The 71,781-nt window shown below is 43.0% G+C and overlaps 3 protein-coding genes across 6 annotated transcripts in view; all 3 read right to left on the reverse strand.

Moving 5' to 3' along the window:
• Positions 1-35,490: 35,490 nt before the first annotated feature.
• Positions 35,491-52,552, reverse strand: Impa1 (inositol monophosphatase 1). 2 transcript variants are annotated; one of them, XM_057791054.1, is made up of 9 exons: positions 52,475-52,552; positions 50,223-50,288; positions 49,506-49,639; positions 47,385-47,489; positions 45,962-46,007; positions 43,948-44,056; positions 42,092-42,200; positions 38,353-38,504; positions 35,491-37,630 (listed from the first exon to the last, which is right to left on the reverse strand). In XM_057791054.1, the coding sequence occupies exons 2-9, from the start codon at positions 50,283-50,285 to the stop codon at positions 37,515-37,517; spliced, it is 834 nt and encodes a 277-aa protein (XP_057647037.1). In that variant the 5' UTR covers positions 50,286-50,288; positions 52,475-52,552; the 3' UTR covers positions 35,491-37,514. The 2 variants fall into 2 exon arrangements, with proteins under 2 accessions (XP_057647037.1, XP_057647038.1); XM_057791055.1 differs by having other exon boundaries at positions 50,223-50,285; positions 52,475-52,506.
• Positions 52,553-56,324: 3,772 nt separating this feature from the next.
• On the reverse strand, positions 56,325-57,629 carry Slc10a5 (solute carrier family 10 member 5). The gene has a single exon (XM_057790236.1). It carries the CDS (start codon positions 57,627-57,629, stop codon positions 56,325-56,327), a length of 1,305 nt encoding a protein of 434 aa, XP_057646219.1.
• A 4,908-nt stretch (positions 57,630-62,537) lies between these two features.
• The window catches only part of Zfand1 (zinc finger AN1-type containing 1), a 9,497-nt gene continuing 253 nt past the window's right edge, over positions 62,538-71,781 (reverse strand). The window contains exons 2-8 of one of the 3 annotated variants that reach the window (XM_057791067.1): positions 70,104-70,146; positions 69,169-69,208; positions 67,226-67,353; positions 67,056-67,147; positions 65,879-66,000; positions 63,758-63,892; positions 62,538-63,671 (exon numbers count right to left, since the gene is read on the reverse strand). In XM_057791067.1, coding sequence (XP_057647050.1) covers positions 63,501-63,671; positions 63,758-63,892; positions 65,879-66,000; positions 67,056-67,147; positions 67,226-67,353; positions 69,169-69,208; positions 70,104-70,146 — 731 coding nt within the window. In that variant the 3' untranslated portion in view covers positions 62,538-63,500. Of the gene's footprint in view, positions 63,672-63,757; positions 63,914-65,878; positions 66,001-67,055; positions 67,148-67,225; positions 67,354-69,168; positions 69,209-70,103; positions 70,147-71,781 lie in introns of all 3 variants that reach the window. The other 2 variants (XM_057791066.1, XM_057791068.1) reach the window with 2 other exon arrangements.

A 71,781-nucleotide genomic window follows, 5' to 3' on the forward strand; every position in this document is an offset into this window, starting at 1 on the left:
TCTTCAGAGCCGAGGACACCTGACACCTCAGCGCCTGGTAATTGAGCCTTCTTTCCTCACCTTTGCTCACGTGTCCCTATGATAGAACTACTGCCTCTAATTTACATACCCACCCCGTGTTGATCACGTGATTTCAAGCAAAGGAAATTCACTCCTTTTTTAGACACCTCTTATAAGGTTAGGAGATTCAGCATTCTGGGACGGTCTTCTTTCTACCCATTTTCCCTAAGTCTCCGTTTACATCGGTGTGCTCTTCCGATATGGACAAGATACAACCAAGTGTCTTCCAAGTATTTTAAGACAGCCAGTGCGTAGGCTTCAAGTATCAAGGTTCTTGGCTTGTGTTCCCAGATGGAAGGAAATTAAGACTCAAACCTCCTTCGTAGGATTTGGTTTCTCCACCGCTCTGCTCCCTGTCTTGTAGTGAAGCCCTGAATTAAACTGATCCCCTGACGAAAGTTGAATGAACATTGTAGCACAGCGCGCCGCTTAGGAAGGTTGGTTTAATGTTCCGGAGGACAGCTGTTCCAGTGGGGGTGACGTCAGACCAACAGTGCTGTTGAATGAGCACTGCTCGAGCAGCGATGCAGTCAGACTTGCGATGATGTTCAATGGTGCTCGAGCAGCAATGCAGTCAGACTTGTGATGTTGAATGGTGCTCAAGCAGCAATGCAGTCAGACTTGTGATGATGTCGAACAGTGCTCGAACAGTGAAGCAGTTAGAGCCTGCTGAAAAGAGCCAGAAGCTTTAAACCATGGGGGTTGGGGGACTTCTGTCTCTTTTGCGTTAAGTATGTTAATTTAAAAAATAAGATTATGATTTTTTATTTTGTTTTTGATAGGAAGTCTCTTTTTTAATCTGCAGAAAGATAGAAAATGAAGCATTTACTGTAAGAAGAAAGTCGTGTTGTTCAACTTGATCTTAAAGTCCTTATTAGACTGGAACAGACGAACACACCCTGGCACTCATGGCCTTGGGCCTCCCTGGGCAGGAGACTCGTGGAGGCCGAGGTCAGCACACTGGCAAGAGGAGTCGAGAAGCCAGTTAGGTCAGGAGCCACTGGAGCACAGTAGGATGAGGTTGCCCAAGCTTCTCTCTGGGCCAAATGGACACGAGAATTGCACCAGCGTTGTCCTTGGCTATAGAGAACTAGCTTCTATGATGGGCGCCTTTTTATGCTGCCGTGGTGCTGAAAGGAGGGGAAATGCTATGCTCCCCAGAACCCTAAGCCACAAAGTTACAGGAGGGCACAAGCTCCCCTCATAACCCGGGAGGAGCTCAAGCAGACGGAATCTTGGACATACCTAAGACGCCACAGAGAGACTGGAGTCAAGAGTTCTGCCAAGTCACCCTGTGGTAACTTGGGGGTCTGTGTTGTTGGCCATTCTGGGACGATGACAGCAGATTGGAAATTAACTCCACTGTAAGATACACCTCCCCCACAAGTTTTTGTTTGCAAACTCCATTCTGAGCTGGGCCTGCCTTCTCTATCTCCTCTGTTGTTAACCTGTGCCTGAGCCTGCTTGGAATGGAGTCAGCAACGGCCTTGGTGGTTACGTGGCCAAGGTACTTGAAGCAGGTATTAGAAAAGTACCCCAAATGGCAGAGCCTGGATAGCAGGAGGACGTGTTTCTGCTGTCCTAACAATTTTATTGACCCCAAACCTGTAACATTCACTCAACAAAATACCTATTAGCTTGAGAAGACTCTTCTACCTTAGAAGGCAAGTGAGCAACTATATCTTGTTTCTGTTTTGGATTCTTACCCATAAATACTGTCCTTTGCAAGCTCTTATTTCTTTGTGTTGCTTTGGAGCCTGTCCTGGAACTAGCTCTTGTAGACCAGGCTGTCCTAAAACTCACAGAGATCCACCTGCCTCTGCCTCCCAAGGACTGGGATTAAATTCGTGTGCCACCACCACCCAGCTGATCTTTTTTAATTTTAAAACATACTTAATTTTATATATAGCAATACAATTTACATAACCAATAATACTATGATAGAGTGATTTGATATAGTATTAGATGGAAGGAAAGTGGGTATTTTTCAGATACAAACTCCTTTCACCAAGAAGAAATTGTAAGAACATTTTTTCTAAGTGGGTGGCTATGATACATATATTCAGTGACTAGCCACATCTGATTTCTATTATGCTAATGGTCAGCAGAATTAAAAGGCAAGCCTCAGGAATAGCACGGGTTAGATTCTTTGGAAATGCAAAGATTTTTGCTACTGCAATACAGAGAAATTTAATTCACGTGTCAACCATAGGCGGGGGGGGGGGGAATACTGAAAAATTGAAACTAGAAAAAAGTTAATCTTATTAAATATCTCTTTGAACACTTAGCAATTCTTCCCTAGAGAGGCAGTTTGCTGGTATGTTTGATGTTTTGTGCCCCTGGAGAAGGTTTCCTGACCAAGGAAATTTGTTTTCCTTATGTATCTAGGCCCCACATCCCTTCCTTGGCCGAGATAACATGGTGTCTGGTTGAACAGAGACCAAGGGAACATGATGGGATGGAATTTTACCTCCCACGAAGCTTCTCTCCTACAGCCAGGAACCTTGATTTCTGTAACTCCCATGGGTGTGGGTTGAAGGACCCTTGACAAGCCTTTTCTGAGCTGGTGGAGAAGTCCTCCCTGCTAACAGAGATTGTCCTCCTACAGACTGTATTGTGCCCGCTGCTCTGTTGCTAAAAGTTCTAGACGTGCAGAATGCAACTATTACTGTTCCCCAGACTGGTAAAAGAGAGGGGCTCCAGGAGGCCTCCCCACGAGGAAGCCTCTCATCTCTAAATGGCCCAAGAATAACTGAAAAGCAGAAAGGAATCCTGTGGAGATCAAACCATTCTCTGTCAGGATGGCGAGCACAGACATCACCACGTGGGAAAACTCGTTCAGGGTTTCCTCCCTCCACCCTCATTCCCGGCCATGTGATTCTGAGAAAAAAGAATTGTGGAAGCTATTTTCCCAGCAAAATCGCCACTCGCCACATCTCAGCTGTGTTTATATGTGGCTGAAACGAGTCTGCTAGCACAGTTAAATAAAGTGTTGGAGTGTGCCCCGCTGCCTTGTCCCTTGGCAGTTCTCTGTCTCTCCTGTGCCTTCCTGAGGTTTAGGAGACAGGGTTGTGGAAGACCCACCCCATGTCTACATCCACAAGAAGATGCTGGCACACAGCCCCACCTTAGAAATTCTAAGAAAACAAACGAAAGCCTCCACACTTACATCCCAGCCGAGGCATTCCGTTATTGTCATCCTAGATCTGGGTTGCCCCTCTGTCAGCCAAAGAAAACACATCTGTGTGGGGGCAGGCTTCTTCAGCCAGAGTTTTTCAAGTCCAAACCGTCCTGCCTCCCACTTCCCCTCTCTTCCTGGTTCCTTCAGAGCTGCTCAGGAGGCCCTGTCCCAGGTTTCAAAGTCATTATCTCTGTTAGCCTCAACAATGGAACAAAAGAATGATTAGCTCTATCTTACAGAAACACAGACAGAGATTAGGTCAGTTTCCACAAGAGCACCCAGCTGGGAAAGGAGTCTGGGTGCAGAGCAGGACACTGTGACTTTCAAGTCCTTGTTCTCTGCAACTGTAACCCTCTAGGGTATCTCCATGACCTAACGGAGCCAAGTTCCTTTGGAGTGTCACTGGTCCTAGACGGCCACACTTCCCACCACAAGGGGCTGCTGGCCCTACCTCATATTAGGGCTCTGTGTCTTTTCTAAGAATTCTTTATTATCTTTCATCAGACTCTGCAAACCAAGAATGAAGTCAGTAAAAATTTGACAGATCCACCGCTCTCCCCACCCCATCCCACACCCCCTGGCAGTCCCAACCTGTTCTCATCATTCGGCTTTGGCAAATCATAATTGTTCTGAATTCTTGACCCCTAAAGTAGAGCGATTATTTCATTTCCTGAGAAAATGAGAAACGGTGAGCACTGTCTGTGAAAGAGCTCACAGCTGGGAAAGGGACCCGTGTTGCGCACTAGCAGAGGCCTAGGTTTGGATAAAGCTGCTGACAAAAACAGGAGGTTGAGGAAGCTAAGCTTTCCCCTTGCCTCTGCTGGCGCTTACAGGAGATGAGATTCTAAAGTGTGCTGCTATTTAAAATGCTGATTTAACCGCGAGAGGCTCTGAGTAGAAACTAAGCTGGTTGTCAGAAAGTTGACCCTGTCTTTTACAGTGAGGCTCTGTACCCTGACAGAGCAATGAGGTGGATGGAGGGCCAGCTTTAAACCTGCTGGCACTCACAGGTGGATTGTCCCAGCTCAGCCATGTTCTGGAGAAAGCAGGTGAATGGGCAATTCTTTGTGGTGCCTAGCTCCTGCAGAGGGCATGTGAAGTGGCTGATTACATTGGACTGACAGTCAGTAAGCAGAGGGCTTGGGCTAAGTCCTGAATCTATGCTGTATGTCTGACAGAATGGCCTCCTCACACTTGAGCCCCGTGCGCACACCACACTGACACCATAACAGACTCCCTTTGCATAGTTGCTGAAAGAGAAGACTAAAGCAGTGTTGCCTTCTGTCTGATTCCCAGCAGAGCAAGGCTGGGGGAACAGAGCCAGCTCTTCGGCTTCCTGGACAAGCAAGTCTAGACTTCCTGCTCACTCAGACGGCTGCTTTCACTTCTGCTTGTGTTTATTTCAGGGATCTTGTCAGGAGCCATATTTCTCCCCCAAAATTATTATAGGGATCTTCGCCCTGAGGAGTTTGCAGAGGGCTCCACTTCCCAATTGTACTGAGAATTGTTTTATTGACAAAGTCTATCCCACACCCAAGTTAACTGTTAATAGAGAGCTATCTGTTAGCGGAACCTGCCTCACATTCCAAACTATCTAGAGAACTAGGTGTGTCAACTCGTGAACTCCTGGCAGAGGAACCGTCACCTGACCGATTGTGATCTCTTGGCCTACGTGACCGATGTGGACCACGCGGCAAGATCCCGTGACCCAGCCTCCCAAGCTCCTCATCCAGGAGCTATATAAGCTGCAACCATGACTCTAATAAACGGAGGCTTTGACAAGAACTATGCTTGGCCTCCTTCCTGTCTCCCACCCATGTTTTTCAGATAGTGCCTCTCCGGGACCCTGGAATAACTGACCAGCCAGGCGGGTTACAATCCCTAGACTAATGAACCGCCAAGGCGGTCGACAGGATCTGGTGTTTAGAGACTGTATCCCAGGCTGGCTAAGAACTCTCTGAACTCTCTTTGTAGTCAAGGATGAGCTTGAACTCCTGATCCTCCTGCCTCCACCTTTCAAGTACTGGTACTTGTGGTGATACTTATTTCAGTGAGTTCTGAAAATTTAACGGGTTCTTTTAACCTTGGATTTGAAAACAAATCACAGCCCAGAAAGATACTCTGTATAAAGATGACCTTTAATTTCCGTTACAAACTGTCTTCAGAGAGCCTATCTTATTTTTTGAGGAATGAAGAGACTTAGTTTCAAAGAGGAAAAGCCTCGCAGCTAGAAATGAGCTAGGCTAAACTTGACACCAAACTGTTCTTCCAAATGTTTTTCCAGTTGTTTTTCTAGGCTCCAGCCCTTGCAAATATCAGCAAATGCCTGAGGTCACTTCAAGTCACTGCTTTGTGTGCAGCAAAACAGCAAACCCAAGGCAGACAGAGTAACTCGCTCTGGGCTTTCTAGAAAGACCCCAGCTTGAAAATTTTCTTCCTGTTCTCTCCCAACAATTCCCAACTCTATCATAACATATTTTCAAAAATGTACTCACTGCTATGATTTTGGAAAAAAAAAAAAAAAAAAAAAAAAAAAAAAAACTCTACGTGATTTACCCAGCTTTGAACTGTTTGGATTGAGTCAAGGGCTCCTGTGTCTCCCAGGCTGGCTATCAAGCAGTGATCCTTATTTCTGTCTCCCAAGGAGGCTCGGCTAGGATTGCAGGTGTGTGTCATCACACTTAATCTAATGTGGTCTGGTTTGGTCTCAAGTAGTAATGTTGTGTAGCTTTGATTTGCATCCGTGTGTGTTCTAGACCATTAGCCATGTTAGTATTCACACACTGCTCTGAGAAGTTGTGGAGGATAAGGCTGATATGTCCTCTGAGGTGGAGCAGGAAGTAGGAGTGGTCACCACATTTTGGTTTTAGTTTTTGGTCCATTTAAAATTACTTTTTAAATGATGTCACATTTAATCAGAATCACAGTCCTGGATATTGCAACTGAGGGCTGATATCAGAGATGCTCATGTGTGAGGAGACCATTCTGACAGACATACAGCCATAGATTCAGGACTTGGCCCAAGCCCTCTGCTTACTGACTGTCAGTCCAATGTAACCAGCCCTCTGCACGTGCCCTCTGCCGAAGCTACGCACCTCAAACCACACATGCAGGAGTGCCTTTTACTCCAGGACAGGATATAGCCTCTAAACCATGGGGCAGAATAAATCTCTCTTCCTTTAAGTCATTTCTGTCAGATATTCTACCTCAGTGATAAAAATAGTCATCGGTGCTGTGTTGGGCAGTTTTCTGGCCATTTCACACAAACTAAAGTCTTCTGAGAGAAGGAACCTCAATAAAGAAACTGCCTCCGCAATCCCTCGGGCTCTTGACTTACATGGCCACAGACACATACTGCAGTCTCGCTTGCCTCTTTGTCCTTGTCTAGGGGGTTGGGCAGGGGAATCCCACAAACCATTCTCTCCTGGCCTCCTCCCACCACTCATGGCTGTGCCTAGCCACCAACTCAGGCAGACACCTGCACAGCCATAGCCCTCCGCAGACCGCCTGCTCGCAGACCTTCTCCACTCTCTGCTCCCTTAGAATCAATCCTTCTGTCTCCTCCCTGTGCCACAACAGATCACCACCTTCAGCTGTCACCCCCATCACCACCCCACGCCTTGGTCTCTGTGGATCCCACTGATCATCTGCTCCGGACCTTCCCCTACTCTATCTGCACCCCAGTCTCGCACATCAGCAGGCATCCTCTGGGAACACACCAGTACAACAGGCAACACACAGTCATCACACTCTGAAGTCCCCAGAGGAAACAAAACATCCATCCAACAAAGACCAACTCAGAAACCAGCACCTAGACACTTAACCATCCCCAGCCCAGATTCATCCACAGCAGCCTAAGAACACAATCAACAACAACCAGGACAATGTGTCTGCACTAGAGCCCAGCTAGTCTCCTACACCAGACCCTGAACATTCCGACAGAGCTGACGCACAGAAAAAGACCTTAAAACCAACCATGTGAAGATGATAAAGGTCCTTAAAGAGGAAAGGAATAAACCCCTTAAAGAAATCCTGGGAAATACAGACAATTGGAGGAAATGGATAAATCCCTTAAAGAAAGCCAATAAAAACAGACAATTGAGGAGCAAAGAGGTCAAGATCATGATACTCACAGAAACAGCTGACCTGAGCTAGTGCGAGCTCACTGACTCTGGACTGACAGTAGGGGAACCTGCATAGGCCCAAACTAGGCCCTCTCTATGTGGGTGACAGTTGTGTGGCTGGGGAAGTCTGGGGGTCACTGGCAGAGGGACCAGGATTTATCACTAGTGCACGAACTGGGTTTTTGGAGCTTATTCTTTTTGGAGCTTATTCTTTTTGGAGGAATACCTTGCTCAGCTTAGATATAGAGAGGGCCTTGGTCCTGCCTCAAAGTGATGTGCTAGACTTCTTTGACTCCCCATGGGAAGTCTTATCCTCTGTGAGGAGTGGGTGGGTGGGTGGAAGGTAGGGGGAGGAGGAGGAGGAGGAGAGGGAGATTTGTATGTAAAATGGGTAAAGATTGTTTTAAAAAATGAATTAGAAACAAACCAAACAACAACAAAAAACCCAGACATTTGAAGGAAACAAATAAAACTGTTCAGAACCTGAAAATAGAAACAATAAAGAAAACACAAATAAAGGAATTCTGGAAATGAAAAATTTGGGAATTCAAACAGGAACTACAGAGGCAACATTCACCAACAGAATATAAGAGATGAAGAAAGAATTTCAGGCATTGAAGATACAGTAGAAGAAATGGATATATCAAAGAAAATGTCAAATCTCAAAAATTCCTAACACAAAACATCCAGGAAATCTGGAACACTATTAAAAAAAACTTAAGAATTATAAGATAGAAGAAGAAGAACTGCAGCTTAGAAAATATTTTCAACAAAAATCACAAAAGAAAATTTCCCTAGCCTAAAAAAGGAGATGCTATATAGGTATAATAAGCAAAGAGACTATCAAATATATTGGATCAGAGAAGAAAGTTCCCTAGCCACATAAATAACCAAAATACTAACCATACAGAACAAAGAAGGAATATTAAAATCTTTAAGGGAAAAAGACCAAGTAACACACAAAGGCAGAGCTACCAGAATTACACCTGATTTCTCAGTGGAGACTCTAAAAAGCCAGAAGGTCTTAGACAGATGTGCTGGAGACTCTCAGAGACCACAAATGCCAGTTCATATTATGATACCCAGCAAAACTTCCAATCACCATAGATGGGTAAAATGTTTCATGACAAAGTGAAATTTAAACAATATCTATATGCAAAACTAGCTATACAGAAGGTCTGAAAAAGAAAGCTTCAACCCAAGGAATTAGCTACACCCATGAAAACAAAGGAAATAAGAATGTTACACCAGCAAAACCAAGAGAAGGGAGACACAGATGCATGTGTGTGCACACACACACATACACACCACTACCACCACCACTACCAACAACAATAACAATAACAAAAAAAGAAAACCAGGAATTAACAATCATTGGTCATTGACACCTCTCATGATCAGTAGTCTCAATTCCCCCCCCCCAAAAAAAAGAAAAAAAAAAAAGAACCACAGGCTAACAGAATGGATGCGAAAACAAGATCCATCCTGCTACTGCATCCAAGAAACACACCTCAACATCAGGGATTGGCATTACCTCAAGGTAAAGGTTGAATAAAAAGGTGTTCTAAGCAAATGGACCTACAAAGCAAACTGGTTTAGCCATTTTAATATGTAATGAAATAGACTTCAAATCAAAACTAATCGAAAGAAATGGTGACTTCATACTCATTAAGGGAATAATCCACTAAGATGATGTTTCAACTCTTTTCACTGATGCACCAAACACAAGGGAATTCACTTTTATAAAAGAAAGACTATTGCAGCTTAGTCACACATTGAGGCTCACACACTGACAGTAGGAGACTTCAACACCCCGGGCACCAATGGACATGTCATCCAGAAAAAACTAAACAGAGAAATACTGAAGCTAACAGACATAAATCAAATGAATCTACAATAAATGCTATGATCTATAGACCTAGAGAGGCTAAGAAACAAGGAGGCCCCAAGAGGGGAGTCATGGATCACCCTGGGAAGGGGAAAGAGAAAAGATTCTGTAGGTGGGCCAGGGTCACGTGGGGATGGGAGAGAGAAATTATGGGGGAGGAGAGTCTTGAATTGAGGGGCACTTGGGGCATTGTGTAGAAGTTTAGTGAAATGATAATTCTTGGAATCTGTGAGGGTGACCCTAGTGAGAACTTCTAGTAGTGGGGTGTATAAAGTATCGACTGGCTACTTCTTGTAACCATGCAAGGCTCCCAGTGCCAGGACGGGGTTACATTCACTTTGTCAGCCAAGGGTGTTCCAACCAATATCTGTTTGAGTTGAGGCCACTTCACAAGAGGGAGCCCATTTCTGACACTGCTTGAATGGCCAAGAACAAGAGACTGGGCAGCTGAGAAACCTAGGGTAGAATCAAATACAACCAAACAGAAAACTGAATAAAATCATCCCTAATGATATTCTAATACACTCATTGATTAATGACATTGTCATCAGAGAGGCTTCCTCTGGCAGCAGATGGGAACGCAGCCAGAGACCCGTAGCCAGACACTACGCAAAGAGAGTCTAAAGAGGAGGTTTCCCTTGGGTCCCTCCGCTTGGAGATTGCGAAATCCCGCAGATGAGAGGGAGGAAATGATTCTAGGAGTTAGCAGGGATGGAGGACACCAGGAGAACATGGCCCATTGAATCAGCTAAGCGGGGCTTATACGGCCTCACAGAGACTGAAGCAGCAAGCACGGAGCCTGCGTGCGTCTGTGCCACATCCTCTGCATATACGTTGTAGCTGTTGACTTGGTGTTTTGTGGAAGTCCTAAACCTGGGAGCAAGTTTGTTTTTAACTCTTTTGCCTGCTCTTGGTACTCTTCCTCCTGGAGGTTGTCTTGTCCAGCTTTGGTGTTACAGCTCTTGCCTTGATTTAAAAATTGTATTTTGTTTTGTTGTATTTAGAGTTGTCTCTTGGAAATCTGCTCTTTTCTGATGGGCGATGAAGGGGGAGTGGATCCTGGAAAGACGGAAAATAGAGAAAAGTTGGGAGGAGTAGAGGGAGGGGAAATTGTGGTCAGGACGTATTATATGAGAGAAGAATCTATTTTTAATATATTCAATATATATGTATAAAATGCCTCCATATTATCAGATTGTACATAAATCTGTAGGGCATTTTCTTAATTAATAATTGTGGATGGTGTCACCTCTGAGTCCTGGCAAGCCCTGAGGAGCAAGCCAGTAAGCAGCACTCCTCCATGGATTCTGCATCAGTTCTCGCCTCCCTGGATGTGTTCTTGTCCTGACTTCCTCCACTGATAAACAGTGATGTGGAAGGGTTAGTCAAATAAACCCTTCCCCAGTTTGCTTTTGGCCATGGGGTCTCATCACAGCAGTAATAATCCTGACAAATCTTGACAAAGACAAATGCAAAAATAACTCAGTGAGATGTTCATGGCTGTGATGAACCTGGGAAAGTCTGCAGGTCTTTGGAATCAGTTTGCAGGAGGAATACAGAATTTAGAGCAATAGGCAAAACAAACAACAACAAAACCCCTGGAATTCTATGAGCAGGGCTTAATGGTGCTTTGATTGGCATGAAGAAAACCAGAGTACTGATAGATGTGGGGCCATGCACAGTCTAGGCTGTGGTCACAATTCAAAGGAGAACAAGGATTCTTCTGGGACTCAAGCTAAGGGACGTTCATGTTATATCCTAGCCAAGCTGTGTCCTTGTGTGTGGTAAAGCTTACATCCCAGTACTTGGGAGGCAAGGCAGAAGGATGTATCCTGGGCTACAGGGAGATACCATGTGTCAAAATTTCTGATTTCTTAATTAAATGGAAAGAGCAGAACTCATGACACAGGGAAAGAGTGTCATGGACTGAAAGAAAGGATTGCTGAGACTTACTGAGAGCTTTCTGGACTCAGACAGTTCTGCACTATAACTGTAGAGGAGCTTTATTGTTATTTGACACGTTGTATATGAAGGAACTGAAGTCCAGAGGAGCTTGAAACCACAGCTTTCCAGGTCCTGGAAGTCAGTCGCTCAGGCGGGCATGGAAGTGGTGATTTTCTGGCTTCTGCTTCCTTGGCTAGCCCTACAGGTCTCCACCACACCTGGACCCCAACAAAGACCTCTTTATCTTTTTACTTAAAAGAAAAAAAAATAGAGAAACTGTCCATTTCAAGAGCGAACTCATTTTCCTCTTTTGTTTTCCAAGTAGAAACAGATGGTTGCATTTAGGAAGAAATCTTTACAAAAATGAAAAATATATGTTCTTTTAATTATTAGATGTAGGTTTTCTCTCATGAGCATTTCCCTTTGCTTACAATAAGACTGTACTGCTTTTCTCATGGTTTTATTTAGACTAATACACAGTCATTTTTAGATAACTTTTGTGCGTGTGACTGGTAGGTTACCCGAGCAGAACAGTGGTAACGCCTTGAGTAACTATTACCATCCGCCTGTACCTAACCTGACTTCCCTTTAACTTTCCCGTAGTATTCCCGGCAGCTCTCCCGAATCTGACTCATCGAGCCGTCGCCAGCCCTGCAGGTGATGGAGAGGATTTTGAATGCCAGAGATTTTCTGCCTTCACGCACACACTTGTGATGACCCACCTATGTGTTTCTTCATAAGCACACCAGTTTCTCACTTCCGTTCTGTGCCTATAGAGTCTGTGTTGCCTCTTCCACGAGGGAACGTGCCAGACGAGGTAATTTAAATTTATGTTTGCAGGCTGTGTCGCTCATGCTTGGCTCAGAATGAACATTTATTTCCATAAAGCAGAGTATTTTATGCTGTGTTATAGCCATAATTTTTCTGTCTTTTGCAAAAGATTCTCATCATTAATTTACTTTAACACCTATAGGGATCTCTGAGTTCAAGGTCAACCTGGTTTATAGAATAAATTGTCAGACTACACAGAGAAATCTTGTCTTGAGAAAAATATAAAAACAAAACAAACGAACAAAAATTGTGAACTTTTTGGAACCAGGAAAGGAACCAAAATTACTCTCCAGAGAAGACTGGAATAAAACCTGTGACTGTACCTCTGGCTTCCTGCTGAAGTTACCACACCACACAAACAGCAAGGCTAGCAAGGCTGGGTGTGACTCAGTGGAGTGAACTAAAACTGTGCCAGCCTCCTGAGGATCAGCAAGACACTCCTTAAAATTACTACTGAAGCCAGGCGGTGGTGCACGCCTTTACTCCTACCACTCAGGAGGCAGAGTCAGGTGGATCTCTGTGAGTTCAAGGCCAGCCAGCTCTACAAGAGCTAGTTCCAAGACAGGCTCCAAAGCTATACAGAAAAACCCTGTCTCAATAAAATAAAATAAAATAATATAAAATAAAATACTACTTACAAGTCAATCACTGTGTGAAGAGGTTATTCCTTGGTGCCCCTTCACACTCTCTCTCCAGTCCCTTAGGAGCTTAGTACTAATGCTATGCTATGCTATGCTATGCTATGCTATGCTATGCTATGCTATGCTATGCTATACACTATAGTGTATCTTACTTGTATTTATTCCGCTGGGGTTCAGAAGAGGGTGTGTGCGGGCTCGCCACAGAAAGGCTCGCTCAGCCCACTTACAGCCCAACCTTTAGGCTGAGCACGTGTTTGTTTTGGCACTCATTCCACAGCTGTCTGGTGCAGGCCGAGTCTCCTATCCTCATAACACACCCAAAGCCACACTGCAGAGTTCTCAGCTACTGGTTGCTTTTATAGAAGTTTGAAGTGGGTCTAACTCCGTGGACCACCCTGGACTGCAATTCGTGAGTCTCCTGCCTCAGCTTCCAAGTGCTGGGATTGCAGACATGCTGCGATACTGGGATTTCTGCAATCTTAACATTTTACCTGGTCTGCCAGAACTGAGTGAGGTTAGTGAAACCCTGTTTGATAGGCAGCCACTCCCTGTGAGATAAGAAATGGTATTTCCTACAGGAGGAGGCTCAGCCCCGGCGTGTGTGCCCCTGGAGTCCTGCCAGCATAGACGTTCTGAACTAGACAGCCCCACAGGCCGGTGGGTTCAGCACCAAGAAAGGTTCACTACGGTCAGGTGACACTAAGCGACACTTGAAGCAGGCTCTCTCTGCACTTTGAAATTTTCGCAACCAATAGTTTTTTGTTTGTTTTCTGACCTGAGAACAAGCAGTAGTTATGAGTGTGATCTGAAATATCCTCCACAGGCTCGTGTTTTAACCTCTGTTAGCTGGTGTCAGTAGGTTTGGAGGCAATAGAACCTTCAGAGGCAGGCCCAGCTCGAGAATCAGGTCACTATGGGTGGGACAATGAGGGTTGCAGCCTGGCCCTCCTTCCTCCTTGTCTGTTTGTAAGTCCACCATCATGTGAGGAGATTCCATTACATACTCCCACCACCACAAAACCCACCATGTTCCTCACCATGATGGATGAAAACTGGGGTTCAAGAATCAATCTTTCCTTCTTATGTTGTTCCTGTCAAGTATTTGGAGCAAATAATGCAAAAGTAATTAAAACACCACTGAAACACGTGATGAACTTAGCCATAAAAGAGGTAACAGCAGCTCTGGAGATGAGATGTAAGGGACATGTCCACAGGCCTGTGGTGGTGCAGCTCTGGAGATGTAAGGGACATGTCCACAGGCCTGTACGGTGCAGCAGAGATAAGAGGGACATGTCTATAGTCCTGTGGTGCAGAGATGCGAGGGACATGTCCACAGGCCTGTGGTCATGCAGTGAGCATACAAAAGGTCAGCAGCAACTGCAGTGTATAAACAAACTCAAGACTTTAGTCAACAGGACGTTCACTAAAGGTGAAGGTTGTTTCTCTAGATATAGACACACAGCACACACAGGGTTCAGGAGAATCAGACCTGTAGATATTATTAAATTTAGAATCTTGGAAAAGGACACTCCTGGACCTTCTGAGGTGCCCTAAAGAGATAGGGAGAGCGTCACAGGACAGAGAAGAGCATGTGAACACAGAGGCAGGGGCAGGGCTGTTGAGCTCAATCCAAGGAGCACAGGTAGAGGCCTCCAAAGTGGGAGGAAGCAAGGGACCAGCTTCCCACATGGAGCCCTCACTAAGGACACACCCATCCACACTGGAATTTTAACTTAGGGTCTAGTGATGGAGTTCAAATTTCTGGTCTCCAGAACTACGTGAGAGAAAATTTCTGTTAAATCGGCATTTTAATAGAGTTTGCTACAGGCGTCACATGTGACTAAGATTATCTAATGTGAACACATAAAGGCCTCCCCCTCACACACATGCAACACATACTTCATTTTTTTTTCCAGGCTGATAGAGATCAGGTTTGATCAGGGAAGACCCCTTGAAAATCTTTTTTTTTTAAGGCAAAATGACTTTATTTATTTATTTTTGTTGTTGTTGAAAAAAAAATTCCGCCTCCTCCCTGTTTCCCATTTCCCTCCCACTCCTCCCATTCCTCTCGCCCTCCCCCCATTCCCCTTCCCCTCTCCCCACTCCTCTTTCCCTCCCCCTACTCCATTCCCCCTCCCTTTGAATACTGAAGAGTAGTCCAGATTCCCTGCCCTGCAGGAAGTCCAAGGTCCTCCCACTTCTATCCAGGTCCAGCAAGATGAGCATCCAAACAGGCTAGGCTCCCATAAGACCAGTTCATGCAGTAGGATCGAAACCTAGTGCCATTGTCCTTGGCTTCTCATCAGCCTTCATTGTCTGCCTTGTTCAGAGACTCCAGTTTCATCCCATGCTTATTCAGTCCCAGTCCAGCTGGCCTTGGTGAGCTCCCAATAGATTAGCTCCACTGTCACAGTGGGTGGGTGCACCCCTTGTGGTCCTGACTTCCTTGCTCATGTTCTCCCTCCTTCTGCTCCTCATTTGGACCTTGGGAGCTCAGTCCGGTGCTCCAATGTGGGTCTCTGTCTCTATCTCCATCCATTGCCAGATGAAGGTTCTATGGTGATATACAAGATATTCATCAGTATGGCTATAGGATAGGGTCATTTCAGGTTCCCTCTCCTCAGCTGCCCAAGGTACTAGCTGGGGACATCTCCCTGGACACCTGCAAGCCCCTCTAGAGTCAAGTCTCTTGCCAACCCTAAGATGGCTCCCTTAATTAGGATATATACTTCCCTGCTCCCATATCCACCCTTTCTTTATCCCAACCATCTCATTCCCCCAAGCTCCCCCCATCCTTCCCTTCTCACGTTTCTCACCCCATTTCCCCTTACCCCCTTCCCACCTCATCCCCAGTTTCCTAGTTTTTGCCCTGCAATCTTGTCTACTTCCCATATCCAGGTGGATGATTATATGTTTTTCTGTGGGTTCACCTTCTTATTTAGCTTCTCTAGGATCACAAATTATAGGCTCAATGTCCTTTATTTATGGCTAGAAACCAGTTTTGAGTGAGTACATCCCATGTTCATCTTTTTGGGTCTGGGTTACCTCACTCAGGATAGTGTTTTCTATTTCCATCCATTTGCGTGCAAAATTCACGATGTCATTGTTTTTTACTGCTGAGTAGTACTCTAATATGTATATATTCCACACTTTCTTCATCCATTCTTTCACTGAAGGGCATCTAGGTTGTTTCCAGGTTCTGGCTATTACAAATGATGCTGCTATGAACATAATTGAACAAATGCTTTTATCATATGATAGGGCATCTCTTGGGTATATTCCCAAGAGTGGTATTACTGGGTCTTGGGGTAGGTTGATCCCGAAATTCCTGAGAAACCGCCACACTGATTTCCAAAGTGGTTGCACAAGTTTGCATTCCCACCAGCAATGGATGAGTGTACCCCTTACTCCACAACCTCTCCAGAAAAGGCTATCACTGGTGTTTTTGATTTTAGCCATTCTGACAGGTGTAAGATGGTATCTCAAAGTTGTTTTAATTTGCATTTCCCTGATCACTAAGGAGGTTGAGCATGACCTTTAGTGTTTTTTGGCCATTTGAACTTCTTCTGTTGAGAATTCTCTGTTCAGTTCAGTGCCCCATTTTTTTATTGGGTTAATTAGCATTTTAAAGTCTAGTTTCTTGAGTTCTTTATATATTTTGGAGATCAGACCCTTGTCTGTTGCAGGGTTGGTGAAGATCTTCTTCCAGTCAGTGGGTTGCCTTTTTGTCTTAGTGACAGTGTCCTTTGCTTTACAGAAGTTTCTCAGTTTCAGGAAGTCCCATTTATTCAATGTTGTCCTTAATGTCTGTGCTGCTGGGGATAAACGTAGGAAGTGATCTCCTGTGCCCATATGTTGTAGAGTACTTCCCACTTTCTCTTCTATCAGGTTCAGTGTGTTCAGACTGATATTGAGGTCTTTAATCCATTTGGACTTGAGTTTTGTGCATGGTGATAGATATGGATCTATTTTCATTCTTCTACAGGTTGACAACCAGTTCTGCCAGCACCATTTGTTGAAGATGCTTTCTTTCTTCCATTGTATACTTTTAGCTCCTTTATCAAAAATCAGGTGTTCATAGGTTTGTGGGTTAAAATCCGTGTCTTCTACTCAATTCCATTGATCAACTACTCTGTTTTTATGCCAATACCAAGCTGTTTTCAATACTGAAGCTCTGTAATAGAATTTGAAGTCAGGGATGGTAATGCCTCCAGAAGTTCCTTTATTGTATAAGATTGTTTTGGCTGTCCTGGGTTTTTTGTTTTTTCATATAAAGTTGATTATTGTCCTCTCAAGATCTGTGAGGAATTTTGATGGAATTTTAATGGGGATTGCATTAAATCTATAAATTGCCCTTGGTAGAATTGCCATTTTTACTATGTTGATCCTCCCAATCCAAAAGCAAGGGAGATCCTTCCATTTTCTGGTATCCTCCTCAGTTTCTTTCTTCAACGACTTAAAGTTCTTGTCAAATAGATCCTTCACTTCCTTGGTTAGAGTTACCCCAAGATATTTTACGCTATTCGTGGCTATCGTGAAAGGTGATGCTTCTCCGATTTCCCTCTCTGCTTCCTTTGTGTATAGGAGGGCAACTGACTTTTTGGAATTGATCTTGTATCCTGCCACATTGCTAAAGGTGTTTATCAGCTGTAGGAGTCCTTTGGTGGAGTTTTTGGGGTCGCTTATGTACACTATCATATCATCTGCAAATAATGAAAGTTTAACTTCTTCCTTTCCAATTCAAATCCCTTTGATCCCCTTATGTTGTCTTATTGCTGTTTGCTAAAACTTCAAGTACTATTTTGAAGAGGTATGGAGAGAGTGGACAGCCTTGTTGTGTTCCTGATTTTAGTGGGATGGCTTTGAGTTTCTCTCCATTTAAATTGATGTTAGCTGTTGGCTTTCTGTAAATAGCTTTGATTATAGTTAGGTATGACCCTTGTATTCCTAATCTCTCCAAGACCTTTATCTAAAGGGATATTGAATTTTGTCAAATGCTTTTTCAGCATCTAATGAAATGATCATATGTTTTTTTTTCAGTTTATTTATATGATGGATCACATTGATAGATTTTGGTATGTTGAACCAGCCCTGCATCCCTGGGATGAAGCTTACTTGATCATAATGGATAATTTTTCTAATGTGTTTTTGGATTCGGTTTGCCAGTATTTTATTGAGAATTTTCGCTTCAATGTTCATGAGTGAGATTAGCCTGTAATTCTCTTTCTTGGTTGAGTCTTTGTGTGGTTTTGGTATCAGGGTAACTGTAGCTTCATAAAAGGAATTTGGCAATGACTCTTCTGTTTCTATATTGTGAAATACATTAAGGAGTATAGGTATTAGATCTTCTTGGAAGTTCTGGTAGAATTCTGCATTGCAACTGTCTGGACCTGGGCTTTTTTTGGTAGGGAGGTTTTTTTATAACAACTTCTAATTCTTCACGACTAACAGGTCTATTTAGATTGTTCATCTCGTCCTGGTTTAACTTTGGTATATGGTACTTATCTTAAAAAGTGTCCATTTCTTTTACATTTTCCAATGTTGTGGCAAACAGCCTTTTGTAGTAAAATCTAATGATTCTCTGATTTTCCTCTGTGTCTGTGGTTATGTCTCCCTTTTCATTACTGATCTTGTTAATTTGCATTCTCTCTCTCCGCCATCTGATTAGTTTGGATAGAGGTTTATCAATCTTGTTGATTTTCTCCAAGAACCAGCTTTTTGTTTCATTGATTCTTTGGATTGTTTTCTGTGTTTCTATTTTGTTGATTTCCGCCCACAGTTTGATTATTTCCAGTCTTCTACTCTGCTTAGGTGAGTCTGCTTCTTCTTTTTTGAGCTTTCGGGTGGGCTGTTAAGTCTTCAATGTGTGCTTTCTCCAATTTCTTTAAGTGGGCATTTAATGCTATGAACTTTCCTCTTAGCACTGCTTTCATAGTGTCCCATAGGTTTGGGTATGTTGAGTCTTTATTTTCATTGAATTCAAGAAAGACTTTAATTTCTTTCTTTATTTCTTCCTTGATCCAGGTGTGGTTCAGTAGTTGACTGTCCAATTTCCATGAGTTCGTAGGCTTTCTGGGGATATCATTGTTGTTGAATTCTAACTTTAATCCATGGTTATCCGATAAGACACAGGTGGTTACTAATATTTTTTTGTAACTGTGAAAGTTTGCTTTGTTACCGTGTATGTGGTCAATTTTCGAGAAGGTTCCATGATCTGCAGAGAAGAAGGTATATTCTTTCCTATTTGGGTGGAATATTCTATAGATGTCTGTCAAGTCCATTTGATTCATTACCTCCCTTAATCCTCTTATTTCTCTGTTAGGTTTCTGTCTAATTGACCTGTCCATTGGTGAGAGAGGAGTGTTAAAGTCTCCTACTATTAGTGTGTGTGGTTTGATGACTGCCTTGAGTTTTAGTAATGTTTCTTTTACATAAGTGGGTGCTTTTATATTAGGGGCATAGATATTCAGGATTGAGACTTTGTCCTGATGAATTGTTCCTGTTATGAGTAAAAAATGTCCCTCTCCATCTCTTCTGATTGATTTTAGTTTGAAGTCAACTTTGTTAGAAATTAGTATGGCCACACCTGCTTGTTTCTTAGGTCCATTTGTTTGATAAACCTTTTCCCAGCCCTTTACTCTGAGTAGATGTCTGTCTTTGTGGTTGAGGTGTGTTTCTTGTAAACAGCAGAATGTTGGATCCTGTTTTTGTATCCAAACTCTTAGCCTGTGTCTCTTTATAGGTGAGTTGAGTCCGTTGATATTAAGTGATATTAATAACCAGTGGTTGTTAACTCCGGTCATTTTTTCTTTCTTTCTTTCTTTCTTTCTTTCTTTCTTTCTTTCTTTCTTTCTTTCTTTCTTTCTTGGTAGTAGAGTTTGTGTGTTTCCCTTCTTTGAGTTGTGCTGGTGAAGGGTCGTTAGATGTCTGAGTTATTGTGGGCATTGTTGGACTCCTTGGGTTGTGATTTTCCTTCAATTACTTTCCGTAAGGCTGGATTTGTGGCTACGTATTGTTTAAATTTGTTTTTATCCTGGATAATTTTGTTTTCTCCATTTATAGTGAATGAAAGCTTGGCTGGGTATAGTAGTCTGGGCTTGCATCCATGGTCTCTTAGTTTCTGCAGTACATCTATCCAGGACCTTCTGGCTTTCATGGTTTCCATAGAGAGGTCAGGTGTAAGTCTGATACGTTTACCTTTATAAGTAACTTGACCTTTTTCCTTTGCAGCTCTTAATATTCTTTCTTTATTCTGTATGTTTTGTGTTTTGATTATTATATGGCAAGGAGACTTTTTTTTTTTGATCCAGTCTATTCGGTGTTCTGTATGCTTCTTGGACCTTCAAAGGAATATCGTTTTTAAGGTTGGGAAAGTTTTCTTCTATAATTTTATTAAATATATTTTCTGGACCATTGAGCTGTACTTCTCCTTCTTCTATCCCTATTATTCTTAGGTTTGGTCTTTTTATTGTGTCCCAGATTTCCTGAATGTTTTGTGATGAGAATTTGTTGGTTTTGCTGTTTTCTTTGATCAGTGTGTTTATTTTCTCTATGGTATCTTCAGTGTCTGAGATTCTTTCTTCTATCTCTTGTAATCTGTTGGTAGTACTTGTCTCTGTAGTTCCTGTTCGTTTACCCAGATTTTCCATCTCCATCCTTCCCTTGGTTTTTGTTTTCTTCATTACTTCCATTTCATTCTTCATGTCTTGAACCGTTTCCCTTACCTGTTTGATTGCTTTTTCTTGTTTCTCTTGGTTTTCTTGGGTATCTTTGAGAGATTTATTCATTTCCTCTACCTTTTTGTTTGTAATCTCTATTTCTTTATGGCAGTTTTTCACCTCCTGTTTAAGGTCCTCTATTATTTTCATATAATTTACTTTTGAGTCAATTTCTTCTATTTCTTCTGGAGTAGGGTGTACAATTCTTCTTATTTCAGGATCCCTGGATTCTGGTGATGTCACGTTGCCTTTCAGGTTGTTGGAGGAATTCTTGCATTGGCGCCTGCCCATCTCTTCCTTCAAATGGAGCCAGGAGAGGTCTGGTGTCTTGGTCCAGTCTTTGTTGTGACTGACTCTCTGGGTGTATCTCCTCAGTGTAGAAGCAGGAACCTTTCCCATCTAGATGGAACTCCTCAGCACCAAAACATGGACGCCTGGTAGTCCAATGACCCGCGGACGAAAGGGCGAACTTGGAGGGCAGGGCGGGGTCGAGTAGAACACAGGAGACCCTGCAGCACAAGCTGAAGGTGCCCGTGCTCCCTTGCGGGGGACCTTGAGGCCTGCCCAGTAGGCAGGCACTCACTGCTCTGGGTGGGTAGCCTTAGTATAGGAGCGGGAAACTGTCACATACTTCATTTTGGATCTGGGAAAAAGACAGCATAAAAAGGAGCTTAGTGGAAAGGGAAGCATGTATACATTCGGAGAGCTAAGGAGCCAAACAAATGAAGCCAAAAGATTTGGAGGATACACAGCCAAGCCCTGGTTTGAGGAAATCTCCGACTGGGCTGTTCAAGAGAAGAGCGTCTCCCCAAACCATGCAGAGCTGGAAACACATTTGTTGGTTGTGTTAACTCATGAGTATGAGCCATACTATTAGAAGACATCAGGCAACCAGAGAGAAAAATCCAAGAAGAGGTCAAAGGTCAGGGATAAGAGCAAGTCTCAGAAAACTTGATCCATATGTTCAACGAAAAGGAAAACAGATGAGCTAAGTTGGCCAGACATAGATTTCCTCCAACTTGACAAAACTCATAGCAATTGTAAATACACTATACATGATAACAATGAATTATGAAAAATGGATACTCACATACAAACTGAAGTGTTATACTAGGAAAAAAGGCCCATTTATTTCAAAGTTGTTGTCTAGGTTTGATGTAATCCCAGCACTGGGGAAGTGGATGCCTTAAATTGGAGCCAAAGCATGGCTTCGATAGAAAGTTGAGTGTCTAGAATTTCAAACAATCTGAAAAATTGGACTCAACACAACTTTCTTACTTCCTCTCTCCCCCATTTCCTCCTCCTTCTATCCTTCCTTTTCTTTTTCTTTTTCTTTTCTTTTCTTTTCTTCTTGAGAAAGGATATTATTGTGTAGCCTGGGCTGGCCTCAAGCTATGTAACACAGGCTGACCTGAAATTCAAGATCCTCCTGCTTGAGTCCCCCAAATGTTGGCTACAGGCTTGTGCTACCATGCACGCCGTTATTTCTACATAACCAACTTCACAGGTATTTCTAAATTTGTTTTCACTAAGATAAAATAATAATCAACATTTAGGCAAGTGTCTCAACCTGTGAATCCCGTGAAGGCACACAAAATCACCCAAGGAGGGACCTTGGGTTCTAGTGTCTCATGATGCAGAGGCAGCCTTGGCCCAGATGCCTTGCGGTTGAAGGATTTCCATGCTCTGTGAGAGGATTATCTCTCTGCTATTGCCTCCCATCCCATCATCTTAACATGTATTCTATCCAGCTTTCAATGTAACCAAACATGCTTTACAAACTATACCCAAGAATATGAGAGGAAGACGTAAGTTTGAATGAAATCCTTGTGCAGGATCACAAGCAAAAGTGAACCCTGGCTCCAGCTTTCTAAGACAGAAAGTGCAAACATTTCCATGTGATTTTAAAGACCTCATAATCTGAGTGCAAAGGGATTAAAATCCACAGATGCCACCTTGCTTGTGACATATGTTATTCCTTTTGCCTTTAGTAAAATTGAAGCAAATCTATTCCTCGTATTTTGACTCTTATGTTCCAAACTTTAAAGACTATAGGAAACATCACGTTTGAATCATTTCCTCTGCCTGTTGCCCCGTGAGTGGACACCCTCCAATCTTTTAAACCTCTAAGGAAAAATATTCAGGATTCAGGGTAGGTAATTTACTCTAGTTATTTTACTGTTCTGTTTTATTTTCAAAGTCTCACTGTGTAGCCCAGATTGGCCTGGACTGAGTGACGGTTCTGCTTCATTTTCCCAGTTATGGAGATTTTTCAGAAGTCAGCTGCCACACCCAGATCTCATTGGGAGAATCTGCTGTGTTAAATAATATGCTCCCCCTAGTGGAGGAAGAAGGTGAGTGACATTCTGGGTTCCTTCCTCAGAAGATGAAGTAGAAATATAACTTCTGAGCATTGACTATTCATGGTTTAGATTCCCTTAAGAAGTTACTTCTTTGTATTTCATTTTATCTACATTATTGTCATTTTTCTAGGATGGCTCTTTGTCTTCAAAGTCTTTCTGCCTCTACTGAAGCTCTACTGAATGTCTGGAAGCCCCAGAGTCAAGAAAACAATTCCAAATCCTGCTCTAGGGAACCTGAAACATCAGACAACTTCCATCCTGTGCCCCCTAAACAGCCACAATGTGACGCCATTGTCTGAAGTCAAAATTGAAGTGAACCGCCCAAAACTAGGCAGAAATCAGCTAAGAATCAGAATGTGCAAAGATCACATAACAGTCGGAGAGACAAGAACACCATCAAGAGTTTTCCTCACACAGCCGCTCCGTCAAGGAGACTGCCCAGGGACTCTGAGCTTGGGATCCACTTCTGAGCATCACCTGACCTTTGTCTCCACCAACTCGAATGAGGAGGGCCATCTGGTTTGACATCACCACAGCCCTAACAGCCAAAGTCCCCACTTTGGTCTTTCCTGAAGCTCACCCCTCCCAGCTCCAACACACACGCACACACACACACACACACACACATACAACCTTAGATAATAAAGTCAATGAACACCGAGCCGAATGCAGGTGTGTTTGACTCCAAAGTCCTTGGTCACTGGACACCAACCGGGGGGAAGGGGAGAAGGAAGCAGATAGTCACCTGGCCGAAAATACCGTTGTGGAGATGCAGGACTCTACTATTTTCAACAATGAAGAATAGTGAGTGTAAAAGAAACAATTTGATTCCCTAGGAAATTCAAAATCTTTCAGCAGATCTCATTGGCCATTGCTCTTGAATTCCACGCATTTCCATCAATGGGCATTGGTGCTGTGGGGTAACAGCGAGGATGGTAGAGCTCAGCTGCCCCACCCTTGGCACCCAGGAACCTATTCCAGTAGATTCCACAGGATTGTTCCTGTTGGGTGTATGCTAGTTACTCCCTTCTCCTGATATTCCTATACCATTAGCTTTCTGCCTGCCAGGTGACATGAGAGGTGACAAGTGTCATTCACATCTGCTAACCTTTCTCTGCGCGCTTGAAGCACTCTGGCCCCGTTTGCGAGAGGTGGAAGAGTCGATACTGAAGGAGTGATCTGACCGTTTGAGTGCTTCTAGCTGGAACAAATGTTTGCCCAGGTTGCAGCTTTGTCCCAGGATGACTGAAAGGGTGCGGCAGGCTCACCAGTCCAGGGCCTGAGAAAATGCCTCGGTTCAACAATGGGCTTTTATGTCAGATGTTTCTCAATTCACCGTGTCTATGTGTGTAAAACTATGATATAGAAAGTGTATAATTTATTATCCATGTGTGTGCCCAAGGCAGGGTTTCACTGCATAGCCCAGACTGACCTTGAACTCCAGGTGCCTCAGCCTCAGCCTCTGGAGTGAACACCAGGCTCCTCCAGATCTTTACCGCACATGCTCATTGCCTTCCTAGCTTGTTTTCCCTGTTTTCTTATTCCTAGTGGTTCAGTTTATTGATGTCTGCATCTGACCCCCACCCCCACACACACACCAGATAAAGCACACAGACCGTGTTTGGAAATCCTGGGCTTAATTGGCCCCATTTACTGGGACTCATGAAAGCTTCCACACCAGTGGAAGGCGGAATGAATTCCCTGCGTGGAAGTTTATCAAACCCAAGGACCACACACTGAAGAACCCATAATTAATGCCTTTCATGGGATTAGTGACCTAGGCATGAACACTAATACGGGGATTATGGTGGAAGGGTTGAGGGTCAAAGGAGCACAAAAGAGGGTGTGTCCTTCCCAGACATTCAGATCACTGTTTCTAATGAGAGCATTTCAGGTTGTTCATATACAATTAGCACAGTGAGGAGAAATAGGAAAGTTCAAAGTCCCCCTGTTTTTTGTGGGGAGGGTAGTTTTTTGAGTCAGAATTTTGCCCTATAACTCAGACTGGTCTAGAATTCCCTATGCATCCCACGCAGCCTGTGAACTCAAGACAGCCCTACCCCGGACCCCTGAAAGCCAGAGTTACAGGTGTAGGACCCCATGCCCAGTTGGTGCAGTTATTCTTTTATGAAAAATGTAAAAATGATTAATAAATAGGTAGTCTTTTAATTCACATGTACAATTTTCTCCTTCCTGTTAGGCAGGAGACTCTCTCTCTCTCTCTCTCTCTCTCTGTCTCTCTGTCTCTGTCTCTCTCTCTCTCTCTGTCTCTCTGTCTCTCTCTCTCTGTCTGTCTCTCTCTCTCTCTCACACACACACACACACACACACACACACACACACATACACACACCGCTTTCTCCAGCACATTCAAAGGTTCTCACTGGGCATTTATTGCCAAGAATATAATTTTCTCTACAGAAGTTGGATATAATAATTACTAACATGTTTGTCTAGTCATCTGTTCCCTGCCATGTTGTAAAACAGGCTTAAGGTGACTTATTTGGATATGCAATATCCAATTCAAAGTGAGGTCAAAGAAAGAATAAAGGCAAACCAAAGATAAAAGCACAGGTGATGTAGGAAGATTAATAGTCTACCTATCTAGCAACGAGTCACTGACGCTTCTCACACCCCAGCTATGAAGTCTGATGAAGAAGCCTGGTGCTGACACTAGTTCCGTTGGTAAAGGCGCCTGCACTTATGTGTGTATTTGAGTTATTCGAAGAACCCACAAAGCTAGAATCACTCAGGGTCAGCTACACACTTTCAAAATTTTATAGATATAAGGTGAGACCCTGAAGCTTGTCATGCTATAAAATCCCCTTGATCTTTCAGAAGACAGAGAGAGATAGACTGAAAATTCAGGATAGCACGGCTTTTACATTAAACCCAGAGGGGACAGTGTTCTAGACAGTGACAAGAGAAGCTTGGGAAACACACTGGACACTCGCAGCACAGATATAGAGATCTGCAGGAGGTTGGCCATGTGACCTTCAGGCTAGGCTTTCCCACAGTTCTGTGCTTTGTCGAGACTGGTGAAACGGAAACAAGAACTGTAACGATAGTCTCTGGTACCTTGATGTTTGCTAGTTTGGTCTGAGCTAGGGCAGGGACTAAGAAGGACCTAGCTGTGTCTTTCTATCAAAACAGAAAAAAGCGGCTCTTGGTAAATAGGTCAGCGAAGCAGCCAGGCTTCAGAGTCCTGTCAGTGCGGAGGATTAGCTGGGAACTCGCAGGAGGTTTTGGAGGGATGTACTCCGGTTTAATCTTATCTTCACAGTGTGTTCTTTCTCCAGCCTTGAGTGGTGGAGGGGTGAGGATTATCGTAATCATGCAAATTGCTCCCCCAGAGAACCAAAGACTGACTGGCTTTTTAAGTCTGATGCTGACCTGACCACTCAAAGTTCTCACTACCTGTGAATGCTACATGATCACATAGCTTTGTTCAATTTTGTAGCAGAAAAGAAAGTTTATCATATTTTTTATATCTCCTGTCTCTCCTCTGTCACTTTTGAGTCCGAAGTGATCTGCAAGGTTCTGGGATATTCCATAGAATTTTGCTGTCTTTGATTTCTCACATATCAAATACTAAACACCCTGGTCTTTTGCGTCTCTGGGAGAGGGGCAATTTGGAATTTTAGATAAACTATGGTTTGCAGGCATGCTTGCAGTCCTGCTCTCAGATCTCCTCAGTATGAGTGGCATAAGAGATGTCATTAAATGCTGATCGATTTGGCGTTTTCCAAGTCCTGTGCTTCAGTAATGAAAACACAAAGGAGAAGTTACTGATAACGGCGCAAAGGAAGAATTAGTTCCAATACTAATAGGAACAATTAGTATTGCAGCGCAGCAAGCACTGTGCTCAGGGTTCTCTGCTTTAGTTCAGGGTGGCCCCATCCATATGGATATGGTAAAGGATGATGGCTTTGAATCCTTGATCCTTCTGTTTCATCCTCCTCACAGCCGGGATTACACGTGGACCGCCATGTTGGACTGTTATTCCTGCTCCCAGGGATTGAGCCCTGGGCCTTGTGAATGCCAAATTCCGCTCTAACACTGATCTCATGGCTGGCCAACTACTAATTATGAACGAAGAAAGGCAGACCCTCAAAAGTTAGGGTTCCCGGAGGAAGTCACAGATAACGTAAGATCAAGAATGTGCATCAATGTAAACAGAAGTTAGACAAACAAGAGTTCAGGTGGGCTCACAAAGAAAGGTGGGGGTAGAATTAGTAAAAATAAGAGCAAGTCCAAACACAGTTTGCTCTGAATATTCATGCAAGAGACGATAAGGTATATTGCTGAAGCTTAAACGCATCCAGCTGGCCCCTCTGTCTGGTGTTGGTACCATCTTGAATGGCTCTGCAGTCCAGGTTAAACAATTTAGACAGTATTTTGGAAGAATGTGGCCATTTGTAAATTGGCGCTTGAGCCTCTGCAAGCCCCAGACTTCCCCCGTCCTTACGAGAAAGTTGATAGGTGATGGGAGAACTCCACACTTGAAAAGAGAAGACAGTAAAGAAACACCGAACGGAACACTGCCTGACTGGAGAAGCCCTCGGCTCCCAGGCGCAGCCAGTCCCGCCTGCCCCGAGCACAGCTAGGGCGCTGGGCAGCTGCCGCCATCTGGAAGAGTGGAAGCTGAGGGTATCGGGACATTGAGACTACGGCAGTGAAAATGTTGCTGTTCTTTAATGCAGTCCGGCAGTTCTTTGTATTCCTCACAGATTTCGCCCGAGTCTGAATCTTCCACAGGAAGTTTCTAGAGTGGTTGAAGTAACGGAGAGTGGTGCTTTTGCGCCCTCTGCTGAGGCTGCCACAAGCGCCCGAGAAAGGAAATCAGATGGGTGATATGGGTCAATTACTTAAGAAGGCTATGAAAATACACGAATAGGGAAAGAATTCTCAAATACGACAACAATCGACAGGTTTGCACTTCGTATATGTTTTTGATAAACTAGCTACCTTAAAAAAAATGAATGCGCAAGGCAGCTAAAATTCAGGGCATCACATACATGGGTCCCCCAGCTCTGGGTGAAGGAATGTGAGCCAGCCCACAGCACAACTCAGAAAGAATCCCCTGCGTTGTTTGTTTACTTGGCTATTTATTTGCTTGTTTGTTTTGCAGTGATGAAGGATCAGCACCACTGGCTTGAATACTACATTACTGACGCCAAAATCTGCTGAGGTCGTTATTTGAATGAGAAATAAAATGTTTCAGAAATAAACACTTGGAACAACACAGTGATCTCTTATGTGTTGCTTGCCATCTAGCGTTCATTTTTGGAACACAGAAAAGCTAATTAGATTTTTTTTTTTCAAGCAAAGAGCTGACTCAACAACATTTCTACATGAAGGTACCAAACTGAACCACGAAAGTCTTGTTCGTGGGGGTGGGAGAGTGTAGTGCACGAGTAACCTGGCTACTTGTAAGCATTGGTTCTTTCTGGGAACCAGAACGCTTCATCCTGGCTGCCTGATGGCATCACCTGTGAAATGGAAATAGGGATGGTCCAAGCACTCTGGCCTGGAAAATCAGGGTCCCTGGCTAGCACCTCATCAGCGGCATGTGTCCAGATGATTCTGATGTGCAGCCCAGGGGTCTCACAGGAGCTCCTGGCTTAGCTGAGTCATCTGAGCAGGAAGAAAGTTGGCTGATTGAATAGCATCTTTGTTTTTACGGAAATTATAACTTCCCCTAGGATTACTGTTTGTTGTTGTTTATCGAGATGTATCTTGTTCTGGTAGCCTTGTCTGGCTGGGTATTCACTATGTAGTCTAGGCTGGCCTCAAGTTCATGGCAATTCTCAGTCTCTCAAATGCTGGGAATACAAGCGCGCACCACCACCCCTGGCATTTTATGAGAATAAATATGTTGCCTATCCAGTGTTCTGCATAATGCATGGTACACTGTGCTCATTAAATGCAAATCTTTACTTTTGGGACAAGGTCTCTCTATGAACCCTAACTAAAACAGAACTCTAGCCTAGAATACAAGCCCAGATTGGCCTTGAACATAAGAACCTCTTGCTTTAATAAAAGTTATTAACAACATTATTATCAAATAAAATACTTGAGTTATTTTTAAAGATCTCTGTCCTGGAAACCCCATGGGCCTCAGATTGTTCTTCCTTCCAAATCGACCATCTGCAATGATACCACAGCCGAGATACAGATTTCATTCAGAAAGACCCTCAGAGACGGTCACACTCAATGTTAAACCTTCAGACACTGAAGAAAATGTAAAGATCCAGAATAGAGAAGAGATTCCTCCTTGTCATCAAAGCCTGACATGCTGCTGAGAGATGCTATTCTTTGTCTGACTACAGCATCCAAAAGTACACTCTCTGTTCTGTGCTGAAACTTCATGATGGTCCTCTGAAGAGGAGGAAGAATGTACCACGCCCAAAGAGAACCAGCGTCAGAGTTTACATTGAGTGTTCTGAACCACTGACACGCATGAAAACGGCCAAATTAGCTGCCTTCATGGAGCGTGCCCTTCAAATGAATGTGTGCTGAGGTTTCATGGCCAGTTACTTTTAGACATTACTGTAGCCAATACATTGTCTGACTTACTCCTTCAGCAGCCCAGAGGACGGTGTTGCGCATGGTAGATTTGAAAGGTAAAGTATGTAAGACAAATGAACATAGCATGTGTAACTCTAGAGGTAGAATGTGTGTAAAGCCAGTTACATGGTACATTTCTGTTCCTCTAAACAGGTTGACGTGAGATTGAAAGCTCAGACCCAACTCAGGACGACGGCTGTCACTCTCAAGAAGCAGTTTCTTCGCTTTTGTTGATAGTGTGAGCTAAGGCTTCCTGTGTTGACTCTACTGGCCCAGAACTTGAAATCCCTCTGCCTGGTTGTCCCAAGTGCTAGGATCACACCTGAGTATGTTACTTCTTACCCAGTGCTGACATTGAACACTTTGTGACTTAGTTGTACCCACTTTTCCTAACCCTCCAATTTCCTTACAAATTATATTTACCCTACATGAGTGGGTCTGGTGGCCTCATGGCTTTCTGCAGGCAAAGATACATACACTATCTACAAGTGCAAAATATGAGCACAGCCTATGTGCTAAGGGTAGAGCCCAGGAAAAAAGAACCACTGTGACATATAGGCATCTTTATAAGTGTAAAATGGAAGATTTATTTACAGATTTGGACAGGGGCAGTGGCAGCTGACAGGGAGTCCAGCGCACGATAGTTCCCAGTGTGGCTGCAGCGTTCAATGAGAATGCCCAAGGGTACAGCTAAAGCGCCTGGCTATGACAAACTGGAATGTAGGAGACTTGGAGAAAGGAGAGAGCAAATAAACGAGTTCCAGTACAAAAGGGGAGAGCACACAGAACATATCATCACACCCTGAGAAAAATCAGCAGTTTGACGCCCAGGAGCAGCTACAACAGAGGACCTTCTGGAAGGGGAACTGGGGAGGGAGCCAGAAATACAATCAAGTGAACTTTCAGAAGGGAAACGTGGCTGAAGGTGAAGACCAGAGAATCCATAGTGCAGATGAGATGGTCAAATCCATGGACATGTGTGACTCCCTTGGTTGTGAACAAGAGGACCAAGGCTGCAGCCTAGGGATGGTGACACCAGAGTAAGAAAGGTGACAGGAAACAGAGAAGCGGACAGAGTAAACTTTCAAGGTGATTCTAAAAACAGAACAAGGGGCATAAATGCAGATCAACTTAAAGGCACGATTTGGGTACAGCACAATTTGGTCTCTTTCAATTAGGTCACTGTTGGTGGTTTCAGAAAGTGTATGCCTTTGAGAAGCAGTGGCTGAGACAGGCTAGAAGTTGTCACATTTTTCTGGGTAATTATCACCTCCCTCTACCCTTTTTCTGTGCTGTGTAGTATTTTAGGGGACTCCTCCCCACCCTTTAAAGCCAGCCTGTTGTTGGCAGAGTCAGTTTTACATGCAACTTTGGCCATGCAGGGTGGATATTTGAGGTATGCATCTGTGGGGTATATACCAAGGAGCGGAGACTGAGTTCTGAGACAAACACCACTCTCCTGATTGGATACTGGCTGGGTCTCATGAAATACATCAAAGTGCACCTGCAGTGGTGCATGGTAGTTGAGGTGTTACACATGGTTACCAATCCATGCCATCTTACTAGGTATCTGGTATTTGGTGTTGCCAGGCTTTTTTTGTTTTAACCATTCTGGTGTTGGGGTGTTAGTGTGTTCATTTCTTGGGTGAATAACTATATTGAGTAGTTTTATGTCTGCTTGTTTTGTGAAGTACACATTTGCTTACATTTGCAAATGCATTGTCCTTCATTTGTGTAAGATTTTATATAGACCATTTCTACCACATAGGTATTTGTAGAGCAAACTTCCTGAGCTGTAGTTCTTTTCTTTTGAGACTGCTGATCCTCCTGCCTGCACCTTCTGAGCGCCGGCATTGCAGGACAGCTTGGTGGTGTTTCAGTGATGGTTACTAACTTCCGTTGATTCATCTTTTTCTAGGTTGAGTGGATTGGATGTGCACTGTTGACCAAGCGTTTGCCACGTGCGAGAAAACATGCTCTCAGCAACTCTTTCATTATTTAAAAACTTATTATAGGGGTGGGGTTTGCACAAGCCATGGAAGGAGCTTAAATCAGAGGACAGCTTCCAGGAGTCAGCTCTCCCCTTCCACCACGTGAGGCCCGGGATCAAACGTAGGTAAGCACCTTTACTCACACTGACTCATCTCGGTGGCCTTAGTTTACTTTTCTGTATTATTTTAGTTCTAAAAATTGATCCTTGTGTTGATGGGAAGGAGTCGGTATTTCTCCTCTCTCCGGGGACATCAACTGCATGCCACCCGAAGGAAAGACGGACCTTTCCCTTACCCAACTGCAGTGGTATCTTTCATAAACTAAACCACGTCGAACTGGGACTCTGACCTCACAGGCCTGCTTGTGTGACCTTGGGCAAACACCAGTGCATTAATTACAGCACTCTGCTCGTAGTCAGGCTCTGACTTTGCCTTCTGCCTCACAGTGGTTTTAACCACTTAGGGCTCTCGCATTTCTGTAATAGTTGTTGACTTTCTCGCTTTACCTCTTGTTAGAATTTGGAAACTGGCTATCCTCCAAAGGCTGTGTACTACAGGGCTGGTCCCAGCAAGTGTGGCAGTACATGCCTGTAATGGTAGCCTAAGAGAGGCAGATATAGAAAGACTGTGAATTCTAGGCCAGTCTGGACTATATGGCAAAACCTGCCTCAAAAGAACCTAAATGCAGGGAGAGGAGGCTCGGTGGTTGAGAGCCAGCAGTAAACATACCTCTGACATATTGAAAGGCTGAGAGAGCTGGAACCAGCACCGAGGGCTGCAGTGACCACACCATTTACCATTAAAAATAAAAAAGCTCCTTGTCAGAAAAGGATTTCAGATGCACAGTAGGACAGATTCAGACATAGAACACCTCCAAACGAGACACAGTTTAAGAAATGTACATAAACTTGGGAGAAAGGAAAACGAGTATAGGCAGTTATAAAAAGAAAGTTTTTAAAAATAAAATAAAGTCTTTAAGAGACAGTAAAAATAATATAAAACAAATAAGCCACGTAAAAATGGAAAATACACAGAGTTTGGATTATGTGTATTATTGTGTTTTCTTTGGACTGAATGAGCCAACTGCTAAAACACATTTGATTCTGGGAGCTTCTAAGCTAAGCCAGCATATATATTTTAAAGGTATCTTGACTTAAAAATTTGAGTATAAAGATGTCACTTTGCAAAGAGGTTCTCTATGGATTCCTTCCAGGTTAATATGGTTTGATGGAACAAGTACCCACAAAACATCTCAATGAACTTTAAATACTTTGCCTAACTAACAGCAAGAAGCAGTTTGTAAAAAACAATGGCCAAATCCCCAAAATGATTGTTTATAAATGCTTGTTTTCACTTAAAGGGGGTTGACTTTAAGTAGTTAATGGTCACAGTAAATCTTTCTAAAAAGGGGGGTGGGTATTGAAGAGACAAGACTAAAGCCATTTTAAACCCAAGGCCCATCTTTGTGAGATTTAGCAGGCATCCCACTCTAAGTACCTGTAAATTCAGAGAAAAGTCACAACCAACCCCAAAACTGCCTGGCTGCCCAGAGACTGGAGGACAGCCAATCAAAAGATAGACAAACTTTTTTTTTTTTTAACAGTTTTTGGGTGGTTTTGTGGAAAGCTACAAAAATCCTTTCTTGATTCAAAGCCCTAGCCAATCCAGCAACACCAAGGCATACAACTCCCTGCTTGGGGTTTTTCCCTTTAAAGACCCCCTGCACTGTGAGCTCAGGGCCATTCTTCCTCATCAGTGTGTGGAGCAAACAGCCCCTGCTGGCAAGCCTATAAAATAAAGAAACCTTGTGTAATTGTAACAGAAAGTCGGCTCTGTGGTGGTCTCATTGAGGGGTCTTACGACTCCAGCATAACAATATGGTATAGAAATGAATACTTTACAATGGTATGGACTTTGGTTTATGGATACAAATTTAAGGTCAGTTTTGTTATACATATATTTCTACTCTTATTTAAAGTATTATGTTTATATAGCTCATTTTAAAATGTAATGCATAATTTAAAATTACAAATTAAATAGCCATTTATAATAGTCAAACTTGCAGTCATGTTAGTTAGGTTTTCTAAATATACAGAGATATATTTCAGTTAGATAATTTTCAATACTTCAAAAACTACAGAATATGGCATTTAAAATGTTTTAAGAACTTAGACTTTTTTCAACAGTGAAACATGTCTGCTTCTGGCAGCACCAATCTACTTCAAGAGGATGATGGGCATCAAAGAGGCTCCTTGTAGAGCTTGCCAGGCTTGCCTGAACTGCTTGACAGTATACTATATAAACTTTGCATGCAGAGCTCACAGAAAAATAACTGCCAAACTTGCCAAAAAAAGGCGAGATGGTCCTTCGGGGTTCCTGCTTCATGAGTCTGTCAGACATTCTGCAGGACACAGAAGAAAGTGACTGACAAACTGCCAATATAAGCTAAACAGTCTTTCAAATTCCCTGCTTTATGGAAAAGTCTTCCAGATACTATGGGCCTGTGGGCTGAAGATGGGTGCCCCAACATAACAGAAGAACTCTGGGTGACTGTTCAGGCAGCAAGACATCTCTGTCAATTCTAGAGTTTTAGAAGTCACTTACAATGCACTTCCTATTTACTTAGGTAATATATATCCTTCTGGGGTCTTTGATGGAATTGAAGAGATAGTTTTCCTTTGTTAAAATAAAAGATAAATTAGATACAAAATGTTAGACTCATAAAAATAAGATATTTTCTTTAATTTTGATTAATACAGACTAAATATTGTAACTTTAATTCTTTCTTGATAACTGTTTTGTTACATGTAATTTTACTGTTATAGTTTAAAACCTTTTTTATTCAGATGGAAAAGAGGAGATGATGTGGGATTACCCTCCGTACACTGTGAATATGTTTTATTACCACTGGTTAATAAAGAAGCTGTTTTGGCCTATAACAGGGCAGGATACAGGTAGTGGGTAAACCAAACTGCATGTAGGAAGAAAGAAGGTGGAGTCAGGCAGATGCCATCCACTTACCGAGGGAAAAGATGCCAGACCCTTACCAGTAAGCCACAGCTTTGTGGTGATACACAGGTTAATTTAAGATAGAAGAGCTAGCTGGGAATATGCCTGAGCCGTTGACCAAACAGTACTGTAATTAATATAGGTTTTGTGTGATTATTTGGGTCTGAGTGTCCAGGAAACAAAAAAGCTGTTTGATTACACAAAACTGTCTATAACTCCAGTTCCAGATCTTCTGAAACTGTCACACAGACATACAAGCAGGCAAAATACCAATAAACACAAAATAACAATAAATTATTGGGGGGGGGAACCCTAAATAATCAAAGGCTTGTTTCCCAGGGTGATAGCCTGCAGAGACAGTGAAAAGGTGGGACCCAGGCAAGACCCTAATGCCACTTGGGCCACGCCCTCACGGGCAACTGTGGAATGCCAGTCTTTCCCTCTGTTTCTTCCAGGCCACGAGTGAGCACGGTCACTGTAAAACACAAGCCTGACATGATGTGCCTGCTGTCTTGCCACAACAACAAAGGCACAAGCTAACCAATCACGGACTAAAACCCCGAGGTGAGCCACAGCAAACCACCTGGATTCTGAATGGGAAGGCACTGAAACTATACATCCACCTGGGAGAATTCACATTTGAGCAATATCAGGGCTCCAAAGTATACATTACATTTATCAAAACTTTAGGCTGGCAATACGGACTGGTGGGAAGGGGGCTTGTCCAAGCCTGGCAACCTAAGTTGGATCCCCAGAACATAATGAAAAGAGCTCCTGCAGGTGCCGTCTGACAGCCACGGGCACACTGAAGCTTGTGCATACAACCCTACCCCCCATATAACATTTTAAAGGATCTTCAGCATTTTCCCCAATAACACTTTAGAGTTGCTGTGTGCATAGTTCTTACAGTTCCCGTTAGAGCAGTCTGGGAGCACCCGACCACTCCTTATGCTGAGTATTCATTCAGTGCTTTTGCACACACTCGTGCTTAGACAGCAGTGGCACCAGCCTCATCTCCAATGGCATCATTAATAATCCCTCTGCAGACTTTTCTGTATTTTCTAATCACATGAACAACGAAGTAACTCAGTCCGACCAATCACTGTTTCTTTGCCTTGCATTTATATACAGCCTCAAGCTGCAGCAAACCAGTTTTAATACACTCCCAAACAAAGAATCACTTATCAGAGAGTTAATGGTTCTCAAAAGCAGAGAGACCAGGGAAAGAAGTCCCCTGAAAATGAGAACTAGAGAAATAAATACTGGGACACAGTAACAGGTTAAACAGAGGACATTCTGTCACACAGAACAAGATTTCCCAATTATTTTGGGGTAATTTACTTTCTAATCATCCTTTTTTTTTAACATCTAAGTAATGTTCAGGCAGATATTACTCAATTGCACATAGAATAAAAAGACACAAACAGCCATGGGGGGAAATATCAAGTGTTTACCTATATTGGGAAAACTATAGGCAAAAGGTAAAAATACATAACCAATCACATACATTAGTTTCAAATATTTGTAACTTAACTCAAAACCCCCAAAAAGAGTTGAGACCATAGACTTTGATAATATATCATTAATTACACTTTTAATTTAAACATTAATCATGGGCTGAGATGCTGATCTGGCACGCATGAGGCCCTGGGTTCAGCACTAGTGACATGATGGTGCCCTGCTGTTCTCTCTGTATCTCAGAACTTAGAGAGAGAGGGCAGGGACATCAGGAGTTCAAGTTCATCATCAGCTACATAACAATTCTGAGGCCAGCCCGGGATACATAAATACATACAGTAAAATAAAATGTTATTCGTAATAGTCTTAAAATAAATCTAAACTCCAAAATAATCTGTCTTGTAATAGGATTTAATGGTATGTGATGTTTAAGTCATGTGGCTAACAGCAGAAATATATCAATTACAGAGCCCAAATCAGAGTGTCACAGAGATCTAATACAGTAAATCGCCCAATAATAAAATAATTTCTGCCTTCAAACTTATAAGAACACTTTATTTTATCAAAGGCCAGGCTCAAACATACAAGAACAAAGTATCTGTTCATAGACAAACAATGGTAGCGCACACCTTTAAACCTAGCACTCAGGAGGCAGAGGTAGGCAGATCTCTGTGAGTTCGAGGCCAACCTGGTCTACAAGAGCAAGTTCCAGGACAGTTAGGACTGTTACACAAAGAAACCCTGTCTTGAAAAACAAACAAACAAAACAAAACAAAAAGAAATATCTGTACATATGCCAAGGGCCAAGGCTAAAACCATAAACTAAACAATAAATTAATCCTTTCAAAAGGAACAGGAACCATTAAATTTTCTTCTTGGGTTCGAGAGGCCCAAGATCCTTATAGAGTATACAGACAGCAATGATGAAATGAAGCAAGGAGTTTGGAAAGAAATCAAATAGTTCACCATTAATGCCACAAGACATCGTCAGCACAGCCAAAATCAGTTAAGTATCTGACTGTGAATACTGCATTTAGTAAAACGTTACACTGTAACTAACTACAGCAGATACCTGAAAGACTGCTGTGAAAATCTCTAGCATGGGGGCTTAGACAGAACCTGCAGCATACAGTACTATATTAACTGCAGAAATGCCCACAATAAGCAACCGTCTCTGGAAGTCCTGTGAAATGGCAATATGGAATATAAAAAGGACAGCGAGGTAAACTAGCTTCAGAACAGGTGCCATCAGAAGAGGAACTGCAGCTCCAGGCACTCACGTAAGCTGCTGACTTTAGACGGCCCGCTGTCTGACAGGTACTGTGCCGAATTACAGAGAATAACACAACAAAAGGTCTCTGCGAGGAGAGAGCCTGCTGTAGAGTCACACACATAACTAAATATGGCTTTTGGAAGAAAGACTTTCACAAAACAAAAACTTTACGACTGAGAATTGTGCATATAAATAGCATACTAAAATTTAAGGGGATCATGTGGACTGGTGATTATTCCACAGCAAGTTCATTAATTAGATTTCCTGGATACTTTCCCCAAGAGATTCTTACACGTAAAGTTTCTTTCAACAATCAAATATTCCATCTAATTTTGCATATGCCATCTGAAATGTTCCCATTTTAAAATCAGGACCTCAAAGACAAATTTAAATCAATGACATCATACATCACAAACATCCCAGGGTCGCAAGTGTGATGGAGCTGGACACTGTCCTGTGCCAATTAGCTTTCGTCATCTCTTTGTAAAGGTATTATCTCAATTTCTTTGGCTATTCTTTCGGCTAATGCTTTATTATTTGCAGCAATTATTCTCCGAGACATCAAATCAAATGGTCCACCTGAAATCAAATCAAACATGGAAAACCAATTAGGAGAAAAGCAAGTGCACAGCTGTATCTATGGCCATTTTAATAGGCTTAGTTTTCTTTTCAAACAGAAAAAAGAATGCATCACTCAATGACAGTGTTTCAGTCTTGAGATGATGGAAGTTTCTAGGCATCTTTTCTAAGTACCAACATGAGGGATTTCAAGTTGGAACGCCATCCTCCCTTTCGGTTTCTTGTGGGCACTCTTACTCTTCTGCACCGTCTGTGCGTCCGCACACACACACTGACTCGATTCTCTTGCACATCGCTCTCTTCCCATTTCCTGCTTCACCTTGCAATATTTTCTCAGTAAACTCTTGGAACCCAGGCTTATTCTCTCCACTTTCTTCTACTGCTCAAAGTTAATACTTAACTGACCTAGGCCAGAGCAAGAGACGCAGTGGACAAAGCTCGCTGTCCACTCTCACTATGGCCTCTTCACAGTTCATGGAACAACCTTCAGAAAAGAGTAGACCGTCTCAAAGCCTCTTAGGAGCTCCTGGTATTCATAATCATTTCTCAGTATGTATTATAACTAGCTACTGTCTTTGCCTCTATCTCCTACTGTCTGATTTTATAGAAAATTGTACAGCCCATTTTTCTATCAGGACATGTATCAGCCATCTTTTTAGAGCCCACATAGAAAGGGAAGCCTACAGATGTGAAAAACACGCTTCGGGGTGCCATGACTTCACCTGTCACATCCATCAGCACTCCGCCTGCCTCGGTGACGATGACGCCAGCTCCTGCCATGTCCCAGCAATGGATCCCCATCTCATAGTAAGCATCCGCTCCTCCAGTTGCCACAAGGCACATATTAACAGCAGCTGTTCCAACACTCCGGATTCTAGTGCGAAAAGTAAAGATTGGTGGGAAAAACCCCTTAGAAAACGTATTCCTGTTTAAGGTCACTTTCAACGCCAACTGTGATTGCTTGCTTCAATCTAGAGAATAACTGTGGATAGAAGTATTCTCTATATCCTTTAAACTTTCTCTCTATAAAAATGTTCTCTATATACTTAAAAATGAAGTATATAAAATGTAAATATCCTTGCTGTTCTTGCATGGACGTGAGTTCAGTTTCCAGCACTCACATGGTGGCTCAGTTCCAGAGGGATCTAAAGTCCTCTTCTTCTAGCTTCTGCAGTCACTGCACATATGTGGTGCACACACGTATATGCAAACAAACATCCATACACATAAATAAAATCTCTTAAAATAATCTAATCACGACGTACTGTGTAAATCGGGAATTTATCACAAAGCTACCATTTAATAAGACAAACAAACATGATAACAAAGTCTTTAAGGGGAGACAAAATAAAATACCAGAGAGCCAGGCACGACAGTACACACCTGTAATCACACTACCTGAGAGAGGCTCAAGTGGAAGGACCAGGAGTTCAAGGCCAGCCTGAAGTACATTATATGATTTTGTCTCAAAAAACAAAACCAGACTTTGAAGAACAGTGACCCTTGTGTGCATTCCTGTCTAGATCCCAGCACCATTTATTCCACAGAGACAACGCAGTGCAACCATCTCCGGCTGTGTGAGACACTATGCTACTGTTCACTGCCAACTGGAAAGGCCTCATGGTTGTGCCTGGACCCACAACAGGCCAGCTGGGCTCTGCATGAACATTTGGTCTTTACTTTTCAAAAATATCATTGCTTTCTACAATTAATAGGAGCTTTAAAATGCTCAAAAATGTCAAGATCATAACAAAATGGAAAACTGTGAAACAACTTCCAAAAGCGGATGGGCAACGAGAATCAGGCTGTGTGCTGACACCTTAATCTCAGCACTCGGGCGGCCAGCCAGGGGAATCATGTACTCATGCTGAAACTGGTGGGCAAGTCTTTGCATGTTAAGTTCAAAGCCAGCTGGGGCTGCAATGTGTAAGAACAACCCTCACAAACAGAGGTGGTCACAACTCCTGTGGCAAATCTCTACCTCCAAAATATTCACACTACAATTCTTAACAGTAACAAAATTATGGTTATAAGGTAACCATGAAATAAAGCCTGTTATAGACGTACAGAGTGGATATGGAACAAAGAAAGCACAGCGTGAGGACCTGCAGTGACGGTGGCAGCACTGGAAGCTGAGAGCCGCTGCTCTCGAGTGGGGAGGAGGAGGCCGCTGCTCCCGAGTGGGGAGGAGGCCGCTGCTCCCGAGTGGGGAGGAGGCCGCTGCTCCCGAGTGTGGAGGAGGAGGCCGCTGCTCCCGAGTGGGGAGGAGGAGGCCGCTGCTCCTGAGTGGGGAGGAGGAGGCTGCTGCTCTCAAGTGGAGAGGAGGAGGCTGAGGCCAGTCTAGGCAGAAGAGGACAGTGTCTCAAAAACAAACACAGCAACAACCACGACAGAAAGAAGCCAGGGAGAAGGAAACATAATGTCCTTAAGTTACTTCTTACTCAAATTTTCTTTTTCCTTTTTTATTTGTTTTGATTTTTTGGGGGGCAGGAACTGTTGTGTTGTTGCTGTTGTTTTTGAGACAGGACTTCACTAATGCTTCAGCCTCCTGAATGCTGAGGTTACAGGTGGGGACCACCATGTCTGCTTCAAATTCCTATTGTAACTAATATTTCAACCTCTGGAAATAGGCAGAGATTCATTCTCTCAAAGTTTATACTTTTTCAAAAGTACTGGAGAATTGATGAATTGTGTGGGTATTTTTTTCTGTATGTAAAAACAAACAACAACAACAACAAAAAACAAAACCTAGTATCTTTCACAAAGCCAAATTTAAAAAAGGACAGGAATGACATAACACCTGTCAGGTTCAAAGGGTGCTCCACTCCCTGGTTCCCCACACCCCAAAATAGAACAAACCCACTGACTCATCCAACATGGAGCCTAGGCCCAGCTCTACCTGGACTATAGGATGTCTGGCAGTTAGACATAAGCCAACAACCCTCAGGAACTTGTAAAACCAGTTCCCATCTGCCAAAAGGAGTCATTTCCTTATCTGGCAGAAGGCACACAGGCTTCACTGGCGTGTATCAACCTGTGGCTATGTGCCAAAGGCCATACCAGGTTCCAGGCTCCCTCAGTCCCCACTCACAAGTACACGCTACACATTTCAAAGCCCTACGCCAATCCCTTGACCCTTCCTTCCCTCCCTGACTATGTGCCCTCCTCAACACGATTCTCACCGCACTCTGTATCCCTGGGTGCCCTCCTGTTCTCTCACGATCTCCACTATTGGCTCCTGCTTCCCAGGCCTGGACATGTTCGATCTACTCTCTGTTGTGGACCCCTTCAGGTGCCATGGCTCTTCCTTCTCTCAAATGCACAATCAAACCTTAACCATACAATGGGCAGTCATGTAGGCAGCTTCTTTGTCACCTCCTCCTTGAACAGAATACCTTTGACTTGGAGTGTGTCTTACAACTTAGCAAGATGGGTCAATCCAATTCCAAATGACAAGGTGAGCTGAGCACAAGGTGATGGCTGGAATCCAGGAATTGAGGAGGCCCAGGCAGAAGCACTGGAAGGCTGATACTACCTGATAAGACTGCCCTAGAGGAAACAATCTGAAACAAAGTCCAGGAAGGGCTCTTCCCTCCCTCTTACATGAGACAAGGACACAGGGCAGTGAGAGCTCACGTTGTAGGAGGAATGACCAGGACTGCTCACAGTAAGTGCCCGTGCTGTTTACCGTCCACAGTTAAAGAGCCACTCTAAAACAGGCAGCGGCAGCAGCAACTTCCAGCAGCACCTGTCATTGCTCCTGTCTCAGCTTCCTAGAGGCCGAGGTTACAGGTACGCTAGACCATGTCTTGTGACAGTGGCTTTTTAAACGATAATTTTTACTGAGACAACTATAATAAAGGTCAGAAAAAACAACAGCTATCACAACACAAAGCAGGGTGAAAGTAGAAGAGCAGTGTCCACGCATTGATAGCTTTGCCTATTAAAAACATTTACACATTAACTTATAAATTCAACTCCATTCTATGTTTTGTACAAGGGACAGGCTTAAAATGGAGAGACAAAAATAAAGAGACAAGGCTTGGCACTGTGGCACACACCTCTAAGCCCAGCATCGGGGAGACTGAGGCACTGGGAAGGCCAAGGCAGCAGGACTGTGAACTCAAGGCCTGCCCGACATACACAACAAAACTATGTGGGAAACATCAGAAACAAAACAAACAAAATTCATCTAAAACCATGAGGAAGATATTCAAGGTCAATTCTAGCCTCCACTCAAACACAATGGACTCAGACATACATGAAGGGCACTCATGCATGCGCACACGCCAGCACGCACGCACGCGCACACACACACACACATACACATGCGCGTGCACGTGCACACACAGAGACAAAGAGAGGGAGAGAGAGAGAGAGAGAGAGAGAGAGAGAAATAATAAAAGTGAATCCTTAAAAAAGTGCAGCTATGTGGCAGTGTGGTGGGATGAGAAGGCTTACCCGTGGATGGGAAGGGAGCAAAGCTTTTCCATGTTGGAAAGAACAACCCGCAAAGTCTCTGGTTTTCTGGACGAGCCCAACTCAGTCACCAAGAGTGCTTTGGTAATATCTGAAAAGAGAAGTTATTTCAAATAAACCATTGGATGTCAATAACCAAAACTCTAGAATAAATCTAACACAATTATATTTAAATCCTTTTTCCTAGTTTTATCAAACATTTTTCCAAGCTTTAAAGTGTTAAAATACATAAAATTAGGTATGGTGCTCAATACAACCCTGTAATTAAAAAATAAAAATAAACAACAAAAAAGGAAATGAACAAAAAACATGCCCTCAACCTAAGCGTTTAAGAGAAAGGTTATGGCTGGGCAGAGTGGCATGCATCTTTTAACCCAAGTGCTCAGGAGACAGAGGCTGGTGGCTCTCTCAGTTCAAGGTCAAACTGGCCTGCACAGCCAGTGCCCAGTTCCAGGCAGGAGCTACAGTGAGACCTTGCTTCAAAATAAAACAAAACCGGAAGGAAGGGAGGAAGGGAGGGAGAGATGTAGGAAGGATAGAAAGGAAGGAAGGATGGTTGGTTAGTTTAGGAGAGTCCGCAAAGATTCAAAACTCCAAACTGTTCACAAGCTTAAAGCACTTGCTAGTGCAAGGCTGCTGAAGGTGCGTGCTGGAGATGCAGGACTGACGTGATGGAAGAAAGGTGACATACGATGCCAGCCACCTGTCACACTGAAACAGTTCTACTCAGTGAGTGTATGTACATACACAAACACACACACTTATCTTCATAAAGACAGGGTCCACACTCACACACGTAATCCCTCTCAGATGGCAACCCCCGACCCCACTTCCAAAAAGAAACCCTGTACTACTGAATATGGAAACTTCTCCCACATTATCTCCAGAGGCCACAGACTATAACAACCATTTATACAGCGTCAATAGTGTACTAGCCGTAACTAACCTAGAGACAAAGAAAACAAGGGTGTGTGGACAAGGTATTTGCAAATACATGATTTTATATGAGGAACTTGACCCTCACTACTGCGTATCATTCTTACAGATTTTCAGGTGATTTTTTTTGTTGTTGTTGTTGCTAGGAAAAGGTACATAATTTTTTTCTCTGATAAAGTTTTGCTACAAAGCATAGGTTACTCTAGAATTTACTTTGCCCAGGCTGGCCTCAAACTTCTAATCCTTCTGCCTCTACCTCCTGAGTGTTGGGATTCCAGGAATATTCCCCCATGCCCAACTGATCTCAGCTTTAACATGCATTATTTATGATTTATTGACCAATAATGGGCTGAATGGCATCCAGTAAAATCCAGAAATTCTAGGAAGGATAAGACACTGTGGCTGAAGCACTATGTCCTGAACCCTTAGAAGAGAAACCCTGACGTGGATAACACATTTCTGTCAACGTCACCTAACACTGAGTGCACCTGCTCCATGCCATCTGCTTCTCCTGCTCCAGCTATCACACTAAAAATGAGGTCAGAAGGGGAAAGGAAAAACAGTACAGTCCTGAGTCAGCTAACAGTAGCTAAGTGCAGGGGTTAACATATGAACAGGAGTCAGCTAACGCTAGCTAAGTGCAGGGGTTACCATAGGAACAGGAGTCAGCTAATACTAGCTAAGTGCAGGGGTTACCATAGGAACAGGAGTCAGCTAATACTAGCTAAGTGCAGGGGTTAACATATGAACAGGGGTCAGCTAATACTAGCTAAGTGCAGAGGTTACCATAGGAACAGGAGTCAGCTAACACTAGCTAAGTGCAGGGGTTACCATACAACCATGTAAACTGCAAGCACACTTGGCTCAGGACACCAGGCACCAACACCGGAGGACACACCTACCTTCCTGTTGTGAGACCCGAAGCTTCTGGCCGTTACAAAAGGCTCCTTTTCCCTTCCTGCCAGTATACATCTTATCCTCCACACAGCTATACACAACTCCAAACTCCATCTGCAGAGGGAAACAAGCCTTTTAGCAAACCGCAGTACTTTTCAATTAATTGGTATCTGCTTCTGAATAAAGTGACAAGAAAATCTAGAATACTAACAAACTCTATTCAAACAGCCCAAACACAGTAGGTCATCAGACCTCAGTCCCACTCCTCCCACTCAAGTCTAGACGAGGAGAGCACACTGTCCCTCTCTCCTAGCCTCAGACGGAGGCAGCTTTCTGTATTTTCTACAGTGAACACTGTGTCCTCCTGCGTTAGGGTCCCTGCTCATCCATTCTCTGACAAACTATCCACAGATCCTCCTTCTCTTCTGGTACCTTCTCACTAAACATCTCCCGTCCATATTGCTCCTTTGAATTCTTCCCCTACACCTCCATGCTGAATTGCTAGCACAATGGTACCGGGAGGTTTGCCTTGAAGAGGCAACTGGGAGAATAGCTTCGCCAGACACCTCCCTGCACCCCGCCCACCCTGTGTGCGAGTTCTGTCAAAGCAGCCCCTCTCTCCAGTTTCGCACTCCGCATCTCCTGCTCACGCCCTGCGGTCGGCAGTCTGCACTGACCAGCCAGTCTACTGCACCTGTAAGAACCTTTGCTGACCCCAAAGGCTTTGCTCTAAAGAACTGGAGACGGGGTCATCCTCAAAGCTCTTCAACACTTAACTCGAAAGCTCCACGTTCCCTGAGGTGTCCTTTAGAAGTTGACCCTCAGGCTTTCTACCCGTCTTGCACCGCTTCCATTTCCCTTCCAGCACTTCAGATTCTCGGGTGCTTCCAAGTCCACAGACTCAACTACTAACCATCATGTTGGCTCCAACAAGTCCCATCACAGGAGTCTATGTGTTGTAACTGTCTTGCAGAAACCTCTTTTAAAGAGTCCAAAAAACTGTTCTTTGTGGTAAGACTTTTCTATTTTTCTTTCTGAAAAACTTCAAATCTTCTAAGTGGCAACTAACATAGCCAACTTGTAAGACGTCTTCTGCTAGGAAGCCGCCCACTGCACAACAGGCAGCGCTGGTATATTCTCTTCTGCCTTCCTCTACAGGCTGCTGTCAGCTGAGGACACCCGACTGCAACAAAGGACGGACTCAAAGGCAGAGACCACATTCTGCTCAGGCTGAGTCTGTGTTAAAGCTGATTTAGGACGACTTGTCATGCTACAAGAACAATGTGGTCTATAACCAAGGGCTCATTTGTACTAAGTGTGTGTATGTGTGTGTTGTGCGTGCGTGTTGCTAGGGATTCAATTGAGAGGTATATATACGCTAGGCCCTACCACTTAGCCTTGGGCTTTTATTTCAGAAATTTCTGAAATACACTTTTGTTCACGGTGATCAAATGCAGTGCACAAGCTCCTTGAAGATAGCAGTCAAACAGCAGGGAACAAAGAGACCACAGTAGCTAACAGATTTTACTCTACTGGGTTTGGTATGTAAGCATTCAATTATGTCTAAGTTCTTAACATACCCTGCTATGACCAGCCATTCTCTGGCCCCTGACATATCATCATCTTTCAATGTCTCCCTGCATTAACATCATGAAGACATGCTTAGAAATGTCCCACTCATCTCTGAGACATTTTAAAGTCACATTAAGCCCTGTCATAGCTGAATGTGTCAGAAGTATGGTGGTGGTTTGTGTTTCCTTTACTTGTGTTCAATTTCTCTTTCCAACTATGTCTTCTCAGGAAACAACCTTGTCCCCTGGAAATGCAGGTGAAGATGCCCAGTCTGTGGTTTACAGTGGTGCGGGAAACAACCTCGTCCCCTGAAAAGGCATATGAAGATGCCCAGCCTTGTGGTTTTCATTTATAGTGATGCGGTGGCACAAACAGAGCACAAGAAAGATTTTTTTTTCTCAGAAAAGGAAAGCAAGATATTTGATGGAACATACATTTAAGACATACCTGTTTATTTACAACGAAGCCAATTGAAACAGCTACAAAAGGAAACCTTAAAAAAAAAAAATTCACAAACTAACCAAGACAGAATTTTATTTCAACAAGTACTTATAAGATTGTTTTCAAATTAATTCTCATAACCCTGAAGATTGAATATGTCACAAGTTATGCATATAAATTGGAGAAAGATGATCTATACACACACACACACACACACACACACAAGTATCTACAGACATTCACATGACTGAAAGGGTCATAAAGACCTGGCAACAATGTCACTTTCCTCACTAACAGGGAGACAGAAGTGGAAACTGTCCCGCACACCACGCTACAGCTCTTGAATGTCAAATACTGTAAATAACGTAGCTATGTACAGGCTTTATTTTCAAAACGCAAATTTAATGCTGGTCACAGGCAAAAAGAAAACATCCCTCTCATTTTCCCCAGCAGCAATAAACACAGGAAGAAAAAAATTGTTTGTTCCTATTTCTGACATGAAATTTGGAGCTGAATGTTAGAAAAATAAACGGTTAGCCACAGTGATTTTTACAGCTTCTAGTTTGTACACAGATATTATATTCTCACACACAAGTGAACTGGAACTCTAAAAAAAAATTAGGCAAAATAGGTTCAAACATAACTGAGATAAACTTAAATTCTGAACTGAAAATAATCATAAGTATTTAACAGAGAGTTTTTATTGTAATAAAAGCACATCACAGCCTTTTGTTTTATTCCGTGCACCTCCGCAGCTTCCATACTTAAAGGTGCGGTGCCTTGTCCCATGTGGGTTCTATGCTCTGCAGACTTTAGTAACTGTAAACACGCACACACGTGTGCGCAGGCACAGTACAGGACAACTTATCAAGACCATGCCAAGCACTATACTGAGTTCTTAGGAACGTGTACAGTAAGAGTCCTAGCAAGAAGCAATTCTATGAAGCAGGTGTTACTAATATAGTAATAGTTTTTAAACTGAGGCTGAGAAAGACAGTCACAAGCCAGTGAATCAGCTGGAGGATTCAAATCTCAGCCTGCGGTCCCTAACGCCCACATCCCTTTAGCACCGTCTTTTCTCTCCGAGTAAACGCTGTACACTGTGAGCATCCCATCAGTGCAGTCACCAGCTCCTTTGCTGATCTGAAGCACCTGTGGCACTCCTCACACGTTAGATCATCACAGTAACAAGGAGTGGAGACCAGGTACGTCCCACAAGGCCACACGGTACCACTGCTTCACTCATCCACATCTCAGAAAAGACTGCACAGCGCACTTAGCTCCTCCACGACATTTTCTGTAGTTTCTTAGAATAAAGAAGCGAAAACAATTTATACAATTTCCTAAAGTGCGTGTTGCCTTGACAGAGAATCGTCCCCCACACCCCTCCCCAAAACACAGCAGTAATGACATTAAATTAAAGGCGTACCTATGCACAAAGTTGGTCGTGCCATCAATAGGGTCAATGATCCACGTGGGCTTGTCGGTGAAGACGGTCTTTTCCCCAGCTGCCACAGATTCTTCCCCAATGAAACTGAAAGCAAGAAACACAAGCTTCTAACCTCTAAATTGGATTCAGGACTTGAACCTTCATCTCCTAAGCTCCAAGATCTACCATTAAACACAAGCCAAGCCTAGACTATTATTCTACTGTAGCTTTTTTTCGGGGGGGGGAAGGTTGAGACAGGGTTTCTCCATAGCTTTGGAGCCTGTCCTGGAACTCGCTTTGTTGACCAGGCTGGCCTCGAACTTACAGAAATCCACCTGCCTCTGCCTCCTAAAGGCTGGGATTAAAGATGTGCACGACCACCACCTGGCCTAGTTTCTTTCTAAAAATAAAACACACACACACACACACACACACACACACACACAACAAAGCTCTACTTTCCCCAAAACAAAGGCACGTGACAGTACAAAATCCTAAACGCAATACTGGCATAAACGCAGGGAAACACACGCACAGCTGCAAATGTCATCCTTAAAATGAGAAACCAAGGAAATACAGCAATTTCAAAAGTAAGAGCACAGGGCTGCAGATGCCTGAATCCCAGCACTCTAGGTACAGGAGAAAGAATAATCAACTCCTGGCCAGCCTGGGCAAGAGTGAGACTTTGTCTTAAAATCAAACTGAAATAAATAAGAAGAGCACAACTTCTCTAGTTCCTATCAAAGATGGAGAGCCCATAGAGCACTTTCTCTGAGTGAGAAGCTGCCTCCTAACTTAGACGACAGCGGGAGTGACAGCTGCATGGCCTCAGCACTGGCCTGGCAGCTGTCATCTTGTTCATACTGGCTCTCCTTCCCTGTCTCAGAAGACACAGCAGACAGCCCACAGGGTGCCGGAGCTGCCAGCAGACACAGCAGACAGCCCACACGGTGATGGAGCTGCCAGCGGACACAGCAGACAGCCCACACGGTGCCGGAGCTGCCAGCAGACACAGCAGACAGCCCACACGGTGATGGAGCTGCCAGCAGACACAGCAGACAGCCCACAGGGTGCCGGAGCTGCCAGCAGACACAGCAGACAGCCCACGGGGCGCTGGAGCTGCCAGCAGACACAGCAGACAGCCCACACGGTGCCGGAGCTGCCAGGAGACACAGCAGACAGCCCACACGGTGATGGAGCTGCCAGCAGACACAGCAGACAGCCCACACGGTGATGGAGCTGCCAGCAGACACAGCAGACAGCCCACGGGGCGCTGGAGCTGCCAGCAGACACAGCAGACAGCCCACGGGGCGCTGGAGCTGCCAGCAACCACAGACGCCAAGGGATTCCCCGGACCTGCTGGAGCTGTGGTGGCGGCACCTCTGGACCACTGAAAGGAGCTGAGACCTCAGTCAAGGTCATGCAGCCCAGCCACTCCCACCTTCCCAACTCCGGCAAAATTGTGAAGCAGTATGTCTGTCACTTAGAATTATTTTAATAAAAGTGACAGGTGACAGAGAACAGCCACTAAGTTAATGAGAATATAAACTAACCTCTTAAATGACTGTCCACACAACCATAAGTTGATTTTAAAAATGGTGTCTGACTTCACTGGCATTCTTCTCTCCTGTTTTATTTTTTGAATTGCTTATTGTTTGAACTGTCCTAATAAATATTTGTCCTCCTTCCCTTTCCTCTTACTTCTAAGCTGTTTTATTTAAGGAAGTATGTTCAGTCACAACTCTAAAACATTTCTCCTTCTCAGTGGCTAAAAGACTGGCAATGGCTGATGCCACAAAGAGGTAACAGAACTTCAGCATTAAATTTCAAATTCTTAAAGTTCTGGGGATCAGACTGGCAAACTTGCACACAAAAGAGTGCGCTACCACTGACTGTTTCCAGGCTGGAGTTCCCCGAGACCACACACACTATCCAAACAATGGCCCAGACATCACCCCAGGTGTCTTCTCCCTGCCCAGCACCTTGGCTTGAGCTGCCCAATTCCCTCAATTAAGCTTCTACTCAAGCTTAAGTCAACCTACAGTTTGACACAATACTAGCCTCGTGCACAGATTACAACCTAGGATTAATTTTATCACTTTAAATTGGTGCAAGAAATACCTGTGAGATGGGTACTTTTCCTTTATTGAAGAGAGAAGCATTTTCTCAACGTTCTGGTCGGTAACTGTTACCAAGTCAGCTGGAGAACTTTTAATCATAACATTCATCTCGTTTTGTAGAGCTTCACGAATCATCTAAAAAGATGTTTTCGGTAAGCAAGTAAAAAGGTGTAAGTAATTTTAAACCAAACAAAAGGTAAATTACAAAAATAATTTCAAGCATTCAATCAGTCTTACATGATGTTCTTACATTTTTCTTTCAGAAATGTCTATGAAATAAGGTAATTTTAGAGTTATGACCTTCTAGGTAAAATATTACATAATTTCATACCCTATTTTAGATTCAGGACTGTCACCACAAAAGCTTAACAACACAAACTGAAAATTCCAGCTGGAGATGTAACGTAATGCCAGTGCTTGCCTAGCACGCACACAGTCCTAGGTTCCATCCCTAGTGCCACACACGCACACACATGCATGCACACACACGCACACACACATGCATGCACGTGCATGCACGTGCACACACATGCACACACATGCATGCACGCATGCACACACATGCACGCACGTGCAAACATGTGCACACGCACATACATGCACACACACTGTATTTAAAGTGTAAAACAGCTAATGTGAATCAGAATATGCTTTAGCAAACAAGGTTGTACTGCAATATCTACACACATCCCACTCTGGGCATGAAACTAGTCCATACCTCTCCAGCTCGTCTTGCAAGGGTGACCGCATAGTCCATGCATTCCTGCCAGGGGTCCGCCATCTTCTGAACAAGTTCGACACAGGCAAGCACAAACAGTTACAAACTCTGCAAGCATCTCAACTAGAAACTCACTTTTGATTCACCCTTCCCTGGTTTACAGTTCAATGCTTTCCCCAAGATATAGGCCTAGTAAAAATCATTTTGAAATATCACATATTTCACCTGCATAGTAGAAACCTTTTGTTACTGTTATTGTTTTGAGACAGTGTCTCATAGTTTAGGCTAGCCTCAAACTCCTGATCCCCTTGCCTCTACTTCCCAAGTGCTAGGATTACAGGCATATGCCACTATACCCAACTTAATATAAGAATTACCAAAGCAAAAAAAAAAAAAAAAAAGTTCTAGGAAGTTGTCTCCCAAAGTGTCCATACAATATCAAATTTTGGGGAGTGGCCATACCATGTCATATTGTGGGGGTTGTGGGGATCCAATTGAAGCTTAGGTAATAGATAAGGTCAAGAAATAGTCTAGTGTATGACTAGGTGGGGAACAAGATAAAGAGCCCCAGGAAGGCTGAAATAAAAGTAGTTTTGAAGACAAAGGAGCAAAAGATGTCTGTGTTAACTACATTCAGGAAGTGCTTTGCACAAGGAATTTAAAAAAAAAAAATAAGGTTGTAAAAGTGAAGAACTTAAGGTACACAGATCAGAAACACTTTGCCCAATGTTATTTGGGCAGATTTACAGAATGCATACTCAATTCTGATTGGAAAGTTCCTTGCTTTCTGTTACAGCATTCGGGGATGGGGGGGATTCCTAGGTCTAAAAATATAATTATAGAAGTAAAGGCACCTTTTACTTCCTGGGCTTCAGGGAGGGGGAAGCATAACCGTGTGACACCACAGCCTTGACCACACACTAACTGTTCCTAGCACAGAGATTCATGGAAATGGTTACCCTCAGAAAAGGTGGTCTTTTTTATAAAGCCACACTAACTCTGCTTCACAACTGAGAGCAAGGGACACCGTGTTCCTCTTTAGGAGCGTATGAAATCTCTGCCTCATTGCACGGGCAGAGAAATGCTGGGACACGGAGTGTCTACCGGGTGTTGCTTTGTTTTCCTTTCTACTTGAGACAAGGTGGGCTTCAAGTTTCCAGACTGATGGCTGGGATTGCAGGCATATGCCATCATGACTCAATGCCTTTGCCCTGTAATACAAGCATTGGCGTAAACTGTGTAACAGACCCTTTGTGAGTTATAAGCTGCTTAGAGCTCTTCAAAAATGCTTTGCAAACTTTATCGTTCTTGTTCTTATCACTCTTCTTGTCTCCTCGCAGCCTGACACCTGGGCTGGTCTGCTCAAGCCTCTTACAGGTCATCTTGTGTCAACACCAACAGAACACCATTTCAAAAGACATCCATCCTATCTCCAAAGGATCATCCAGGAACGGATGTCAGCCAACAGATATCTGTACAAAACACCGCTGTTGCTCCTCAGCATTTAGCCAGTTCTATGCATGCGCTATCTTTTCAACCAGTTTGAAGAGATTTCTTGAGGAAAGGGGGCTGATAAATGAAATTTTCTGATACCCTGAAATGGACAGAGGTCCAGAAGAGGGAAGAAATAAAGGAAGTCAATTAGGTAACAGTTGTTTGGGGTTTGTTCTTTTCTCGGGGGCGGGACTGGGGCAATAATGGAGCTGAAATCCAAAAATACCGCCAGCTATAGTTCACAGACGCACTTTTTAGCCTTGTTGCTGGTAGTTTACAAAATGTGCTCCAAGTCTTGGTCCTTTTCCTAGCTAGTATATTTAATAAGTCCTTTTATTTCAAAGACCTCTTTGCCCCAGGACCTGTTTTTCGGGGGTCATAGTCTATCAGCCTTAACTTTGGGAACAAAGCCATACAAACTTAAAACTGTTTCTGTCCTGTAAAGCCGCTCCACTCCCGTCACCGCTCCAGACGCAAGAAATCACCGGACCTGGGCCTGTCCACCCCTGACCCAGGGAACTTGCCAGATAGGTCCCTGCGGGTTTCCGCAGAGTCGGGCTTATTCTGCGACCCAGAACCTCAGCGATCCAGGAAGGTGGCCTGGCGAACCCATTCGGCTGTTTCCGGAGTACTACGGAAAGCACACCAGGCAGGAGCGCCCGGCCGCCGCCCCGGCCCAGCATGGGGGCAGCTCGCCACAGCCCACGCCCCGGCTGTCGAATAACGGGGTGCGGGATGCAGGGACAGAAGGGACTTACCTCGCGTGAGAGTACGGCGGTGCGCAACTGCCGGGGTCGAAGGCTCGCTCTTCCGGAGGTAACGGGGCTTGCTCCCACAGGAAGTCCCGCCCCTGAGAGCCTTCGGGCAGGGCCGGGACGTCTAGAAACCCCGCCTTCACGTCTGGACTCCGCCCGGAGTTGCCCGCTTGAATGTCCTTGCCACTGCAAAGCTCGGTCTGGTTGAAGTTGATGTATTCTGGCATTCTCCTGCATTCCCTTTCTTTAAGAACCCCCTTTTTATTTTGCAAATCTCCACTTTTGTCTTTTCAAGTTTTCCCATTTCCCTTTCTCCCGTCTGGTCCGTTCTGCTCTTTGGTCACAATACATTGTTGTTGTGACTGTCATTGTGCAGCTCTTATTATTTGCTAAACCAAGCCTAAAGGAGATTTTAATTTTTGATAATTGGTTGTCAGCACTAACACTCTTCTCGGCAGTTCACGTAGATACCTATTGTTCTTTGTTGAGGACTTGACGTTCTACAGGCAGAAACTCCTCACCCATCCTCAAGCCTCTGTTCTAAGGATAAAGCCCAGGGCTTTGTAAATAGTATACAAGCACCCTGTCACTGAGCTACCTTCCCAGACAGGAATTTTCAACAGTGTCCCATTAGGTAACGTAGGTTGGCTCCTGAAGTCCTTGATCCTCATCTCACGCCTTTACTTCCAGAGTTCTCAGGTTACAAGCGTGTGCTACCACATCAGGCAGCAGCTGTGTTCTTACATGCTTAAACATAAGTGTTCCAACAATTTCATGAAGAGTCTCTTCATTATACAGATAATGAAACTGAGGCTTGGAAAAATTAAGGGATTTGTCCCAAACTTACACAGCATGAACACAGCACCCTGACTCCAAAACATACAAAGACCAGTTTGCTCCATACGGGCAACAGAGGCTCACGTATGGCTCCTCAAATGTTTCTTCACAGCGAATGGTAGGTCATGATGACAGGAATGTTACTCTAACTGGAAAACTCTACACGTATGACCTTCCACAAGAGGACTACAATATCTTTGCATAATTGCTTGTGAATTCATTGCCTCTCTTGATTTAATCAAAAGAAATTATTAATGATGTGCAACATGTCTCAGCGATGAGTGACAGGAATTGAACCCAACTTGTAAACAATTATCACAAAGAGCCAAAACTTGTCCTTGCTCTTCTGAGGAATGAAACCTTAAGAGACTGATTTGGAAGCTGGGTGGTGGTTGCACATGCCTTTAATCCCAGCAGTTGTGTGAGAGAGGCAGGCAGATCTCAGTGAGTTTGAGGTCAGCCTAGTCTACAAAGCGAGTTCCAGGACATCCAGGAATATTACACAGAGAAACCATGTCTCAAAAAACAAAAACAACAACACTCTCCTCTGCCTCTCCCCCACCTCAAAAAAAAAAAAAAAACCCATGAAAGAAAGAAACTAATTTAGATACCTCTATCAAATACTCTTGTGTTTTTTTTTTTAAGGTCTGCAACCATTTTAAAATAGAATAAAATCGTATCGAATGCATGCTGACAGGCATAGATATATGAGCAAATGGAATTCTCTAGGCATGTGCAGAAGTGGCATCTCTAAACCTCTCATGCGTGGAAGTTGTCCCACTGACTTGGCAAAGCTGATAAAACCAATCTTGAAGAAAGATAACGAGGGACTACATACAGGATTCATATACATCAAAGCTGTTGCTAGCTTCCTACAGCAGACGAGCAGGAACTCCAGCTTTGTTTTGTTTGTCTGTCTACAGCAGCCTCAGCTGCTTCTTCAGAACTACTGTCAGGTAACTCAGGGATTTCAGCACAAGTGGTCTGTTATGTTGCCAAGTGATTTCTGAACGTGAAGTGCACAGCAGTGTCTGATGTTCTGATTCGGATACGGCAGTGCTGCGAGCTGGCATCACAAGCACAAAGCCCTGCTATTGAGTGTATGAAAGTTGGTTCTGATGGTTGTAGAGACCTCCATACATGATGAGAGAAAAACTCTGAGATGATAACCTTTAAACACACAGAGAAACAGACAGACAGAGACAGAGAGAACGTGAAGTCTGTGTTGATCTTGGGTTTTTACAGATCTGAAAACTGACACATTCTAGGTGTCATAAGGTTGATCATAAACCACAACTAGAAAGACAGGTTTCCTGGCTTGCAATTGGCAGATTATATTGACTAAGAGATGCCCAGTTAAGTTTGTATTATATAGATAACGTTTATACTGTGAGCCTCTGAATGTACATTACTGTTTAAAGGAGTCAAATACTCCAGGGAGGCAATCGTTGTTTTTGAGATCAGGACAGCCATCCGTCAGCACACCATCAGGGCTTTTATGAATCCAATTTTTAGTACACTGGACTTAGTGGCATAAGAAAGAACAGATTTGTCTATCTTGTATCAGCAGAAAACAGAAGTTCCCTACTGCTACAATACTATAGGCAAGAACATTGACAGGAAAAATTAAAGGCTTAGGCTCCAAACATAGCTATCTAATTGATATTTCAAACTACCAGTATGTATCTGTCAGTGTCAACAGTTTAAAATCAAACAAAACAGTAATAATAACTAAGGAAGCACAGTAAATGTGTGGTTGAATATAATTCCCACGACAACAATGAAGTTGGCATCATTATTTCCACCTTCTTAAAATAAGAGAACTGGACTGTGGGATAATTATTTTGTCTTCAACAACAAGAAAATAGGCAAATAGGGAAAGGCATATCCTTAAGACTGGTATTTCTTTTTAGGGTTAATGGCCACATTGTCTGTGGACAAGAATACAGACTGGTCACAAGTACTAAAAAATGCATCGAAAATTTCAGTCATCAATCTTTTGTGATGCAAAAATCTATCCCATGAAGTTTATAGAGAGGTGTGTGAGTGTGTGTGTGTTTGCAGTGTTAAAAATTATAATCCAGAGCCTCAAATATGCCAGGTAAGCACTCTTCCTAAACTGCACACCCTGACCAAAGACCAGTCGATTACTTTTTGAAGCATAGTCTTCATTTGAGTCCTAGCTTGTGCTTTAACAGTTTGTTTGAATAAGCATATGAAAAACGTAATGCGTGTGGCAAATGGGTTCCTTTGCAGGGAAATATAATGAAATCCAAATTAAACATTAAGATTAATATGGCTGACTAGAGTTAGCAGAGAGAAGTCAAAGTCCGTTTGGAAGGTTTGGGAAGCAGCACTGGGAACGGGAGGGAGGAGGCTGCTGCAGGCACTGATGAAACATTTCACAGTAACGAGGTTGACTGTTTAAAAAGACAGCGAGGGAGAGACAAGCTTTCCAGATAAGTGCCCGTGCCTTTGGTGTGGAGTATAGAAGTCAGAAGCACACGCGACTGTGGAAACAGCCTTTCTGTGTTTATTCAAGACAGGCTGCTTCCCAATGAGCTAGTGGGAAAGCCAGACAGAAATCTGCATGCTCATTTCCTGAGTAAGCATTTGCTACCCATTGTAAGGACAGCCTTTCCTTAAAAACTCAGGATATACAAGATTCACGGGTTATTTCCATTGCTGTTCCTCATTAAGAGATTGTAAAATCATTACCAAACTAACACACCGCAAGGGTATCTTAATCCCCCTTCTCAATATGTACTGTAGCAGTCACTGGGTGTTTACTATGGGTAGCATATGTGTGTGTTCTATAAAACATATACAATCTATAACATATTTATATAATATAGATGTGTAACATATTGCACACACAAATATGTAAAACATACAAGTATTAGAAGAAGTACTCTCACCTCCACATCAAGCCTTCGAGCAGATGAAAGGAGACTTTAGAGCAGGCATTGTTGATGCACGGTTTGAACCAGGGCAAGGATTAGGAGTGCTGCGAGTTCTAGACTAGGGGAGCTCTCTCAGCTTCTGTGCTAAGGGTTCCTAGTTTCCTACCCTTGTAGATCAGAAAGAGCAGGGACATTTCACATCCAGAACACATGGCTACTGTAAAAGGAGCCACAGAGGCTTCGTATGCCTTGAGCTGTGGGAGAGAGAGCTGAATAACGGCCAGGGCTAAGAAACTATTCAACATTCCACTTTCAATAGCAATCGTTTTGCAAACAGGAAGAGGCAGCATACAGACTTTAGCAAAGAAATAGCCAAACATAAAGCCCAGTGCGGGAACCAAAAGCCCCAAAAGAAGCACGTTTAGGTTAGCCATTCTCAGAAACACCAGTCCCATCCTGAAAGCCAAATAGATCCCTACAAACATTAAAGTCAGACTCAGAGGCCGAACTACTCTCTCTAAACAGACTGCTTTTTCAGGTGATCTGTGCTTGATGAGCACACCAATTGATACTGGTGTAAGTATGAACAGGAGTGTAGACACAATCTTTAAAACAGGAACATGAAAGACACCTGCTAACCCTAATAGCCTACTGTATAAGTAAGAATTGACAGGCATCATTATCAGGGCCAGGGATGTCGATGTACAAGTCATCAAAATGGCCAAAGTGACATCTCCTTCCAGAAGGAGAGCAAAAAGATAGCCCCCACCTCCTCCTGGGCATGTGCAGGTCATTACAAATCCAAAGGCTTGTGCTTCATGTAATCCCAAAATCTGAGACAAAAGGAAACCACAGAATGGCATCAGAAAAAACTGTGTCACTGCCCCGAGAACCACTGGCAGAGGTCGTTTCCATACGGTTTGAAGTACCTGGAACTCAATCTTGCAGCCAAAGGCACATTTATTTAAAAGGATCATCGATAAAACAAGCAGCAAGATATACTGATTGACATGCACTGGTGCCTGGAAGAGGCTGTCTTCCGTCTGTCCAAGCACTCTGACTTTAACATCTGTTATCTCTTCAATGAGTCTTTTGTGCCTACCTTCAGAATCCCAGAGCTGAATGGTCATGTTCGTCTCTCCCGGGAAAGTCTTTAGGCTGAGGGTAAAGTCTGTGGCGTCCCGCGAGGTCTTGGTCACGTTGACTACCTGCAGCACCTTTGGATCTTCTACTTTCACAAAAAGGTAGCTGGAGTCCGGCCATTTGTCCTTGTAACTGGACTTTACGATGACAGTTTCCTTTGTCTTTGTAAATGACAGTATTTCTGAATTTTGTATATTCAGGAAGCTGAGGAATAACTTCCTTGCTTCTCCTGGGGTCACCAAAAAAAGGAGGATTACAAAAGATTTTCCAAACATTGTGAAAAGTTTGATAAATCGTACGTGGCAACTCAAGATTTTTTTTTTTTTTTTCAAAAATAGACGGGCATTCTTGCAGGTCTCCAGTGGCAGAATGCATAAATGTGGGTTAGGCAACAGCTGGGGTTTGGTGGGTCAAGGTCCAAGAGGAGGGACCGTTGTGCTTGTAACGAATATAAAGCTCCCTAGTGAGTGACACAGCCAGTTTCTCTGTAGTTAAGGAAACTGAGAAGCCAACCCTTGCATTTACAGGTGTCACCACCACAAGCACACACTGGGGCTCTCTTCCTGAGTTCCTTATTACTAGAGGATAAAGTCTTAGAGCTATTTTTTTTTTTCATTTTCTTTTGTCCTAAGGAAAACAATAAAATAAAAGCAGCCAGGGGCAGAGGTATCTACAATAGATACTAATGCTTGGAGATCACTATCACTATTCCATCAAGTCAGAAGCAAACCGCATTTCTACCTACATGCTGGTGTGACCGGAGAGTGAGTATTGGGGAGAGAGAAGGAGGGAGGTGGGTGGAGGGAGAGGAAGAGGGAAGGGCTGTAGGGGAGAAGAGGGAATTAGTGAAGACTGACATATGACGCCGGTTATGAAAGACTAGAAGTCCCTTCCTGCCAAGGCTGCCTTCCAACAGAGTTGCACAGAAGGAAAACAAACAATGTGAGGTACAAATGTGCCAGTCTGCTCTGAACAGGAGCCACTGAACTCCTAGCCCTTCCCTATCCCTGGCCCACTTCCACCCATGGAAATGCTTTTTAAATAAACTGTCTCTTTTCTAACCACCATCCATATGTCCATCCCTAGCCCAATTCCTTGTTCAGGGACACAAATAACTGGAAGTTGAAACAGGTGCACTATGCACCCTGACTCGTGCCTATAACACTGGGGCCCTACACTGAAAGATAGTGACCAAGGGAAGTACAACTTTGCTCTCTTGACGTTAGTCACGTGGCTGCCATCAGTGACTACAAGGGCTAACCTCAAGAGCTTCCTTGATGCTAATAGTTTTCTGCAATTCTAGAGGAATTCTATCCGGCAAAATAAATCCTTAGACTACCCTTGCTGTCTGTTGCTCAAAAACGTCTGGCGTGGTCACCAGGTAACTTGAGGACATAAGAAGGTGGCCTGGCTAGGGAACTGTCGCTACTGGGCATTTGGAATTCCAGAGTGGAAAGGCACTCACCTTAATTCTAATGCTCTAGTCTTTTACTGTGCACAGCTAGGGCCACGGGCAGCTATCACTAACCCAACCATGCCTCCGCTTCTAGGGATAAGGAAAAGCAACCCACAAACTCAACTGTGCATTTCCCAAATGAGAGGATGCCAAGCAGGGAGAATTCAAATAAACTCCCCATTACTACAAATGCATAGTTTACTTTTGTGTTAGAATACAAAGTAATGAGCATCATCATGGCATTTTCAGTATGACAGATTTTTAGAAAGATATGTAGGTGTCGCTCGGCATCATTAATTTATTTCCATGTAAGACATTAAGAAAAACCAAAGACATATTTACCAGTGGCAAGAACAGGGACTAGGACTAAGTTCTGCTCAATGACAGCAGTAATTTTCCTAAGGAACTTTTTTTTAAGAATAGAGTATCACTATGAATCTCTCGCTGGCTGTCCTGCAATTCATTATGTATATCAGGCTGGTCCTGAACTCACAGATCCATCTTCTTCTGCTTTCTGAGTACTGGGATTTAAGGTATGAGCAGCCACCCTGTTTCTCAAGGAACTTTAAAGTGACAGAAACACCTGCCACTGAGAAGACTGAAGCAAGGGAGTCACAAGCTTAAGGCCAGCCTTGGTTACACAGTAAAAACTTGTCAAAATGAGTAAAGAGCCCAGTGGGATAGCTCAGTGAATAGAGCACTTACTGCCCGGGTGAACACCTGAGATTGATCCCCAGAACCCACATAGTAGGAAAGAACCAGTTCCCCCCAGTCATCCTCTGACCTAAACACATGCTGTGTGACTTAGAAGAGAAGATGACACTTACCCTTACAATATATGACCTAGTACCTTAAGTCACAACTTTGATTGACCAGATCCAAGCAATATGAAGTATTTCTTCCCATGTACTTTATCCAGAGTTGTTTTCTCTTTCAGCTTCCCCCAACCAGTTGGAAGAATCCTATGGCCCAGCTCTCTCATGTATTGCCCGTCCTTTAGGCTGATGCCCATTGGTATCAGGGATTTAGTTCAACCGTTCATCTGCACTCCTCTCCTGTTTTGTGTGTCTCCCAGGACAATTTTAATTGTCTGTCAGCAACGGAAACACCAGGGAGGATGGGGACAGTGTAACCTTACCATTTTATTAGGCAAACTTACTCAAAGCCTTGGGTTTTTGCTTTCAGAGTAGATAGTTGTAGATTAAAAGAAATAAAGAAAAATAAGCCACGTAAAAATGGAAAATTCACAGAGAGTCTGGATTCTTTGTATTATTGTGTTTTCTTTAAAATTTTTGACTATAAAGGAGCTAATTGCAGAGAGACATTTCATTATATGGGCTGCCAAGCTAAACCAAAATGGATATAAGGGTATTATGATTTCAAAATATGGGTCTAAGGATGTGATGCTTTGGAGAGGGTCTTCTTTTGTTTTCACAGAGGATGCGACCCTGTGGATTTCTTCTATCCCAATATGGTATGATAGACCACACCCTCCTGAAAGGTTACTGTGAACACCTTCAGAAAATTACTTCACTCAACTGCCAACTGAGATGACCCTGGCACAGAGATTATACCATAAAAGACCTAATTAACGACGCCCCCATTCAGCAGAAAGCAGTTTGGAGAGAAAAAACTGCGCCCATATTCCCAAATATTGTTTATAAATATTCTTTTACATTTAAAGGGGGATATGATATAGATATGAATAATTTGCATTGGTATGGATTATAAGGTCAATTTTGTTATGTGTATACGTATTTCTGATCTTGATTAAGGTATTGTGATTGTGTAGTTCATTTAAAAATATAATGTATAATTAAGAAATATAGGTTAATGGATAATCATCAATAGTCAAGCTTGTAGTCATGTTAGATTTTCTAGATATATAGAGATATATATTTCAGTTAGATAGGCATTCTTCATATCTTTCAAAGACTGCAGAATATGGCATTTAATGTTTTAATAACTTAGGGCTTTTCATGATAATGAGACACATCTGCTCCTGGCAGCACCAATCTACTTCAAGAGGAAGATGGGCACCGAAGAGGCTCCTTATGGAGTTTGATAGCCATTTGGGCATGAAACTGCTCATGCCTGGACTGTTGCATAAACTGGACACAGAGAACCCGCAAAAAAAGGACTGCTGAACTTGCCTAAAGGTGAGATGGTCTTTCGGGGTTCCTGACTCATGAAAGAGTCTGCGAGACATTCTGCAGGACACAGCAAAAAGTGACTAAACTGTCTTTGAAATTTCCTGTTTCATGGAAAAGTCTGCTGGATACTATAGGCCTGAAGGCTGAAGATGGATGCCCCAACAGTACAAAAGAACTTTGGGTGACTGCCCAGGCAGCGAGATGTCTCTGTCATTTCTAGAGTTTTGGATCTCTTGTTTACTTAGGTAATATTATATCCTTCTGGAGTCTTTGATGGAGTTAAAGAATGGATAGATAGTTATAGTTTTCCTTAGTTATGATAAAAGATAAAATAAATATAAATATTGTAACTGTAATTCTTGCTTGATAACTGTTATATGTAATTTTACTATGTCAAAGTGAACGCCTTTCTTTTTTGTTTAAACAGAAAAAGGGGAAATGATGGAGGTGGGTCATCTTTCTATCTGTTGTTTCATTGGTTAAGTAATAAAGAAACTGCCTTGGCCCCTTTAATAGGACAAAAATTAGGTAGGCGGAGTAAACAGAACAGGATGCTGGGAGAAAGAAGCCGAGTCAGTGAGTCGCCATGATTCTCCCACTCCAGACAGACGCAGGTTAAGATCTTTCCTGGTAAGCCAGCTCGTGGTACTACACAGAATATTAGAAATGGGTTAGATCAATATGTAAGAGCTAGCCAATAAGAGGCTGGAACTAATGGGCCAGGCAGTGATTAAAAGAATACAGTTTCCGTGTAATTATTTCGGGGCATAAGCTAGCCATGCGGGCGGCCGGGTGCCGGGGACGCAGCCCCGCCGCTCATATTACAACACAGAGTGATTTGGACACAGGGAGTAAGGGGGACTGAGATGCTTTAGCTGCCAGTTTTTAGTACCCAGGATGTTTATCCCTGGCATCCTCCAGAGCTGCAGGCTCCACCGCCTAGGACCTGGCCTTGCTTACAGGCAGTGTACTAACTTTGTCGGGCCCTCTGGATATCGCCTCGTTCCTTTTGTCTGATTAAGGAGAGAAGACATTTTTTTCATCCTTCCTAGGTTTCAGTTCCTGCCAGCCTCATTTGCCCTCCTCTCAAAAGGTATTATTTTTTTGGCATTTAGTTTTCATTCAGTTATATGTGCTGACCACCTATTGTGTGCAAGTAATTGAAATTAATATAGGTACTGGTTGGAAAACTTTTTGGCAACTCAAAACAAACAAACAAACAAACAAAAAACCAAACCAAACCAAACCCAACTTCTGATATATGGATTTTTAAACATTATTTCTCTCAGTAGTATGATAGTTTCCTATTAAACAGCTATTGGGACGTGGCTATACTGTCTGTGCACTTATTTGCAACTTGCCTTACAATTGTGTGTGACACTTCTAAGTGTATGTCTACATATCTTCACTGTACCTAAAATGGCAATTAGATATTAATGTATAAGTAGGTATGCAAGTAACTCTGTAAAGGAATGGATTCAGAACCTGATAAAAGCCAGAAATTATCACTGTTTATCACATGGACATGAAAAAGATGGACCTGAAGAAGACCAAAGGAGCATGTGAGTTTATTCTTTTAATTAAACCTAAAGTCATGAACATTGACACAGAAGTGGGGGGGAGCAATTAAAAATACTTTATTTCCTCCTTTAGTGCGTCCTTCATACACTACAGACAGAAACATTCATTCTCAAGTGTAGACAAAAAGCATTCCCCAAAAGGACTTATTTCAATTTATAGATAAAATGCAGTAATTGCTGGTGTATATTTTGCTTTGGTGCAATGAAAGAGATTATAACAAAGCAGTCTATTCATTGCTCTTCTCATTTCTCTATTCTCATACATCATACCAACAAAAACATGAGTCCTATTGGAGAAAATTCAGTGCAATTACATGATACCAAGAAAATAACTTTCCCTTCTCAGATAATGAGGTTTCTTACCCAAACCCTTGGAAGACTGAGTGAGAAGAAGGCTGAGATCCCACAATTCATGCGCATATTCCAATCAGACATCATCATTTAGGTATACAGAAGGTTATGTGTTCTGGCCCCTTAGTCAGTTAGGCTTAACTGTAGGGCCTGCTTAAAACAAAGACGACAAGTACCCAAGAATCTGCCACCTGTGTTCTCCTCTGCCATAAGAATGGAAAAACAGCAATAAAAATAATACTTTGCCACAACTACTAATACATAGTTCAAATTTAAAACACAAAACCTGGAACTTAGTAGAAAACAAACTGATGTAAATTATGACCTAATGGAAATAATTTTTTTTTTTTTTTGGGTTTTCGAGACAGGGTTTCTCTGTGGTTTTGGAGCCTGTCCTGGAACTAGCTCTTGTAGACCAGGCTGGTCTCGAACTCACAGAGATCTGCCTGCCTCTGCCTCCCAAGTGCTGGGATTAAAGGCGTGCGCCACCACTGCCCAGCTCTAATGGAAATAAATTACAAAAAAGCAACTTTCAGAGTTTTTAAAAAGTATCTGTCATAAAAGAATGATTTCTGCTTGTAAATTCTGGCTCTAATCCTTGAGTGACTATTCCAAGTAAGAGTCAACATTTTTTAAAAACTGCTCATCATCATTAAGATACTCCAAAATAACATTTCCTCCATTATGTAGAGGGCAATCCTCCTTGGTGATCCAGGTTTCCAAAGTATGATCCAAGGGCAAGGCTTCTCCTGAAGGGACGTGACACAGCCGCAGCTTCTGCCAAGAGAGAAACAAACCACACAGTGGTAGGGACACGCACTTGTGGCCAGAGCCGCAAGGAAGGGGAGGTGGCTGCATGTTACCTTTGCCATCAGCTTGTTGTTCTCGTTTCTAAGACCGGCTAGAGAGGCTGCGAAGTCCACCACCTTCCCAATGCTCCACCGGAGGCAGAAGAACATGGCTTTGCTCTTCTCTTTGCTCCCCTTCGGTAAGTAAACCTGAAAATAAATTCTCTCTGTCTGTGTAAGCAAAAGTTAACATATAGATTAGACACATGAGATAAGACATTCCTTTCAGCTTGTGGTCCCTTTCCTTTCTTCTTTTCGTCAAAGTAAAATAATGCCATAATGATACAAGTTCAGTGAGCAAACCAATAGTGTAGCCCATCTAACTAACTGTATGTTCCACAGACCCAACCCCAAACTCTAGCTAGGTGACCTGTGTTATGACAGTTGTGTGACCTGTTTTATGTTCAGGACCTGGGGCAGAAGGAGCTCTGTCTTTTTTGTGTTGAGTTCCAGTGGTTCAGACCTGGGCTGAGGCTTCCCCTCAGAGCTCCCAGCCACTCCTGAGTTAAGAATGAGTTCCACACAGACAGAGAGAAATCAGGAAAGCTGATGGGTCATTCAAGATCACAGAACCCTAAACATAGGCCTGCTGATCTGTTCTGTTCAGAAACAAACTGGTTTCTCCTGTACTGCTGGGAACCTGTTCCTGTCAACCGAGAAACAAGGCTTCTGAGAAAAATATTTATTGATAAAACAGTGTTTCAGAGATGGGATCTCTACTATAATCTGTGCCTGTGTTCTTTGGTTGTATTTTGCTACTTAACTAACTTTATTTTTTTAAAAAAAATAATAGGGGGAATAGAATCTTCCCTGATTGCTAAAATTTGCTTTAGGGAGATTGTCCTCACAGATCACCTCCTGGACAATAACAGTGTTACTCTCAGGGAAATGCTGGGAACAGCAAGAGCAACCTTAGGAACTAACAGTGAGAGTGATGCCTAGCTCCCGTGCTGAAGGTCAGCAGGTGTATTATAGATGAAGACCTTCAAAGAGATCTGCTGGAAGCCTCAGCTCTGGCCCACTTCATCACCACCAGCGCTGCTCCCACAGGAAAGCAGCAAGAGTGCAAAGAGGAGACGGGAAAAGGAAAACTTAGAGCCTCCAAAACTATGTCTGAGATCAAACACAAGCCAACAGGAAGCTGAAGCAGGAAGTTTGTGAGTTTGTGAATTTAGGAACAGTCTGGGAGACCCAGTGTCTAAATAAGTAAGTAACAACAACAGAACACATAAGAAAGAAAACTACAAAAGCAAACAACAGGCTGTCAGGGCTTCAGAACAGGTAGTGCAGAGCTTAGGGTGGCTAAATGGGAAGTAAATAACAGATACAAATATGGCTCTGGGCGGTCTGAGGGACTGCCTGCCGAGCACTGGCCTGGAAATTGCTCACATGTCAGCACAGAGACAGGCACAAAGCACAGCTGCGCCTCCTTCGCAATACAGCTGAGCTCTCCCAGCTCAGGGGCTGCAACTGCAACAACCCCAGAATCTCTCTAGATAGAAGCATCATTCGGCTCAAGCTGAGATCTTGAAACCGATGCTCTGGGTGGGTGGGTGGGTCAGAGGAAAAGCAGAAAACTACCAGGGAGGGACTGGGAAGTAAGGGGAGAGAAAAATATAAGACGCCCTTCAACGTCAAAATGAACTTGTGAAATCAATAAACTTAAATCTTAAAACGAAGTAATGAACCTAACAGATCTAAAAAGACATTAAAGAAAGTTATTTGGGATACAGTGAGAGACATTATATAACATTTCCCATAAAAAGGATCATGTTATAAAACGAAAACAACTGGAGATAAAACAAGGTGTAGATATCCACGAAGAAATACAAAAGCTAAAAAAATGGCTTCTAAAATAAGCAACTCGAACCAGGTAAATTTCTACCATCCTCAGTTAAAGGCATACAACAGAATAAAGTGTAGTTACTGAATGAACTAGGCCATAACTGGGGCACAGAGAAATACTAAAAACGGAGGGAAAGTGGGCCAGGAAAGAAGGTCATGTTCACTGCCACCTCCAGGGGAAACAGGCAGCGGAGGTCTTCAGAAGTGACCCATGTCAGGTTCACATTTGTATTCGATGGGAGGGAAGAAGAGAGAGGAGACCTCGGCACATGCTTGGCTTGCTTGTTTCACCTGCGGCAGTGACTTGTCCCCGTCAGCATGCATCTTCAGCTTCATCAGGGCCACCTTCGCGGCTGTGCCGCTGGTCTTTGCGCCTTTCCGGCCTTTACTTACTGCCCCTCCTGACTTGGAGTCTAAGGAAGAAGTAAAAGCATGCAAGTACTTTCTTATTGCAATTTCCACATTTTATTTTTTCTTCTTTTTCTTTTGTCTTGTTTTGAGACAAGGTCTCCCCATGTAACCTTGGCTGGCCTGAAACTCACTGAGCTCCACCTGCTCTGATAGGATTACAGAAGTACACCGCATGCCCAGTTTACCGTTCTGGCCATCAGCCTACATAAACTGCACAAGGCAGCTCTAGTATGCATATTTACAAGACTAATGGTCAACCCAAGCAATTTCTACCTCAGAAAACTTCACAGGCTCGTGCTTCTTTCTGACATAAGCGATTTAATCTAAAGTGGCCACTGGTGAGAGCTTTCATAGAACACTCCCGGTCTTAACAAAGGCCCCACTCTGACTGTGGGATAAAAGTTCTACTGATCTAATTATTGCTAGAGAAACTAAGCTAAGTCACGGCTGCGCTCTTTCCTGGTGCCTCATTATCTGTGGCATTTACAGCACAGCCAAATAACCTCAGTAGAATGTGTTCTGTAGACAAAGCCATCGGTCATGCCAGCTCATCAACACACCTAGCTAGAGTCAGCACCAGATTTGAGCTGCCCAACAAATCAGACCGTCCAATGTGAACCTTACAATGCTCTAATTTTTACTGGTCAGGAAGACTTTGTACAAAACTCTTAGGTCATTAAAATGCAAGTTCTTGAAACTGTAGAGATGGGTTTAGCTGTTAAGAGCACTTTCTACTTTTCCAGAACACCTGGGTTCAATTCCCAGCACCCACATGGCTCATGGCTGTATATAACTCCAGTTCCAGGGGATCTGACACCCTCTCTGGTCTCTAAGGATACCAGGCATGTAAGCAGTAAACACATATACAAGGAGGCAAAAATACCCATAGAAATAATTTAAAAATAAATAAAATCATAGAAAAGAAGGCAAGTCCTACACTGGAGCCGCTAACAAGCCTCCATAAGTGGTGATCTGAAGCAAGAGGCAGGAGCAGTGGTGCATGCGATGGACACCAGGGGCCCAGCAGCCACACGCTTCCTAGGATGCTAGGACTCACCAATAATGTCCTTCACAAGTTTCTGTGTGGCAGTCATTCGAGGCTGTGGGGTCTCCAGCTTTTCACACCCATGGTCCGACTGATGACGGTGTCTACAAGAAACAGAGGAATTGGCACTCACTCATGTACAGCTAAGCAGGTCACAAAGCTTGAAAGCTTCAGGTGATTACCTTAGGCAGAAGTTCTTCTCACAGTAGGGACACACAACTGCCACGAGCTCTACTACAGTACAGTCCTTGAATGAGCATGGGTAAGGTTTGTGTTCATCTGTCTTTGGTCTCTCCTTGATGATATTCACCTGAAGCAGTAAGAGGGGGAAACAGCACCAGAGTTCCCGTTTGCAACAACAAAGAGCCAGCGTCAGAGGACATCATCCATATCATTTTGATTTAGATTTATTAGATTAAGTTATATATTCTCATTTATTAGTATGTTATTATGAGAAAGGATTACTAGGCTTATTGTTCCACGTTGGCATAACTTTTCCTAATGTGTTGTAATTATATTTAAAGTAAAATTAAAATGACTATTCAGTTTCCCTACCTTTTTATTGAGGCTCGGTCTTACTATGCAATAGCCCAGCTGGCTCTGAGTCTGCAGTATTTCTATTTTGGCCTCCTGAGTGCTGGGATCCTAGGGTGGACCACTGTGCCTAGTCTACTGCCTATAATTTTCCTCTGCTCTGTAACACTGCTACACAAAGATGCCCTATCAAAATCTGCCCAGCTGGTCAACTCATCAACCCTCAAATGGGGAGTCACAACGACTTCCTATGCCAGTTTTAGAAACTGGACAATTCAGGACACAGGGCCCTTAAAAGTTACACCTGTGACATGAGGCAGTTCTCAAAATCATAAACTAGTTCCCATGCTACGTGAAAGATTTTATTATTGGAAAACATTACATCAGAACACATTTTTTTTGCAAGGAAACAAAAAGAAACAGATTAGCCACATTATTGAGCATAGAGTAATTACATTCCTTGAGTAAAGTAAATCTAAGAAAAGGATTACTTGAAATTGGTAACCATAGGAAAATTCATTATATTAACAGTAGGAACATCTATTATAATTAAAAAAACTAAATGTTCTTCCAAATTTGCTGCAATGACCTAAAGGCAGAAATATTTTTTACTTGAATATGTATCTGAAAATGTAATGATAGTATAAGAAAAAAAATCATAGGTCAGACTTATGTTTTAAAAGAAATATAAATAATCTTACTATGATGTTAAATACAATACATCCCTTCCATTCAGTCTTATATAATATTAACAAGTTACGTAATTTTTGTTTTCCTCAAATAGACCAGACAAAAGGGTCAGATTTGGACTAACACCCAGGCAACCTTAGTTTTCTATAATTGAGAGAACAGAAGTGAAAATTCTCCAATAGGGCTTGGCGAATGTTGGCAGGGATAAACCAACTGAAAGTTACCTCAAGATATAAGCTGCTGCTTCCATTAAATGTGGGGAATTTTCAGTTAACTCCTTGTCTGTCTGCCCTGGGGAGAAGCAATGCCAAGTAGTATCTGGGCATCAGGCTTTGGACAGCTGTTCCAGATGTCTGGCTCCGCACTAAGTTTCGTCCATTAGTAGTGATAAGGCTGTTAGTCTGGTCTCTATCTTCAGCTTCCCTTCTCAATCTATTCATCTGTTTGGAATCCGGATAAGGATTTTCTTTTGTTGGACTAAGGGTTTGCTCTTGGTGGTCTAAGGCTGACTGGGTTCAAACACGTGACTACCACAGAATCCTATCAGCAGACATCAGTGAAAATGAACACTACAGTGAAGGGCAGAGTGACCTGGAAGGACAGTGTGACGTGGGCACTGAGGCCAACGTGCATCACAAACACACAGCTTAATGCTATGAGTGGACTTCCCAAACAGAAATACAGGAATAGATATTATGAGGATAAAAATGTGAAAATACCAAACGGAGTAAATTCAAAGAGAGATCAATATTAGAAATGCAGCAAAAGATTCTTTATATAACTAATTTAGGATGCTAAACTTAATTGTCTGGCGTACCGACTAGCTTTAAATCTAAACAAATTCTAAAAATACACAAGTACAGATATATAAATTATATCAGAGAAGAGAAAATAAACATACCTCAGGACAACCATGAGCATCCTTGCTTCTGTGTTCAAGGCTTAAATAATTTCAAAAAAAAAGTTTATTTAAGTGCAATCAATTAATTCACTTAATGATAACTGAAACAATTTGGGCTATTCTAGTATCTCACTTCCTTAAGGATCCTTAAGTCACTACACTAGTGACTTTCATGTAAGAACCTGAAATCCATAGACAGAAGGAGTATCTACTGTCTCAAACGGAAATGTTCACCTGCAATCGAGTTCTCTTTACTTCGAGTGCTTTGAAGTGCACACAAACTTCAGTCTCTGCCAAGGCATGTATCTCAAACCCTTGAGTGGTGCACAGCGCACATCGCGTGATGCGACCAATCACTATTCATTTTAAGATCATTATAGGTCGGGCTCTTTCCATCCATTGATTAAATACAGAGAATAATCATGGCTGAATTTTTTTTATTTATTATGTATACAATGTTCTGCCTGCATGTGTTCCTGCAGGCCAGAAGTTGGCACCAGATCTTATTAGAGATGGTTGTAAGTCACCATGTGGTTGCTGGGAATTGAACTCAGGACCTCTGGTAGAACAATAAGTGCTCTTAACCACTGAGCCATCTCTTCAGCCCATCATGGCTGGATTTTTAAAAGCTTAAGTTCTTTGTATGTGAACATTATTTTCTCATTGTAAATTATGATACCTAATCTTCAAATCCACATTTATGACTGCATTTCTTGAAACTTGAAAGATTAATGATATATATGCATAACTAATTAGAACCTATGACGAGTCAGTTTGCCTTTCTATTACTAGTCAGTAAGTGATTACAATTCTGAATATCAACTGTCCATGGCTAATGTTACAACTATTTTCATATCATTCTAATTCTCAGAAATTAACCCCATACTGACAAACACCAAAATTCATTTCAAATCCTACATAAAAACTTAACTTACCAAAATATTCCTGAACAACCATCACATACAAATGGAAGAAAATCTAAAATTGGAGGAAAACATGGTAGGTACTGGTGAGTATCTGATTTTGATTTAGTTTTCTTAAGCAAAAAGAATCTACTGGCCAATTCTATAACAAAATTTTCTTTCGCCAGGCAGTGGTGGCACACGCCCTTAATCACAGCACTCAAGAGGCAGATCTCGTGAGTTCGAGGCCAGCCTGGTCTGCAGAGGGAGTTCTCGGGCAGTCAGAACTGAGAAGGTCTGATGAATTATCGCTATTGTTACTAAACAAAGCATGATACCTTGAGCTTCAAGTCCATACCCAGCAGTTAGAGATACGTGTGTCAATATGAGAAACGGAAACGGAAGAATCTGCAGAATTTTAGTATCTTTCTTTGGATTTATTTCATGTATGTGTTCTTGTGCTTCGACACACACGTGGAGGTCGGAGGATAACTTTTTGGGAACCAGCTCTGTATTCCGTCATGTTTTTGAGGCAGGATCTCTCGTACTCCTGCCAGTGCCCTCGGCATATGAGCCTCCTGTTCCACTGCCGAGCTCTGTCTCCCAGGGAACTTTTATTCACGGAGCCACCTTGCTAGCCCATTATGTCACTTTTCAGTGTGAAGAACTGGGCATGTTTGCTATTTTGAGACAGAGTGATCAAGTAAATATTATATGTCATTCAAGGAAGCCTAAGAGGAAAAGTTATGATCAAAAAATTTCCTACCATCCACACTTAATTTTAACCCTTTTCTGCTATTTCAAGAGACAAATCTCATCTTAATTAATAGACACTAAAGATATGTGAAACTGGGAAGGATATCACAAATGATAAGACATTTTAGACACAAGTCAGCCTGACCAAATGAACATAATAGTCAAAGCCAAATGGCTAGGTTTCCATAGGAAAGGACTACAGGGAAACAAGTTTTGATCTGCTGAGTGGTTCATAGCTACAGTCAATGGTAAACACATAAGTAACAATGACTATAAATACTGTTGTCTTCGCTTACCACAGGTCACACTGATCCAGGCCAAATCTAACATTCAGGAACTTGCTACTAATTGAAGATACAGCAGGATGAAGTCCTATATACACATTTGGACTGCAATTCAGCAGGCAAAGGCCGCACAGTCTGTGAGTCTAAGGCTAGAAGAACTTGCTGGCCACAGGACTGTAACACCGTTCACCAGGGGTCTTATGTTTATGACCAGGGGTCTCTGTTTAACGGAGAGGCCATCTCCATATTATTTATTAAACCTTTCTAAAATGCAGCGTACTAATCTGCCACTAACCACTTAAGTGAATCTGGCACCAAAATCAACGCTCTGTTTGTTCAAACAGTGACATTAAACAATGGTTGAATGGGAGAGCGCCTAAGGACCTCCTGGAATAGTCTGGGGGGGGGGGGGAGTCAGAAACCCCGAGATTTTTAAAAACCTGCGAACACAGTTAAAAACTGATTGGTTTAACTCATTCGTCTGAGAAAAAAAATTACTTAAGAAAAAGTCTGAGAGTGGATGCGCCAAGGTCGTATTGCTAAGGACCGAGGGGGACTGGAGCCCTGCTCCACGCCGTCGGCGGCCCAGCGCTTCTCGGGCAAAGCGACTTGGAAGCCTGAGAAGTGCGCAAGGTCAGCTTTTGGATCTGGGTGGAAACCGAGGGGCCACA

Source organism: Chionomys nivalis, chromosome 16, assembly GCF_950005125.1.
Source record: "Chionomys nivalis chromosome 16, mChiNiv1.1, whole genome shotgun sequence".
In the NCBI taxonomy this organism is placed as follows: domain Eukaryota; kingdom Metazoa; phylum Chordata; class Mammalia; order Rodentia; family Cricetidae; genus Chionomys; species Chionomys nivalis.

Excerpts from the sequence above, each read along its gene's own strand:
- Impa1 (XM_057791054.1), bottom strand. The coding sequence starts at position 50,285 with ATGGCGGACCCCTGGCAGGAATGCATGGACTATGCGGTCACCCTTGCA. Across the intron at positions 49,640-50,222 it reads TTGCAAGACGAGCTGGAGAG|ATGATTCGTGAAGCTCTACA; the intron begins GTATGGACTAGT and ends ACATCTTTTTAG. Across the intron at positions 37,631-38,352 it reads AGTGCTGATGGATGTGACAG|GTGGACCATTTGATTTGATG; the intron begins GTGAAGTCATGG and ends ATTTGATTTCAG.
- Slc10a5 (XM_057790236.1), bottom strand. The coding sequence starts at position 57,629 with ATGTTTGGAAAATCTTTTGTAATCCTCCTTTTTTTGGTGACCCCAGGA.